General features: G+C 39.1%; 1 protein-coding gene and 1 pseudogene across 1 annotated transcript; one reads left to right on the forward strand and one right to left on the reverse strand.

The window, feature by feature from the left end:
- Nucleotides 1-27,887: 27,887 nt before the first annotated feature.
- Nucleotides 27,888-28,523, reverse strand: LOC148783221 (secreted RxLR effector protein 161 pseudogene; annotated as a pseudogene).
- Nucleotides 28,524-46,944: 18,421 nt separating this feature from the next.
- On the forward strand, nucleotides 46,945-48,768 carry LOC105421177 (organic cation/carnitine transporter 4-like). Its single transcript, XM_011627583.3, has 2 exons — nucleotides 46,945-47,426; nucleotides 47,547-48,768. The coding sequence occupies exons 1-2, from the start codon at nucleotides 47,078-47,080 to the stop codon at nucleotides 48,695-48,697; spliced, it is 1,500 nt and encodes a 499-aa protein (XP_011625885.1). The 5' UTR covers nucleotides 46,945-47,077; the 3' UTR covers nucleotides 48,698-48,768.
- Nucleotides 48,769-72,089: the final 23,321 nt, after the last annotated feature.

Below are 72,089 nucleotides of genomic sequence, written 5' to 3' on the forward strand. Positions count from 1 at the left end.
AACATTCACGAGTGTGGGGATGATAATCCCCAACTCAGATGAATGAGTTAAACAACCTAGAAGACATGTTTGTGTTAATAAGTAGGAAAATAGAAGGAAAGGAAGGCCAAACGAGAACGATCCAACGATGGGGTAGCGTGTTCCCAGTGGAGTCTCCAAGCTGGTTAGGTGGCTCGATCTAGCCCTCCGGGGTTGGGTTTACCTAACGGCGTGGTTCTAGGTTCGAGATTGACCCGAGACCTGAGATCACTCTCTCGGGAACTGTGTGAAGAAGCACAAGCAGTAATACCAAATGATAAGAGAGGAATTAGGGTCGCAAGGTGGGACTCACCTCATGTGGGTCTGTAAAGCGCTTGGGCTGACTCGCATGGGCGCCTTCTTAGATTATTAAGAATGCCCCCTAGCCTGTTGCCGGTTTGGAATCGCCTCCCTTGACCAGTTTTTCTTCTTACTCGCAACACATACACACATTAGAGTACATACAAGTGGGTCTGAGGACCCCACCTTGTCATAGGGTGAACACAAACGTTATTGTGTTCTCAAGGAGAAATGCAATAAATAACATAAGAGGGCCCGTGTTAATTCGATAACCTTACGACATCTCCTTGATAAAGGACTTTTAGTAAGATCTTATAGCAAGGGAAGAAAAAAGGAGTGAGATAGAGGAAATGATAGAGAGCAGGAGGAAGGGTTTGAAGGCTAGTATGTCTTTCAACTAGTTCTTCAGAGAAAAGTATGACGGAGGATGGTTTGCTTTTCACTCGACTATTCAGAGGCAAAGAACAGAGATTTTTGCGAAGAGAAGGAGAAGAAAATGAATGAAAGAAATAATGAAGGTGATCTTAGCTCTCGCTGAACCTTCGAGGAATGGAGCTGTTTGACCCGATGACTAGACATGCATATTGACAAGACTAGTGTGACGATTGGTCAGGCACGATAGCTGGATGGGCACGGTGACTTGATCGGTACAATGACAAAACTACTTGACGACCAGACGGACGAGGTGACTAATCTAGTTGAGGTGAAGCCTTCTTGGGGTCTGACATAGTGACAGCAACACTGATCACTCCTTTTTGTTGATTGCCCCTGAGTATTGGAATGACTGCTCCCAAAACTTAGGTTGTTTTCCCCATTTATCATTGGGGTTTGAAGCTCTCCATGGTGCTTAAATAGATTCTCTATTCGAATCGCTTTGCAAATCAGATCCGATATAGAGGTTGGATTTGACACCTCAACATGCAGGGAGATTTTTGGCCGCATGTTGTGCACACATGTTTGGACTGCGTCAATTTTCGGCATGGGAGTAGCTTGATGCGCAACTAGATCTCTCCATCTCTTTGATGAACTGATCGACTGGCTCATCTGGATTCTGGGTCATCGTGAGAAGCTCGATGGTTTGTACTTATCTTTTAACCTTGCAGAAGCATTTGTAAAACAACTGCTCCATTTCTTCCTAGGTTTGCACTGAGTTCGGACGAAGTCTTGCATACCACTTGAATGCTGGCCCATCAAGGGTTTCAACAAACTGACAGAGATAAAGCCTCCCATCAGCTGCTGTCTCTTGACATGCCGAATAAAAGTGGGCAATGTACTGATGAGGCGAACTCGTGCCATTGAAGAGCGGAAGTTTTCCTTTCTAGTAATTTGGGGGAAACAGGAGTTGATTGATATAAGTTTGGTCGGGCTTTTGATAAAGAGTTGAAGCTTGGATGCTCGGGATTTGTTTACCTTGCAAGCTACGGGTGACCATGGCATTGATGTCAGTTTGAGCAGCCTGTAGAGAGAAGAATTGGTCATGGGCAAGAGATCACTGCCTCGGGACCGGATTAGACAGATGAGGAGAATTGACTTCCTGGTGTGTTGAGTTCCCAAGAGATCGGGTACTCTCCATCAGGTTTTTCTCCATCATGTTTTGAATCATGTCCTTGAACTGATTCATGAGGTCCTCTTGATCATCCGTGGGCTCATTAACAACCATCACGCTAGCAGTTTCCTCAAGAGGATTGGTCTCTTGTATTGTCAGGGTCTTGCATGCCAGTCGGATCGGGTGTGACAGGTTGATCAGTAAGGGTTCAGCATACCCCGACTGAGCTCGAGCCTTATATGATGATCTAGTCAGGACTTATTCACTGCGGTCTTGGGACCGCAAGGACTGCATGATTTGGTCGTCTCCTACGACATTAACAACCATGCAGGATTCTTCTATCTTAGGCTCCACTGTAGCCCACAGTGGATAAAAGGGATTCTTGGCCAAGGGTCAGCCGGGTTGCTTGCCCCATGTGTCTTGCCTTCTTTTTTTGGGACTATTTGGCCTTGGGCATGTTTTGCTCTCAAGTTCTGGTGTACTTCCCTCCAGGACTAAGTCTGGGACTGTGATTGAGAAAGGTCAGCTTTCTTCAAACACGTGATGCGGCAAGGAATGCGGGCCATGGACGGGAGTCAGCTCGGACTTCGGACTTAGCCTGGGAAGAGACGGGGGATGGAAGAATTCATCCCCCAAAAGAGCCTTGCCCCGAGCTCTTTTGTGGGCACTGAGAATAAGCCCAGTGTGAAGAGGGTTCCTCAAGATGGTACTCTTAAGAAAAGCCTTCGAGTACCAAGTCTTGAGTGGTTCGTCAGGAAGAGAAGGGACGAACAGGTGAGGAGACAACTGTCAGTGACCTTTGGGTCAGAAGCTTGGAGTTGTTCATTGGGGTGGCACGTGTGTGCCACTTGCAGAAGGGTTTTGGTGACCTGAGGGTCAACTCGAGCTCAAGCAATGCGTCGGGCCTTAGGAGGCTGAGGATTGCGAGCATGTGTTTGTTAACGAGTGGCTTTGCGATCACCCTACAAAGAGTGAGCCGGAATGTGCTGAGAGGGACGACGAGTGGGTCGTTTCTCATGTACTCGGCTAAGTGCAATCAGAGGACTACCTTGAGTAGTACGGTATGTATGCATCAAGTACACAGGGTCAGGTCTAAGAGGACTTGAGTCCAGACAGCGGTTTGGGGTAGCTTGAGGGTTGCCCTGAAGTGCAGCTCGAGTGGGTGGACCACGAGCCCTAGTGCATGTGTGGGAGCTGGTGGATTAAGGACCTCCTTCTTAGTGTGTTGAGCCTCTTATTACAAGGGCCCGATGTGGTTGATCATGGGGGGCGGCCTTATAGCGACCCACAGAAGCATTGATAACTGAACTGCGATGTGCAGAAAGTGAAGGGACTGCCTTTCGACTACCTTGTGCAATAGGAACGGTAAGTAACTTGCCGGTAGTTGGGTGCATGTTGTGTGTGGTAGCTAATGCGCCACCCATGCAAGGTGCTTTGGTGGAGGGTCCACCAAGGTTAGGAGATGTGCAGCGAGGGACTTCTAGGTCCCTCGTCGAACTGATCCAGGTCAGGACCAGGGAGCGTAACACAGGGCCAATGCTCAGAAGAAAGGTCGGGAGCGAGGTTCACGGAACCTGTTCTTGAAGTGGACTCACGAGTGTAGGAATCAGAAAGTCCCTGACTCAGACAAAATGGTTACGCAAACCCGAAGACGTGTTTGTAACGTAAACAAGAAACAAAAGAAAGGCTAGCCAAACAAGAAAGATCCGACTATGGGCAGGATTACCAACCGGTGAGAGAGGAATTATGGTGTGTGGTGGGACTTACCTCACTTGGGTATGTGACTCACTCGGGTTAACTCACGTGGGCGCCCTCTTAGATCACATTGGAATGTTCCCCATATTTATGATTGGCTCGAAATCGTCTCTTTTGGCCGATTTCTTGTTTTCCTGTAATCACACACACATTAAAATACAAGTGGGTTTGAAGACCCCACCTTGTCATAAGGTGAGCACACACATGTGTGTGTACTCAAAGGAAACCAAAAGATAACACGATCAAGCCCATATCAATTTGACCACCTTCCGGTGTCTGCTTGACAAAGGACCCTTAATATACATTTTAAAATAATAATAAAAAACGAGAATTGAGTGGGATATGAGAAAGCATATGAGTGAGGGTGAAAAAGAAGGAAGAAGTTCAATCAGGCAGCTAGACAGGCACCATGGCAAGACCGGCACGGATGTTAGTCTGGCACGGTAGATAGATGGGCTCGGTGATCATACCGGCACGGTGGCTCACGGTGGTTGGTCTAACGCAACAACTGATCTAACACAGCAGTTAGATGGGCTAGATAACTAGACCGACACAGCAACTAGGCTGCTCGGTGTCGAGACTAACACGGATGTATAAGGCTCAGCTTACCCTCTGATCAAGAAAAAAGGGGGAAAGAGAAGAAATCATGTTCGGTGACATACACTGCCATACAAAACAAAAAGGAAAGAGAGAAAAAGAAAATGCCCGATAGTGTGCGTTGTAGCACAGGATAGAATGAAGTGAGGAAGAAAGGTCCTGCTCGACAGCTTTCAATGTTGTGCGAGACAGAAGGAAGAAGGAAAGGAGATAGTCACTCTCGGCCGCCTTCACTGCCGTGTGAGACAGAAATGTGAGAAAGAGAGGGTCATGCTCGACAACACTCACTACCGTGTGTGATACAAAGGAGAGAGAAGGAAGAGAGGGTCACGCTCTGCAGCACTCACTGTCGCGCTCGACAGCGTTTCCTACCATGCGATATTAAGAAGACAGAGAGAGGAAGTCATGCTCGGCAGTGTTCATTGCCATGCACGACCGAAAAAAATGGAAAGATATGAGAGAGAAAAGGAAAGGAGAGGAGAACGAAAAGAAAGAGGAAGAGAGAAAGGGAAGAAGAAGAGAGAAAGGGAAGAAGAAGAAAGAGAAAGAGAAGAAGAAGAGAGAGAAAGAAAAGAAGAGAGAGAAAGGAAAGAAGAAGAAAGAGAAAAAGGAAAGCAAGGGAGATAAAGGAAAGAGGAAAAGGAAGAAAGGGAGAGAAAGGAAAGAGGAAGAAAGAGAAGGAAAGAAAGAGAGAGACAGGAAAGAGGAAGAAAGAGGAAAAGGTAAGAAAGAGAGAGAAAGGAAAGAGGAAAAAGAGAAGAAGGAAAGAAAGAGAGAGAAAGGAAAGAAGAAAAAGAAGAGAAAAAATAGTGCTCGTCGTGTACACTGTTGTGTGAAATAGAAAGAAACGAAAAGAGAGAGACTGTCACGCTTGGCATCCAGCAGTGCTCTTTGTCGTGCATGACTGAGAGTAAAGAGAGAAAATCGTACTCGACAGCATTCTTCACTACCATGCACGACAGAAGAAGGAAAGAGAAGAAAGAAAGAAGAGAGAGACAAGAGGTCACACTCGGTAGTGTGCACTGTCGTGTGACACTGATGAGAGAAAGAAGAAAGATAGATAAAGAAGAGAGGAGAGAGAGAAGAGAGAGGAGGAAGAAGAAAGATAAGGAAAAGAGAGAGATGGAGGAGAGAGACATAAGAGAGAGGAGATCGTGCTCAGCAGTGAGCATTGTCGTGCGAGACAAAGGGGAGAGAAAAAAGAGAGAGAAAGAACGAGAGAAAAGCAGATTGCGTTCGACAGTAATCACTGTCGTGTGAGACAGAGGAGAGAAAGAAGAAAGAGAAAGAAGAGAGAAGAAGAGAGGGAAAAGAGATCGCACTCAACAGTATGCACTGTCGTGCAAGATAGAGGAGAAAAAGAAGAAAGAGAGAGAAAGAAGAGAGGAGAGAGAGAAGAGAGAGAAGGAAGAAGAAAGATAAGGAAAAGAGAGAGAAAAAGGAGAGAGACAGAAGAGATTGAGAGGACATTACCCTTGGTAATGAGCATTGTCGTGCGAAACATAGGAGAGAAAGAAGAAAGAGAGAGAAAGAAAAGAGAAAAATGGAGATCACGCTCGACAGTGATCATCGCCGTGCGAGATAGATGAGAGAAAGAAGAGAGAGAAAGAATAGAGAGAGATGAGAGAAAAGAAAAAGGAGAGAGAAAGAGAGAGAAGAGCAAAAAAAGAGAAAAAGAGAGAGGAGAGAGAAAGAAGAGAGAAAGAGAGGAGAGAAAGAAGAGAGAAATAAAAGAGGAGAGAGAAAGAAGAGAGAAATAAAAGAGGAGAGAGAAAGAAGAGAGAAATAAAAGAGGAGAGAGAAAGAAGAGAGAGAAAGAGTGGGGAGAGAGAAAGAGAGAGGAGATAGATATAAGAGAGAGAAAGGGAGAGATAGGAGAGAGAAAGTTACCTAAGGGTACCCGTCCAAGTTTTCTCTCTCCTCTCTCTCCAAGTCAAAGAGAGAGAAAGAGTGGGGAGAGAGAAAGAGAGAGGAGATAGATATAAGAGAGAGAAAGGGAGAGATAGGAGAGAGAAAGTTACCTAAGGGTACCCGTCCAAGTTTTCTCTCTCCTCTCTCTCCAAGTCATGACCCAACGCTCAAGCAAAAAGGAATTTTTTATTCATCCAAAAGGGCCTTTTACAATGAGATGGTACATTCTTCATATAAAAGTGGGGCCCAAACATGGGTGGATGACTAAAAATTAACCTAATTGATGGAAATTAGGCATTAAAAGAATTAAAGAAAATTGAAGAAAATGGGATAAATTGATGATTTTGCCCCTGCACCAACAATCTAAGTAAATCCAAATTGATCCCTACAATGGTCGTTCAATCGTACGAACTTTCTCTAGTTGATTCGGGGCTTTTTCGGTTACCATCTGGCTGAAATATTATCGTTTTCTTGATGAGCTGGAAAAGACAATCACTTTGGTACCAATTTCGGGCCATGGATCTGAGTTTTGAACCATGATCATGATGTGGCAAAACATGAAAAAATGTGCAATATTCATTTTAAGATTTAGCCCCTTTCTCAATGTTTTTCACTGATTTCTTGATTGTAGCATAATGAAAAAGTTGCCATGATCATTCTGCAAAAAGAACGGCTCGATTTGATGCCCGAATGACCATTTTCCAAATTGGAAAACTTTGGCTGGAGTTTTGATTCGGATGGCCAGAATTGCAGAAACTTCGGACTAATCATGCATCGAATCCGACCGTCCATCACGCATGAGTTTCAGTTCAAATGAAGCCTCTGACCTTGTGCTCATAATGGGTCTGTTTTGAGGTCAATCCGACGTGCGAGCGCTGTGATATGGGAGTTTGATCAGCATGACGTGCGGATGGAATTTCCCTGCAAGTTTTGGCTTTTTTCGGTGGATTTCTCTCTTCGATTTCTCCTGGCTCGGACCATGTCACAGTGAGTGTCACATATATCGACCGGGTCGACAAGACAAGTATACACCCAAAATTTGGGCTCGATCTGACCCTGGATGAAGACCCTCAAATTGGTGATGCACAATTTCCATTAATGGAAACTGCTTGATCGAGGGCGCACCATAATAGTGTACGGCCTACCCTTATGTAATTTGATCGTAACTTGCTCTAGAAGTGTTTAAACCCGTCAAAAACTGGTACCTAAGGGTTTTCGACCATTTTGAATCCAATGGCTATGGTATGAAGACCATTTGATGCTCCGATAATGGTGCTGTAGTTCAAAGACCACTTTCAGGACGATAAAGGCAAGATTTCCCGAAATTGTTTTGACGTCTACACTACCTAAAGCTCGTCGAATTGAGACGAAACTTGGCAGGTGTTCTTTGGAGAACCCTAGCCACATTCTTGCATGTTCTTGGCCCGTTCTAAGACTGTTAGAATTTTCACTTTAGTTCAGTGCTTATTGTCCTTCGGATTCCGTAGTCTGCAAGCATTTTAATACCTACAGATCTAGGTCACAAACTACTCTCTCCTTATTCACATCAGGGATACAAGTGATGGAAAATGACCGTAAACAGGCACCATGACCATGAGGAGGTGTTTTTAAGGTCATGCATTCGAGACTGTAAAAGTTGGTGTATATTAAGGTCTTCCACCAAGACCGAGTGAAGGAATTTTTAGGGTCATACCTTCGAGACCATGTACACGCGTTGACAGTTTAATAATAATTTTTTAGGTATCTCAGCATAGCTTCTTCTCCTTCCACGTTGATTAGCACATAGGCTCCGTTAGGAAAAGCCTTTCTCACAACAAATGGGCCTTCCCATTTTGGTTTGAACTTCCCCTTAGTTTGACCATGAGTGACAATAGTTCTCCTTACTGCTAAAAACCAGTTCCCCTTTTACAAAAGATCATATTTTCAAAGGCCAGCCACATACGGTTCTTGTGAATCCCAAGGTTGTTGTGCTTGTAACCTCTTTTCATCAAGTGTATCCAGTTCCTGATAGTGAAGGGTAGCGCATACTTCATCGGTCATCCCAGAGTGAAGGGAAATTTTGAGAGAAGGCCATTGGATTTCTAAAGGCAACACAACTTCACCCCCACATACTAGAGATTAGGGAATTGATTGAGTTGGGCCTCGGGCTGTGATACGATAAGCCCAAGGAATTGCAGAGATTCTTTCACGCTAATCTCTCTTAGTGTCAGAAACTGATTTCCTTAGAGCATCGCAAAGGGTTTTGTTAAAAGCTTCCACTAGACCATTAGCTCTTGGGTGGTACATGGTCGAGTATTTCCACTTAAACCGAATAGGTTGACCAATCAATCAATTTGATTACTTTGAAATTGGGGGTCATTATCAAAAGTGATTTGGTCAGGCACACCGAATCTGTATATGATATGGTGACACACGATATTGGCCACTGCAAGTCTGGGAACTTTCTTAAGAGGGACAGCCTCGGCCCATTTAGAGAAGTAATATGTGGCAGTAGGTATAAATATATGCCCCAAAGAAGAAGGTGGGTCAATGGGACCTATGATGTTCGTGCCGCACTGAACGAAAGTCCAAGATGACACTGTTGGGCGGAGAGGTTCCGGAGCTTGATGAATGAAGCCTGAATGGATTTGACATAGCAGGCAACGTTTTGCAAACATAAGAGAGTCAACATTCATAGTAGGCCAATAATAGCCTATCCTGATGATCCTGTTCTATAACTTATGACAGTTTGATGCATCCCACGGACTCCAACATGAACTTCTTAGAGCACGTGGTTTACGTCCTTTTGATCTATGCATCTGAGCAACATATCATTATAGGAGATTCAAAACAAGATATCGTCACGATACATGAATCGTGTAGCTGACCTTCAGAATTTATTGCGCTCAACAGGAAGCCAACTGTGTTGGAGATATTCTTTGATGGTAACATGCCAGTCTGCTATTAGCTTTACTTCTACACACACATGCTCTAGCAACTCTGACTCTTTTTCATTTTCTTCATCAACCATGGGAGATCTTGGTGACTTGCATGAGGTTTGTGCATCCATCTCGTCTGTAATGTTTGCTCTGAATGGGTAAGGGGGGCATTTTTTCACCAATTGCTCTTTGCCGTCGTCGAGTTTCTTAATGGACCCAACACATCTCCACTCTACCACCCACATTGATGTGAACCCTTTTAGTGACATTTGAATCGTCGCCTCTAGCTTGGTGAGCTCGTCAGCTTGTGCATTAAGCCTTTGAGGCATATGTTCAAGAGTAACCTCTTCAAATCTGGCTATCAATGACTTGATGGTATTGAAGTAAGGCTTGAGGTTTTCCTTCTTGTCTGATGACCAACTTTGAATCTCCATAGATAGTTAAATATTTCAGGTTCATATGGGAAGTAATCTCCAAGCCTATGATGAGTGCTTGATATTTCGCTTCATTATGCGACTCTATCTCTAAGAGAGAGAAAGACAGGGGGATAAGGTCATCATGAGAGGTGGAGAATACCATCTCGGCACCACCTTTCTCAAATTGGAATGCCCTGTCAAAATGTATCTTCCAGTCGCATCAACATGAAATACTTCTTCATCTAACAAATCTTCAATTAAGGGAGCATCGGGTGCTAGAGGGTGTATAACTAAGAAGTCTACGAGGGCTTGACCCTTGACAGCTTTTTGCAGCACATATTGGATGTCAAACTCCATGAGGAATAATGACCATTTCGCAAGTCAGCTTGACAAGCAGGGGTGCGACAAGAGAAATTTAATAGGATTGGGTGCGTAAGAAGATAGTGTCGGAGCTTTTATACCGCGAAGATAAGGGATATACACATCTTCTCTATTGGGGGGTAGTTTTCTTCAGCTTCCTGCATCCTTCGACTCAAGTAATAAAAAGTTGTTTCTTTCCCTTCATCGTTGTTTTGAGCAAGCAGAGCTCCTAGAGATTCATCTAATGAAGTCACATATAGAATAAGGGGCTCTCCTGGAATCAGTGTAGAAAGAACTGGGGGTTTCAGGAAATAGCTTTTGATGTCTTCAAAAGCCATTTAGCATGCTCCATCCCATTCGAAAGGCACATCCTTCTTCAAGAGACGGGAGAAGAGTTGACATCACCCCAAGAGGTTAGAGATGAACCTCCTTATATAAGCCAGCTGGCCTTGAAGAGATCTGAGCTCTCGCAAATTTCTCGGCAGTGGCATCTCTTGGATGGCTTTAATCTTGATAGGTTCAATCTCTTGGCCTCGATACCTAATAATAAATCCCAAGAAATTTCTTCATCGTACACCGAAGGCACATTTCAAGGGATTCATTTTGAGCTGATGGAGGCGAAGTCTCTCAATGCCTTTTTCCAGGTTTTCATGTGATTACTTCTTTGGTCGGACTTTACTACGAGGTCATCTACATAGCATTCCACCTCTTTGTGGAGCATGTCTTTGAAGACGGTGGTCATAACCCTTTGATAGGTGGTTCTGGCATTTTTGAGACCGAAAGACATCATCGTGTAACAAAAGATGCCCTTAGGAGATAGGAAAGCAGTGGAATCTTCTAAAGCCATCCTTATTTGATTATATCCTGAATAACCATCCATGAAAGAGCATGTGTGGCAATTGGTAGTAGTGTCTATCAACCACTTTATGAAGGGGAGTGGGAAATCATCTTTGGGACAAGCTATATTTTAAGTCACGGAAGTCAATACAGATCCTGATCTGTCCATTCTTCTCCTTGACTGACACAACATTAACCAGCCATTTTAGGTATTTGACTAATCAAATAAAATGTTCTGTTTTAAGCTTGTTTACTTCTGTTTCGATCAGAATTTCCAAATCAACTCTGAACCTTCTTGATTTCTGCTTAACAGACTTGGAAGATGGGTCAATATCCAATCTGTGAACTGCTACTCGAGGATCAAGGCTAGGCATTTCTTCATAATGTTAATCAAATACATCTCGATTGGCTCCAAAAATTCAGTATACGACATATTTTCTTCAAGGGGCATAGTGGTAGAGATAAAAGTGGGCCTTGGGTCAGTTTCATCATCCAATTTCACTTCTTCTAAGTCATCGGTTGTGGATTGACCACCATCTTCCAAGACTTCTGGAGCCTCTTTGATCTCTTCCTCACCGAGTGGTATATAGTCAACCGTCTGCTCATGCATTTCAAGGACCTCAAGTATTTGCTTCACAGAGGATGGCTCTTTTTCTGTCCGGGTGTCTTCTATTATTTCTTGAGGTTCATGAGAAGTGACCTCTTCAGAAATAAGTTTCAAAGGAGATGGTGACAGTTCTTGCGATACTGTCACATGAGAGCTTTGATCGACGAAGAACGACCATGGGGGTAGGCTAGGGTGCCCCGAGTAACCAATGCCTTCTTATTGAACATACTGAGACTGTAGTATTGATGGTGGCAAAGGGTGCCAACAACCCGTTACCATCATTCAACCCCTGGTTGTTGGACGGCTTGTAATCCATTTTCCTCATAATTTGATGTGCCATGGGACTATAAATATCCTATTTGGGAATGGATGCGGCATCTAAAAAGGGTTATTCCGAGGACTTGCTTGAACAACTGTCTCCTGAGTTTCTGAGGTGAAACCAGGTAAAGGAGCGGGAGCAGGTCTTAGGGGAACAACCTCTTCCATCTTGGCCTTTCCTTTTTTTCATAACCTCCACTTAGTTGAGAAAGTCTTGTACTTGTTCCTTCAGCTATGCAATATAGGCTCGCCTTTGAGCTTCATACTGCTGTTCAGGAGTGCCCATGTAGTTAGGGGTCGAGGACGAAGGACCACTCATATCTTTGTGGTAGGTAATTCGAGTTTCCATTGCTGGGGTTGGGAATTGCAAGATTTCAGGGATTTGCAAGACCTTGGGCGTATCAATCTGGTAAAGAGAAGCCTGTGAGAGGTAAGCAATATCTTCCTCCTTTCAGGGACTAGGATATGCAAAACCTCAGGGATTTGTAAGACCTTAGGGGTATCGTGTTGATAAAGAGAAGCCGGTGTAAGGTAAGCTATATCTTCCTCCCTTTCAGGGACTGGGATATGAAAAACCTCAGGGATTTGGAAGACTTTGGGGGCGTCTTGCTGATAGAGAAGGTGGGAGTGAGGTAAACGAACATTGACCTCTTCAATTCATAGGACCTTGGGTATTTACATCACCTTGAGCTGGTTTGTGGGATAGTTGACTTGTGCAGCAAAGGAAACATCATTCTCCTCTCTTATAGAGACTGGAATGTGCAAAAAGCTTTATCTCAAATTTTTTTTCTTTTTCAGCGAGGTGTGCCATCTCAGTCTCGAGGAAAGAAATGAGGATGTGTAACACATTCATGCCATTATGAGCATATGTGACCATAGGTGTTAACTGGCTCAAGTTCTGGACCACCTTTTAACATGCTCGTTCTGAGCCTCCACCAGAAGAGATTCTTGCAAGGAGGGAATAGATGGTGAAGCTCCTTCTTTGTGTTCTTAACACAATAATCTTTTCGGGATGTGGAAATATTTCCATCTACAGGTGTCAAAGGAATCACTTTTCCATAACTCTTTTCTTCCTCGAAGATGTGATTAAGTGACCATTTCTTATCCTCCACATCTTTATGGGAATTCGGAGCGGTCTCTATTAATTTTGGGTCACTAGATTTCACAAGCAACGTCGGCTCTTGAGAACATATTGAGTTCGCAAAATAGAATTTTGCATCAACATAATGCGACTCAGTAATGGGAAACGGTCTCTTGTCAGTATAGACTGTGTATTGCCTTCTGTCTTGACTATAGTTGAAGCATTGATGGAGCGTGGATGGAACCACTCCATGGTCATGTAGACAAGGGCGACCCAGTAGGATAATGTAAGAGAGGTTTATATGAATGACATGAAACAATGTGGAAGTGTTCAAATCCCCTATTTTGAGCTTAAGACAGATGCTACAAACTAGTTTTTCTCCTGATTAGTTAAATACCTGAATTGTCAAACTTGTGGGCTCAAGCTACTCAACGCTTAACCCAATTTGGGTAAGGGTTCTTCAAGGCATAAGGTTCACTACTGATCTATAGCAACCCAAGACTTTTTAGAGAGAAAGAGGTCAACGCCAGCTGTGTAGAAGGGAGAGAGAGGTCAGTGCCGACTATATAGAGAGAGAGGTCAGCACCAGCTGAGAGGCCAACGCTGGCTGTGTAGTAGAGAGAGAGAGACCAGCATCGGTTGTATAGAAGAGAGAGAGACTAGTGCCGGTTGTGTAGAGAGAGAGATCAGCACTGACTGTGTAGAGAGAGAGGCCAGCACCGACTGTGTAGAATAGAGAGACTAGCGTTGGCTGTGTAGAGAGAGAGGCTAGTGCCAGTTGTGTAGAAGAGAGAGAGAAGCTAGAGGCTAGCGCCAGCTGTGTAGAAGGGAGAGAGAGGCTAGTGTCGGTTGTGTAGAAGAGAGAGAGACCAGCGTCGGTTGTGTAGAAGAGAGATAGGCCAGCACCAGCTGTGTAGAAGAGAGAGAGAGGCCAGTGCCAGCTGTGTAAAAGAGAGAGAGACCAACATTGGCTGTACAAAAGAGAGAGATGTCAGCGTCGACTATGAAGATAGAGTGATGAGTAGCACCGCGTGTGCCAATGTTGCGTATGTTGTCATGCGTGCCACTTGTCATGTTTCACGCCACTTGGACTACCACCCAGCCACAGGGTACTTAAGCCCTCTTTTCTCACTCTCACGCCACTTTACTTCTTCCTCATCTTTCTTTAAGGCTTAGCCAAGAGCTAAGAAGGAGCTTCCCTTTAGCTCACGGTTCAAACATCCCCTTTAGGGGTTGAAGAAGACAATGGGAGAAGGTTTTTGGAGGCAAGATACATCCAAGGTAAGTGGATCCATCACCATTGCATTGTAGTCATAAGGATGCATGAGAATTTATGCATGTTAAATGAGAAATGAAAGTGTATATGATGTCAAAATTCCTTATATCTTGTTCACTGAAAATTGGGGCTTTTATTTTATGAAAATGGTGGATGTTGAGAATAAATGCATGATTCTTAGATCATGTAAGAAATGCATGTAATGTGTGTACATTGTGAGAGAACAACTGTTATCATGTTCTTCAGCATGGAATGAAGGTCATGGAATGTGTTCTTGAAGGTCATGGAATGTGTTCTTGAGATATGTTATATATTGGTTAGGTTCCTCGATATCGCCCTTTGGATCTAGATGATCTGGCGGCATGTATCTCGGGTTTCTGAGGAACCCGAGATTTGAAATCGCTCTCTCAGAACCTTGCTCAAGAGCAAAGGCAAGTATACCACCCAATGACAGAGGAATTGAAGGTGGGTTCGGGACTTACTCATGCTGGCTTGCGTGGGCGCCCTCTTAGATCATGAAGAAAGCCCCCCAACTGCTATAGCTGGTTTGGAATCGCCTTCCTTGACATATAATCCTCTTGCTTTTTGCAAAACACTTCTATGGTTAATATTTAAGACAAGTGGGTCAAAAAGACCCACCCTTGTCGTAGGGCATTGTACGTTCATACGAGAGGGCGATGAAGCGTAAGGTTCAAATAAAGATAAAAAAGGGAAGAAAAACTCGACGAAGGGACCAGACTGGGAAGGCAACCAGGAAGTCATCGACTCGAAGTGGTAGCAATATGGGCATGGTTCTCAAGACCAGCACGACGACAATACTACTCAAAACTACGACTGATATGGCGGTACTAGGCTAAGTCTACCCTCAGTCAAGTGAGAAGAGAAAAGAGAATGAAAATAAACACGACACGACAGAGAGATGGGGTCCCAACGGCACTAGGCGTTGCCACTCACGATCGTGGAATAACAGTGTGGTGGCCTTTGGGGGGCGCTCGATACTACTGCTCATTGCTAGAGAGTGAGAAATGAACTACGGACGGTGCTAGGCATTGTCGTTGGTAACAAAAGGAGACAACACGCTCCCATGCGTAGAGTGATAGTATCTAATGAAGCGTGCGACGATAGTTCTTCGTAAAGCGCATGACGGTAATCCTCACGAGGAGCACGACAATAGGCATGGGATGCCAGAAGGACGACGATAAGCACCGAGTACGCAAACGAAGCTCACTGACGGCGGTAGACATTGTCGAGGTCTCTAACGGGCGGTGAAGGGTATCGCCATCTACTATAGACACGCAACAGGGAAGGACCCCTGCGGGCAGTAGCAAGTTCCATTGTCTGGGTTCTTCATTAAGACGTCGAAGCTATGTCTGAGAACAGTGATAAGCAGTGTCTTCTACAAGCGTCACTGGGAGAAGGAGATAGAAGAACAAAAGCAGAAGGCGACTCACGCATGGCGCTGCCATCGCCATGCACAACCTGTGTGACCTTAAGGGAGGCATGCATGGCACTGCCACTGCCGTGCATGACCTCTACGAGGAACTCAGATGGAGAAGGAGGGGCAAAGAGAGGAAAGAAGAGAGAGAAGAAGAAAGAAGAGAGAGAAGAATAAAAAGAAAAAAAGAGAGAGAAGATTTACCTCGAACCTAGGGGTATCGGTCAAAAGTTTCCCTCACCTCACTCTCTCTCTCAAACGTGACCCAACAATGAGAAGAAAGAGAAACTTGTATTAAGTAAAAACTCTCTTTTGTGAAAGGTTGAGTCCTCTGGTGCATACAATGCTAGTACGTATATATAGAATTTGCCCCAAACATAAGTGGATGATCAAAAGTAACCCTAATTGATGGAAATTAAGATTATATTGAATAAAAAAATTTAGAAAATAGGGTGCAAAATGATAGATTTTTCCCTTCCTAACAATTCATGGAATTCCAGAACAGTCCCTGTGTTGCCCAAGAACTTGTGTGCTCTTGCATGGCTGATCCATGATCGTTTTGATGCCCAGTTGATTGTAAGATGATTATTTTCTTGTAGGGCTCAGCATGGCGGTCGATTTGATACGAACTTCAAGCCATGGATCGTATTTTTTGTGCACGATCATGTGACTTGAAATTTGAATGGATCTTGAAACTTCGAATCGATAGTGTACTCATTCCTTGATGTTTTTCAATGATTTATTTGCTGAATTACATTGAGAATGCCGTTACGATCACAGGGCAACAAATGGAGCTCGATTTCGCTCCCAAACGAAGATTTTGCAACTTTGGAATTTTTGCCGGAATCTGGAATTCCAGCAACGGAATTTACAGTCGCTTGTCGAATTTGTGTGCGAAATTCGACCATTAATCACATACGGGGTTTGGGTCTGTGATAGCCTGAGACCCTACGTACACGATGGAATTGGTCTCACAATGATCGGGCTCATGAGAGACGTGATCTGGCAGCTTGAGTAAGGCACAACGCTGCTGAATTCCCTACACTTTCTTCACATATCAAAAACTTCTCTCTCTCTTTTCTTTGCGCTCGGCTGTCGTCACGGTGAGTGCCACATATCGAGTCAATTGTCTTGTCTAGACAAACATGCTTACCAAATTTGAGTATGATCCGACTTGGAACGGGTGAGATATGAGCATCAAAAGTCACTAGTCATGACTGTCCCTTCCATGGTGTGGAGTTGTGGGGTGGCCTCATGGGAATAGCATGCGGCCCCTCCTGTTTCATTCTTTTGCCTATAATGTCTTCCTGGAGTGTCTGTTAAGGTTGAAATTTGACCTATAGGGGTTTTCGACCGTATCAGATTCAATGGTGGTAATTCCACAATGATTTGAGGCACCAAAAATGTAGCTCTCTAGTTATAGGGGCGGTTTCAGGGTGCTAGAGTTCGATTCTGCTGGAATTGTTTCTCATTCTGTATTGTCTTGGACAAGTTAGACTACGAGGAAAATTGGCAGGAGACTTTTGAGAGACCTTATGAAGATCTTGGCTGATTTTAGGGCTATTTTGAAACTGCCAGAATTTCCACTGTTTGCTAGGCTTTATTGAGCAAGGGCCCATGTCGATGAAAAATACTTTCCAAAAGCATGCCCCACCGAATTTTGTGCTTTGAGATAATGGAGAAGTGCAATCATTCGGGAAGTTTGAGGGATCTTGTCGAAGTCCTCAAGGGACTATTTGCGATTCTGAATCGTGAGGCTTTTGTAGGGGCCTCTTCGGACAGAATCAAGCCTTTTCTGAAGGCCAAATGCTATGAACCTTAGGTTAGCATGATTCGCTGCTACACCAAGTTTTCTTTTCTTTCTCTAGGTATCTCTATTGATCCCATCTAGAGGGGTCCAGTCGTGGGCTTGTGACCCGTCTTGAAAGTCTGGTCCCATGTAGACTAGGGGATTTTGGCGAGGCATACCCTGAGGCCTGTAGCAGGTTAGACCCTGGCTTCATCAGTTTCTTACCTTTGTGGTGGGTCTTAGCATTTCTGGAGGGATCTTTTGGTCATTAAACTGGGGAGATCTTATGCTGCTCTCACTCCCTGATGAGACAGGTTGAAACGTGGGGCATCTTATGCAGCTCTCACCCTCATATGAGCCATGATTGTTGGGAGATCTCATGCGGCTCTCACTCCATAATGAGCCATGTTGAAACGTGAGGGATCTTATGCGGCTCTCAACCCCTGATGGGCCATGATGGTTGGGAGATCTTATGCGACTCTCACTCCTTGATGAGCTATGTTGAACATGGGGGACCTTATGCGACTCTCACCTCCTAATGAGCTATGATTTTGGGATATCTTATGCTGCTCTCACTCCCTGATGAGCCATGTTGAAATGTGGGGGATCTTATGCGGCTCTCACCCCCTGATGGCCCATGATGGTTGGGAGATCTTATGCTGCTCTCAATCCCTAATGAGTCATGTTGAAATGTCGGGTTTCTTATGCGACTCTCACCCCCTGATGAGCCATGATTGTTGGGAGATCTTATGTGGCTCTCTCTCGCTGATGAGCCATGTTGAAACATGGGGGATCTTATGCGGCTCTCACCTCCTGATGAGCTATGATTGTTGGGAGATCTTCTGTGACTCTCACTCCCTAATGAGCCATGTAGTGTTGCGATTGGATGCTGGCTTTTGAGGATTTTAGATACACCTCATTGGCCAGAATTGTGACTATTTGAAGATTGAATGTCGGCTGAGGCGATGGTCGTGCGTCAGCCTGTCTTGTTGGTCCAAGTGCTCTTTTGTGGGTTTTCACTTGAACCGAGGAAGGGGCACCGTGAATATGGTTTTCACCAACTTCTGGTATTTCTGGGCTCTTTTACCCATGATCTGCTGTCATGTCCACCCTTTTCACCCATTTTTACTCACAATGCCCTTATGGGGTTTTCATCGTGCCTGGATTTTGTTTTCCACGGAACTCTCTTACTCATGGTTTTATGACCATGACCGTCCGTCATTTTTACTCATGACGTTCCCTTATCAGGTTTACACCATGCCCATTTTTTTTCATGTGAAGGTGTATTTAGAGTCGTGCCTTCGAGACCTGTGCGAAGCCTTTTAACATCATGCGACCAGGACATGCATTATAGTTTAGGGTTATATAGTTGGACCGTAGTAGTGATGAATGCCATTTTGTGGAGGCCATAGAGTGAGCTTAGTGATGACTTTAACTCACTTGGGAAGATGGCAGGAAGTTGCCTTGTGAAGAGTTGATGATGGATGGATGGTGGGTGAACAATGCTGACCCACTAGCTGACGGCGAGTATGGCTCGCGGAAGGGTTCACCATTTGGTGAGCATGGGTAAGAATCATTAGAGGGAAAGATGGTAATTATGGTGAAGGTGGTGTGCACACGAATGGACCAACTAAGGAATGCATGCATGAAGATGTACGCAGAGGGCATGTGCACGTATGTAGAATCATCAGGGAGGAAGTGGAGGTGGTATGCGCATAGGAACGGGTCAGTAAGGGAAGAAGTGCATGAAGATGTATGTAAAAGATGTGTGCACATATGTGGGGGCGTCTTTAAGATCATGCCTCCTGGACTTGGGCAAAGCAGTTTAACGTCATGCGTTTAAGATGTGCACTACAGTTCAGGGTCATACAGCTGGAACATGGTTATGCAGTTTAAAGTTATGTAACTAGGACCATGCAGTTTAAGGTCGTGCAACAAGATCTCCGCTATAGTTTAAGGTCATATAATTTGGACCATGGCTATGCAGTTTAAGGTTATGCAGCATGGACCAGGGCTGTGCAGTTTAAGGTTATGCTGTACAGACCAGTGTGTGGGCCGTCATGTAGGTGATTCTACGTGGGGGATGGCTTATGGATAGCAATCTGACTCCCTGGGGATAGAGATAGTTAAGGCTATACACAAGTGAGAGGTTTAGACAAAGATGGCGGCACTCGAGGAGTGGCAGACGGACGTGACTTCACTAGGGATTAGGAGGTCCACTGGACATCTTGGGGATAATGAGTAATGGCATGCATGTGAGTCTATTGAGGATGATAGGCCAGAGCATAGATGAACCTCATGAGGGTCGAGAGGATAAGAAGGGCCCTAAACTCCCTAGGGATAGTGGGTCGTAGTAAGACATGACTCTTACTGGGATGTTGCTGTGAAACAAACCCATTAAGGGTTAAAGGGGTAGGTATGACTCTTTCACACATCTAACTCCACTGGGGATGTTGATGAAATACCCTTTCAATGAGGTGGTGTTTTATCTCTCGATTGGAGTTATGCATATGGACCCTTTGTCATGTCGTGCGTTATAGTTTTAGGGTCTTGTATCTTAGACCATGGTTATGCAGTTTAAAGTCATGAGGCTAGGACTATGTAGTTTAAGGTCGTGCAACTAGACCTTCGCTACAGTTTAAGGCCATATAATTTGGACCATGGCTGTGCAGTTTAATGTCATGCAGCATAGACTGTGGTCGTACAGTTTTGAGTCGTGAGACACGGACTATGCAGATTATGGTCGTGCAAATAGACCTTTGCTAAAGTTTAAGGTCATATAGTTCGGACCGTGGTTGTTCAGTTTTGAGTCGTGCGACAAGGACTATGCAGTTTAAGGTCGTACAACTATATCACCGACCTTTGCTACAGTTTATGGTCATATAGTTTGGACCGTGCAGTTTAGGGTCGTGTATCTAGACTGTGGTGTGGTGAGGGAATTTGACTCCACGGGGAACAAAGTCGTCACCGGAGGCTGGACTCCTCGAGGAGTGAGGTTGTGGTGCAGGGGATGAACTTCTTGAGAGTATAGGGTGATGGTCCAGCTGAGAGTGCCATGGCGTGCGCGTGGCACTAAGTGTCCTCCTTCATTGTGTAACTTTTCAGTACTTGGTTAATTCCTGGTTGATCAAGACACCGTAGAATGATGTTATCGAAGGACGTTTTGAACAGGAGATCACCTCTTACTAAAAATCCCACAGAAAACATTCAAAGGACTTCTTTATCCTTTTTGGTGGCTCATTCAGAGTATGATCCATATTTCAGCAAGGACAGAACATCGTGGAGCCATGGTTTTGCCTTATCTAGCACATCTGAAGCCACGAGAGACATTTTCCCATCGTTCTCATTTTCTTGCTCTATTCTTCTTCGATCATTGGTGGGAAAGGATCATGTTTGTTCTTGATATAGAATGACATCATGGTGATTTCTGGAGGAATATCTACTATTGAAGCAAGGGTCGCAAGGGCGTCGACAAACCGATTATTTTCCCTAGTTATATGTTGAAAGGTGATTTTCTTGAAATATGGGATCATCTTTTCAACCTTTTCTTGATAGGGTTTGAACTTTTCTTCTTTCTCCTTCCAAATCGCTTTAACTTGTTTATGATGAGTAAGAAGACACCAATCACTCGTATTTGTTGGATTTTCATTCCCATGAACTTCTCGAGCCCGGCTATCAAGGCTTCATATTCAGCAACATTATTAGTACATGGGAAATTCAATCTGATGGTTGTTGGCATTAAAATCTTCTTGGGTGAGCATCGTATGACTCCTATACTTGACCCGTATTCATTCCTTGCACCATCGAAGTATAGCTCTTAAATTAATTCCTCAATTGTGAAGAGGTTCTCATCAAGGAGATCCATGTTGACAGAAGTGTTATCTGGCAGTGCTTGTTCAGCCAAGTGGTCAGTAATGGCTTATCCTTTGACTGAATTTTTAGTAACATATTCGATCTTGAACTCGCTCAATAGCATTCTCCACTTTGCCAAACGTCCGTTCAGGACTGATCTCTCCAATAGGTACTTGAGTGGGTCTATTTTTTAGATGAGCTTAACTGAATGAGATAAGATATAGTGTCTTAACTTCTGCATGACCCACACAAGCATTGCCTATATGGTCTCATAGTCCACCATAGTCTTGCTAATGTAGTATATCGTTTGTTCTTTTCCATAGTCACTGTATTGTCCTAACATTGTCCCTATGGTCAAGGACTAAGGGTGGGAGGCTTGGTGAGGTACTCCTTGATTTGATCAAACACTTCTTAGCACTCATTATCCCATATGAATGGGGTATCTTTCTTGAGTAGTCTATTAAACGGCGTGCACTTGTCTGCTAGTTGTGAGATGAAACACCTTATGGCTTGTATGCGATCTTGCAGCCCACGAATTTCTCTGATGTTTCGAGGAGAGGGCATTTCAGTGATGGCTCGTATTTTGGACGGGTCCACCTCAATACGTCTTTAGCTTACTATAAAGCTTAGTAATTTGCCGGATTCAACTCGAAAGGCACATTTTTTGCAGATTGAGTTTGAGTTGATGTTTTTGGAGCCTTTCGAAAATGGTTCTTAGGTGGCTGAGATGATCAGGTCGAGTCTTCGACTTGACCAGAATGTCGTCGACATAATCTTCCATGATGGTGTACATCAAGTCATGGAAGATGCTAGTCGCCCCTGCATTTTTTAGGCCGAAGGGCATGACTTTGTAGCAGTAAGTTCCCCATTGCGTTATGAGCAAAGTCCTGGTCTGGTCTTCTTCTATCATGAAGATCTGGTTGTATCCTAAGAAGCCGTCCATGAATGAAAACATCTAGTGCCCCGCAGTGTTGTCGACCAAGGCATCTATGTTTGGTAATGGAAAATTGTCCTTTGGGCATGCCTTGTTGAGGTCTCTATAGTCAACACATACTCGGATCCTCCCGTCTTTCTTGGGTACGACCACTATGTTGGCCAACCATTCTGAGTAATCGACAGGGGTAATTAACTTCGCTTTGAGCAGCTTGTCGATTTCTTCTTTAATTTTGAGCTCAAGTGAGTCTTTTGACGTCGGAGTTTCTGCCTAACAAGCTTGGCCCCTTCATTGAATATTAGGTGATATTGCATTAATGTGGGATCTAGCCTTGACATATCATCGTATGACCAGGCGAAGACATTGCGATATTCCTTGAGAAAGAAAATCATATTTTCTCGCTCCTCAAGAGATAGGGAGGTTCCAATCATGGTTAACCTTGGGTCCATCTCAGTTCATAGGTTTGTGTTGATCGTCTCTTCGATGATAGACATTGGGTCACCATTAAACCTCTTATTGAGTTGCTCAATATGGGAGGTGAGTTCCTCAGGTTGAGGGATTTCTTCAAAGTCTTGGCTCTCTTGATCTTCGTCTTAGTCATCCAATTCATCATCTTGGGTATTATGCATCGTTATCGGGCTATCTTGAGTGTTCGCCATTTTTTAAAATTCTTTTTCATTATTATTAGTTTTATCATGGTTTGACTTTTCAACGGTTTTCGAAATAACAGAAGAGGTGTCCCTTATGGGGCTCACGAGAGAAATGTTAGGGACTGGACGTGCAGGGTGGTTAGATGGCCACCCTGCGCCGATTCGTTTTTTGGCATCGGGAATTGAAGGTGCCGCTAGTATGCTTCCAGCAATTCTCGGGATAGGGGAGTGATCGACCAATTCCGTTCCTAGGTTTGAATCGGTCGATGAGCTCTCTTTGCTGTGTTAGAGCCGATTGTGCATACCTTCAAATCCAAGTCAGCAAAAAGGTCTTCAATTCCCAGTTCTTGTGTGTCCTGAGATGTGGAAGAATAGTTATTCCCGATTGGGGATTCAAGGATCACTTTAGGTTGTTTTGAAGGATGGGCATCGAGAGAATCGAGGCTTTGAATGCCTCTAGATACAAAGCTCGGATAGCTTGAAGGCTTCATCCGGCTTTGCAATAAGGTGAGAGAACACTCGAAACCTCTTCGATCTCCATTTTCAGTTATAGCTTCGAATGATTCAGAAATTGCCTCCGTTACACTTTGTCCTAGACTGCCAAAGCCTTGGCCTGGTTGGAAGCCTTGGGAGAAGAGTATGTGCCATGCTTTGAGGGACACAAAATCGTATTGATGTTAACATTGGATAATGTCATCCATCGATGCAAAAGTTTGCAAAATTTGAAGAACAGGGTTGCTGGCCTCTAGGCGTAAGGTGGCACAATCGGCTCGAAGGAAGCGAGCGAGATTTCTCTGAGCTCGACTCCTACATTTAGCTTCCCATTATGTATACTAGGATTAAGAAAGGAGGGGGGTTTAACACATGCCTTTGCGGTGCCATTTTTAGTTGGAAATTTGGGGCATTGATGGAGTGTAGAGGCGACCACGAGGTTTTCATGCAGCCACGGTCTTCCTAACAGCATGTTGAAAGAAGGTTTTATGTCCAAGACATAAAACTTATCACTTGGATGGTAAGGTCGATCTTGAGTATTAGAGGCAGTATACCTTCAGCTTGTCTTTTGGTTCCGTTGTATACAACGATAGTTAGTTGGCATGGCTCGAAGTCATCCGGGCTTACGCCTATCTGCTTCACTATTTTCATAGGGCACATGTTTAAGGATGCCCCATTATCTACAAGCACTCTTTGTATCATATCGTTGCATGATGACGGTGATGTGAAGAGGTTAAACATGAAATCGGTTGAAGCTGGCTGGGATGTCATCGTCTGTGAACATGATTGGTATTGGTGCCATCAGCTGGTTGATCATTCCGCACAACTCATCCGGGTGTGTGTTGCTCGGGATGTGTGTCTTGGCAAGGACCTTCTTGATATGGGCTCTATGTGTTGGTGAATTGGCGAGCAGTTCCAAGATGGGGATTTGAGCCTGGATCTTCCTGAGATGAGCTGGTAAATCGTAGGTGGCTACAAATTCTTGAATTTCTTGTTTGGCTCGTGATCTATAACCCCCGCTAATTGTTTTGTTTTTGAAGTATTTCTCATTCTTACATCAAGAGTATCGGCTATCAATTGAATGTGTTTGAACACTCAGCCTCTTCGAGTTAAGGAGTCGACCTCGCCAACTAGAAGCTCGATAGGCCTAGCAAGAGTAATGGGAGACTTTGGGGTGTTCGCCCCTTGTTTGGGAGATGACGTCTTTTCATTGGTCCTGGCCATATCAAGCTTTAGTATGTCATCTTCGTCATATCGGTCCCATTTGGGAAGGTTATCAAGGTTTGGAGGGGCTCAAAAGATTTTCTTCGAGTTCTTGAAAGTAATGATCACAAGCCAATATGAACTGACTGGGATCCTTTTCTTCGTCTCTACACTCAATCATGTGAATGACAACATTCTCTTTCGAGTTGTCTTGAGCTCTCGACTTTTTAGTCATTGTGATCATATTTTTATGGAGAGAATTTGTGAAGATACCCATCTTTTGATTAGGCTCTTCGACATGTTGATTTCTATGTGCGACAGTGATGTCCCCCCTATTGATTAACCCTTGAATTACCTGTTTTAAATATATGCAGTTTTGAGTATTATGAGCATGGTTTTGATGCCATTTGCACCACCTGCTCTTATACATGACTTGAAATAGTGACTCAAATGGTGGCGGGAGATAAACCATATTCTTAGCCAAGAGTCATTCAAACATTTTTTCTAATGGGTCTTTGAGAGGGGTGAAATTATCCCCTTGCCTTTGGTTATTATTTTGAGCGTTGGCTTTAGGCTGACCCCTTCATTTTTTATTCTGATTATTGCATTGAGCAGTTGAACCTTAGGCCGATCCGTTAATGATGATCTCATTAACCTAACCGAAAGCATTCCCCTTGTTATTGTTCTTATTTTGGAGAGCTGCTATCGGCTTGTTGTCAGGCTTGGTGCTGAGGGGTGTCCCTCTGGCCCTTTCATGTCGTGCCACTGAAAGTGAATACAAAGACTAGAGCAAATTTCCAAGCCAAAAAACAAGGCAAAATGGACACCTTCAACAAGCCACTTGCTAAAAACCAAGCTAAGTGAATAAGTTACAATCCTTTTATATAACAATTACAACCATTTCTAGCCTTGTATAACCACTGTAACTAAACTCAAATACCAACCCCTTATGGGGCAATTACATATAAAGCAAAACTAGCTTATGAATTACACTTTCATAGCATAAATTACATAAACTATGTTCCAAAGCTTCAATACATAATGCAACTAATCTAAAAAAATTCTAAAGAATAAAATCAACTAAACAAGGAATTAGAATGCCAAATTAAAATAGGGAAGCCATGTTTCGAACCCCTTGTACCGGGGCCATGTAAACGGGCCCTATAAGGACTTAATTTTGTCCCTTTGGATGTACACAAGTGGTTCATTCTCACAAGAGTGTCTAATCCAAATGGGAAAAATTTACACACCTTAAAATCACTTCTTAATATCTCAACATATTGGAATTATCATTGAAAACAGAATGAAAAAGGTTTGAATCGAATCGGATAAAGAATAAGAGAGTTATGGTCAAACTACACACAGTGGTCCCTCGGACCTCCAAAACGGTCTTGTATAGAAAGATTAGGAACCCCCATAGGTAAAACCATGATGAAAAAGTTTTGAAAATAGAGTGACACTTTGATACTAAATTATTTGATGGGTTTGAAGCAAAGTATTTAATGAATACTATGCATGATCATGGATTCTCATACATATAGGCTATAACTCTTGAAGGACCACACTATGAATGAGCATGATGAAAAAGATGATCAAATGGGGATTCTAAGATCAATGAAAATTTTCTAAATTCCAAACTCCGACAACTATAGATGCCAAAGATATGATCTTATGAGAAAAGAAAATTCAATGGAGTTTACCTTGATAAATGCACACTATGGACTTAAACATAAGAAAGGAGGACAACCATCAAGATCACCATTAATGGAACGCTAAAAGCTCTCACTCTTCAATTTTCTATCACAAAACCTTAAAAGAAGGAGGGTAGCAACAATTTTCCAAAATAGTTCAAGAGTTGAGATAGTTATGTTTTGAGTACTCATGATGTGCTTTTATAACATGGGTGTAACTTTTGATTCAATCAACACCCTTGATGCACTAATCCAAAAGCACATGAGAGGCTAATGTACCTAGCCACCCATTCCTAACTAACCACTAGGATGAAGGAATGAGATTTCACACCATTATCACTCACCCTAATGCTAAGTTATACCAATTTACCATTTATAATTGGCCCATGTTTTTGTTCCAATTGTATCCAATATGTCCTTATGAAAATACCTTTAGTTTTTTTTAATAATGTATTAGAGCAGATAACCACAAAGGCTAAAGAGCAAAGAAGTAATTGGCAAATCTCACACATGTGTAGATATTCTACTTTATCAAAGCTAATCACTTTGTAAATCTAAAAATACAAACCAATCAATTTAAAGAGAATGTCCCCTTCACACATGTATGTGAAAATATTTTTCAACTGAAATTTGAAAATGCATTTTCTCTTTAATATCAAATAAATTAATTAATTAAACTTCACACATGCCATGCATGACCCATATGTGAGTTAATTAAAATATATGATAAAAAGGAGGCCTTAATTTAGAACATTATATAATAAAATATAATAATATATAGCATGACACCAAAACACAATCCCTTATAAAAACAAGCAACCAAATGCCAATCAAGTCCCCCACCTAGGGATCAGTGCCTAGCTGAGCGGTGATCCTAGAGTGAGGTGTGAGATGTCATGTGGCAGCCCTATGGCCACTCGGATGTCACATGGCACTACCAGGTCAGGACTAAAATGGAATTTGATCCAAACAATATGAAAACCCTCATTTTTTTTAAATTCCAAAAACTTCTCTAAAATTCACAATAAATATTTAAAGTATTTTTGAGCAATTATTAGGTTTTTCTCATCATTATAAAATCGGACAAAAGGTATAGTGAGATCTTAGGCTAATAGCTGTAGGTATCGGAGTACTCCATTGGGCTAGTCCCAAATGATGTTTCGTCGAGTCTCAGATCGACCCAATAGACCTATGTTCCATATTCTAAAGTAGGGACACCGAATGGTCATATCAAAGCCGCTGAGCCAGAACTTCTGATCATTCGGCTCTTAATAGATTACAGGTGTACCCCTTTGGAACATGATCCAACTCAATTACAGGGATCCTCTCAAAGCACATGTGCACTGCCTCTTCTAAACTCAGATAATGCATTCGGAAGAGTGGCTTCCCATATGAAAGGAAAATGTAGATGCCATGCAATGGTCTTGTGTCAGGATACAGACTTGTATCTCATAAGTCTTGACCATTCCATACAGAGCGAATACTCAATAAGTCCTCGGATTATATTTTTCTCATTTGGATTCTCCAAGCCCTTGCCGATTGCAGCTAAACATGAGGCTAACCTATAAAATCCTGACTAGGAGGTGACCCTGACACCTCTGTGAGAAATTGTTTTCTCAACACGTGAACTCTCGATGTCTCATGTGTACTCGGGATAAAAGAATCTGGGCGCCATTTTGCAGGATGCCAAGATTTCAATCTCTCAATCGCTCCCACTGAATGAGAGACTATTGGAATTTAGGCCTTGATAGACCATATTTCCAACATTCTCTCACTTGACCTTTTGAGGCCTCAATTTGTATATCTCTTCCTCTCTCTCTCATTATCGTTCACAATAAATCAAATCATGCAAGCTTATTTATGGATTTATCATTCTTAAGCAATAAACAAAGTAATAACAACTATGTTAACCTCCTTAAACCCATCCCATGCACATGCCTCTTAAAATCATTTGCCCCCAAGCCTTTGGTTAATGGATCTGCATGCATAGCCTCAGATGGAATGTAACCAACTTCTACTTCACCAGCTGCTATCTCTTCTCTTACTCTATGATATTGAGCTTTAATGTACCTTGACTTGCTGTGGAATTTTGGTTCAACTGCCACTGCTATTGCAGCTTGATTATCACACATGATTCTAATAGTTTCATGTTTTAGAGGGTTGAAGTTAAGATGATTCAAGAACTTTTTAATCCAAATGGCTTCTAAAGTTGCGGAACTTAAAGCCATATACTCGGCTTCCATGGTAGATAGGGCTACAGTGTCTTGCTTCTTGGTGCGCCAAGAAATGACACTACCCCCATAAAGAAATAGATAACTCGAAGTGGATCTCGAGTAATCTGGGTCTCCTTGATAGTCGGAGTCTGTGTATCTCAAAACTTTAAGCTCACTCACATTGCCATAGGTTAATCCATCATCAAATGTTCCTTTCAAATACCTCATGATTCTTTTCACGGCTTTCCAACGTTTTAATCCAGGATCACTTTGGAATCTACCAATCAAGCTTTGAGCAAAAGCTATATTGGGTTTAGTTCCCATGGTTAAATACGTTAGTGATCCTATGGTACTTCGATATGGGATCCTTTCCATCTCATTTCTCTCAAGATTATTGTTTGGTTTCATATTGACATTTAATTTTCCTCTGCTTTCTCTATAGGCTTGGATTCACTCATACCAAATCTCTCAAGAACTTTCTTACAATATGTAGATTGAGATAATTGAATAGTGCAGGCAGCTTTATCTCTTATAATATGAATGCATAACACATATGAAGCCTGTCCCATATCTTTCATATCAAAATTACTAGATAGCATTGCCTTTGTGTCCCTTATATGGTCTAGGGTTCTACTAACTATTAGAACGTCATCCACATATAAAGTCATGAAAGTAATGTCAGTCCCATTGGTCTTATGGTATACACAATGGTCATCCTCATTTGGTTTGAATCCATATCTAATCAGGGTTTGGTGGAACTTGAGGAACCATCTTCTTGAAGCCTGTTTGAGACCATAAAGTGATTTGTTAAGTTTGTACACGAACGTTTCCTTTCCTTTCACAACAAAAGCCTCAGGTTGGTTCATGTATAAATCCTCTTCTAGGTCATCATTTAAGAAGGCGGATTTCACATCCATTTGATGCAATTCTAGGTCAAGGTAGACTGCTATGGATATGGTCATCCTAATGGAAGGCATTTTAGCAACATGTGAGTAGGTGTCAAAAGAATCTACCCCTTCCTTTTGAGTAAAACCTTTTACTACAAGTCTTGCCTTGTATTTTTCAATACGCCCTTTGGAGTGAAGTTTCTTTTTGAATATCCACTTACATCCAATGGATCTAAGGTTAGGTGATAATAAGACTAAATCCCATACATGGTTCTTTATGATTGAATTTATCTCATCTTACAAGGCGTCCTTCCATAACTTATTATCTGGACAAGACATAGCATGTAGGTAAGAATAAGGTTCATCATTGGGTTCTTCACTAATCCTCTCATAATCTTCCCCAAAGTAAGTGAAAAGGGTAGGTGGTCTCTTTATTCTCTCACTTACCTAAGTGGGACGGTTTCAATTTCTTTGTCATGCTGAAGCTCATGGAAGTCTACTCTCTTTTGGGTTGATTCTTTCTCAAGGAATTCATCTTCAAGGAAATGGGCATCAAGGCTTTCAATCACATTACGATTAAAGAGGTTATAAAACCTAAAACCCTTCTCATGACTTGGGTATCCTATGTAAACACATTTTATGATTTGAGGATCAAGTTTAGATCTATTTTGGGATGGTGTGAGAACATGGGCTGAACATCCCCAAACCTTGAGGTGCTTTATTAAGGGAGGTCGACTCATGAAGAGTTGGTAAGGAGTTGATTGAATTGCTTTGGTGAGAGTCTGATTAAGGACATATGTGGCGGTTAGAATAGCCTCCCTTCAAAACTCTAATTCAATATTAGCAGTACTCCTCATACTTTGCATCATCTCAACTAGGGTCCTATTCCTTCTCTCGGCAACCCCATTTTGTTCGGGTGAGTAAGATATGGTGGTTTGGTGGACAATCCCATATTGGACACAAAGATCTTCGAAAGCTTGGGAGGTGTATTCCCCACCTCTATCTGATCTAAGGTTTTCGATGGTTCAACCTAGTTAATTTTCAACTTTCATTTTATATTGTTGAAATTTGGTTATGGCCTCACTTTTGTTTCTCATGAGATAGGTGTGACCAAAATGGGAATGGTCATCAATGAATGTTATGAAGTACCTCATGTGCCCCATGGTAGGTACACTCATAGGTCCACACACATTGGAGTGTATTAGTTCTAAAAGACTAAAGACCCTTTCGACCTTCTGGTGGGACTCCTGTACCATCTTTCCTTTAAAGCAAGCCTCGCAACTATTATGAGAATCGATATTCATTTTATCAAGCAATCCTTCTTTCATCATAATATGCATTCTCAATAGATTAATGTGACCTAACCTTAAATGCCATAAAGTAAAATTTTGAAAATCATCACCCATGTAAACAAACTCCTTTTTCATTTTGATTTCATAAAGCCCTTGAACCAGGTGGGCTACAAAAACAAGGTCTCCATTAATAGATCCATCATATAAATATTTTCCTCCTTGAACAAGAGCACAAATTTGGCTTTACTCATCTTGGAAACCGAGATGAGATTCTTCCTTATCCCGGGTGCATAGAGGGTGTTCTTAAGCATGAAAGTCTCACCATTAGTGAGCTCTAACACATAGTCCCCTTTTCCTAAGACTATTTCCATTTGATTTCCACCCATATAAAGATTATGGGTATCGAGTTTAACATCATAAAACCTTATAAAGCCCTTCATAGAATTTGTCCCATGGATAGTAGCCCCAGAGTCAAGAACCCACACATCCGCCTCCTCATTGGTAATCAAAGTCTCATGGACCACGCAAAATCTCTCTTTCCTTGGTCCTCCACTGGTATTAGTTTGAAGCTTACCGGTATTGGGCTTAGGAGCAAAATGAGGGTTTGTGGAGGAGGGGGATACCTACAAAACCTTTTGGTATACCCATATTTCTTGCAATTAAAGCATTGCACCTTCGAATAATCTTGGCTTGAAGGCCAAACCGACCTCCCACCTACCATCATGAGTGTGGGTGGTGGTTTAGGCCTAAAAGGCATGGGGCTAGCATGATTTGGTGGGTAGGCATGGGTTTTACGAGGGTAAGAGCTAAATGGATAAAGGGAGTAGGCTTTTCCCTTTTGCTTCCCCTTCCCTTTCCGTTGGCCTTTTTCTTTTCTTTTCTTATTCTTAGCATTATTACTCCCACTCGCTCCCAAATTACATGTACTCACCATAGAAGAGTTAGGAAGAGAAGAAGAGATAGGAGAATGAGTAAGGGAGTAGAAGAAGATGAGATTTGGTGAGATTTTACCATATAGACCATGGAAGATGGTCCATCCATTGCCATCTTTCTTTGCTCTTCCATTTTCATGAAAAATACAATCTCCTTCACTATTGTAGGCGCATATTTGACCATCAAATTGGCCACAAAGGTCTCTCATGAGGGATAGATTGAAAGCACAAACATCGTCTTTTGTGTCACCTCATCATATGAGTGACCGACTCTCCCACTCTCTCTTATACAACACTTGAACTCTCTTAGATGTTCACCCACTTTGGTGTGATCATCTATTTTGCAACACATGAGATTCCTCATTCTAATGATCCTTTGAGCTTCATTCGGTGTGTCGTATTTCTTTTTCATGCTCTCCATAATATCTTTAACACATATAGAATTCTCATACTCCTTAACAAATGATTAACTCATGGTTGCAAAAATAATATTCATGGCCCTTTGGTTTTTGTTATGTCATATCTCATATGCATCCTTAACAACTTGAGGAGCATTGATTGCTGGTGAATTAGGTGGTCGAGAAGTCAATGATGGTAATAGACCATCTTCATGAAACACATAATCAATTTTCCTTCTCCATTCGCAGAAGTTGGTTCCATTGAACCTCTCCTCCTAAAGTTACACACCTTAAAATAACTTATTAATATCTCAACATACTGGCATTATCATCTAAAACAGGATGAAAAAGGTTTGAATCGAATCAGATAAAGAACAAGAGAGTTATGGTCAAACTACACACAGTGGTCCCTTGGACCTCCAAAACAGTCTTGTATAAAAAGATTAGGAACCCCCATAGGTAAAATCATGATGAAAAAGTTCTGAAAATGAAGTGACACTCTGAGAGTAAATGCACACTATGGACTTAAGCGTAAGATAGGAGGACCACCATCAAGATTACCATTAATGGAACTCTAAAAGCTCCCTCTCTTCAATTTTCTCTCAAAAAACCTTAAAAGAAGGAGGGTAGCAACAATTTTCCAAAAAGGTTCAAGAGTTAAGATAGTTAGGGTTTGAGATCTCTTGATGTGCTTTCATAACATGGGTGTAACTTTAAATTCAATCAACACCCTTGATGCACTAATCCAAAGGAACATGAGAGGCTAATGTACCTAGCCACCCATCCCCATCCAACCCCTAGGATGAAGAGATAGGATTTCACACTATTATCACCCACCCTAACCCTAAGTTATGCCACTATACCATTTTGTCCTTGGCCATGTTTTTGTTCCAATTATATCCAATATGGCCTTACGAAAATACCCTTTGTTTTTTTTAATATTGTATTAGAGTCGATAACCACAAAGGCTAAAGGGCAAAGAAGTAATTGGTAAATCTCACGCATGTGTAAATATTCTACTTTATCAAAGCCAATCACTTTGTTGATTTAAAATTTAAAACCAATCAATTTAAAGATAATATCCCCTTCACACATGTGTGTGAAGATATTTTTCAACTCAAATTTGAAAATGCATTCTCTCTTTACTATCAAATAAATAAATTAATTAAACTTCACACATACCATGCATGACCCATGTGTGAGTTAATTAAGACATGTGATAAAAAGGGGGCCTTAATTTATAATATTATATAACAAAATATAACAATATATAACAAGACACCATAACACAACCCCTTATAAAACAAGCAACCAAATGCCAATCTAGTCCCTCCTAGGGATCAGTGCCTAGCTGGGCGGTGATCTTAGCGTGAGGTGTGGGGTACCATGTGGCAGCCCTATGGCCACTCGGATGCCACATGGCACTACCAGGTTAGGACTAAAGTGGAATTTGAGTCAAACAATATGACAACCCTCTTTTATTTTTTCAAATAAAATTTTGAAAAATTCTCTAAAAATCACAATAAAATATTTAAAGTGCTTTGAGCAATTATTAGGTTTTTCTCATCATTATAAAATCGGACAAACGGTATAGTGAGATCTCAGGCTAATAACTATAGGTATCGGAGTACTCCATTGAGCTAATCCTGAATGATGTTCCGTCGAGTCTCAGATCAACTCAATAGAACTATGTTTTATAGTCTAAAGCAGAGATACATAATTGGACATATCAAAGCTGTTGAGCCAGAACTTATGATCATTCGGCTCTCAATGGATTACAGGTGTACCCCTATAGGACATGATCCAACTGAATTACAGGGGCCCTCTCAAAGCACATGTGCACTACCTCTTCCAAACTCGAATAATGCATTTGGAAGAGTGGCTTCCTATACGAAATGAAAATGCACATGCCATGTAATGGTCTCGTGTCAAGATACGGACTTATGTCCTTTAAGTCTTGATCATTCCATACAGGGCGAATACTCAATAAGTACACGGGTTCTATTTGTCTCATTTGGATTCTCCAAGCCCTGACTGATTGCAGCTAAATATGAGGCTAACCTATAAAATCCTGACCAGGAGGTGACCCTCACACCTCCTTGAGAAATTGCTTTATTAACACGTGAACTCTCGATGCCTCATACGTACACGGGGTTAAAGAATCTGGGCTCCATTTCGTATGATGCCAAGATTCCAATCTCTCAATCGCTCCCACTGAATGAGAGACTACTGGAATTTAGGCCTGATAGGGCATATTTCCAACAGCCACCCTCTCGATCATGGAGTCAAAAAAGTGAGGGATAAGACCTTGGCTGAAGAATGTCCTGTACTCGAGAGAAACATTCTTTAAGACTATGAAGATCCTTGCTGGGTCTGCAAGTGGACATTCTATGACCCGCATTGCCACCTCTCGAAATCGACCGATGAAATCCTTGAAGGATTCTCTTAGTTTTTGTTTTGTTGCACTGAGTTCGCCCATGGAAAGACGTCTTGGTGTTGACCCGCGGTAGTGAGAAACTAACAGGTTGAACATTTCGTCTGGAGCGATGTGTGGTCGAGCTGACATTATTCTCCGATGCCAGTTCAAGGCCTCACCGATCATGTTTGTGAAAAGACGGCCTTCAGTTGGTTAAGCCTGTCTCGCAAATTTCAAACGAAGAAGAGGTACGCATTGACGTGAGTATCTCGATCGCTCTTCCCATTGAACTTGTTTCTAAATTCTGGGATGACAAATCCCAGGGGAAGGTCTTCCATGCCTCCAAGGGTGTCATGAACATAGGCCTTTGGGGGTAGAATATCATGCATACCCATTCTTACAAGCATATCTTGCATTGCTTTTAAGGTGTCTTCTTGTTGAGTATTTGACATGGCAGTAGGCCCACTGGTTGGTGGGTTCCCAAGCATAGACTGATAAGTTGAAACTTGGGGTATATGTTGGCCTGCATGGGCTTGAGATTGATGAGCCGCAGTCATCGAGGCGATTTGATACATTGGTGTCTGAGGGGCGTACTGACCCATAGGTGTCGCCACCGGTAGTGGAAATTGCACGGTTTGTTAGACCGGATGAACTAGAGGGACCGAATGAAGAAACGACTGACTCGACTGTGCTAAGGGTTGACCTATACCATTAACTTGGTTTGGGATTGGCCCATAAGCTGGAGCATGAACAGTGTAACCTAGGTAAACTAGACTTTTGAGGGTAGCTTGGATGCCTATCTTGCCTAAGGGTCGGTTTGAGTCGACACCTCTGCTTCGTACAGTATTCAGGATATCATGAGCTATACTATGGGGGCTCTAGGTTAGGTTAGATCCCCTAGACCTATGTGGGTCTTGGTTTTGAGATCGCTACACCTCAGAGTTATCTTGGTTCTAGTTACGGGAATTGGCTTTAGATGTTGCATGAATTTCTTCCCTCACTCAACTTCTACTTTGGTTGCCTAAAATCCCCTGTAGGGGGATGCCTGGTCAGACTCCCTGACTATTCAAGGTTTTTTGGGAGGAGCCGGCTTTTCGGGCCACACAGATCTCAGAATTAAGAGTGTATGCTTGAGACTTTGCCTTTAATTGAAGACTTGGGCATTGGATAATGAATTGTCCTGAGGTCTGTCGATAACTGCAAGGGATTGCAACATACTGGTCCTTAGGTTTGGGCAGGTTAGGCATAGATTCGGTCGTGGAGCAGTAATGATGGTCCCCTTGAGTTACTGACATGGTGATTGCTTTTGGCTGGGTTTTAAAATCTAGATTTAGGTAAGATCTAAACTCGACGACTTAGGGCAAACCTAGCTTGACACTAGAGGCAAAAACCTTAGCTAAGACCTAGGCTAAGACTAGACTAGAACCTAGACTTACTAAACTCAATGGATTTTGGTTAAGACCCTAAATTAGGGTAAGCCTAGTCTAGCTCTAGAGGTAACTCTTAAGCTTAGACTTATGCTAGAACCTAAACTAAGATCTAGACTAGATGGTGCACGATTCTCGGCTCGGACCTAGGTCTAGGGGTAAGCAACCCTAATGTATTTTTTTTTAAAAAAAATTCATCTTTTTAATTTTGATGAAACACAGTTAAACTAAACATGGTGAAAGCAGGGAAAATATGATTTCAGTCAAAATTAACGAACAAAAATAAAATCAAAAGGGAAAAAACAAAACAGATCTATCTGAAGTAAAATATTTTTTTATATATTTTTTAAAATTTTATTTTAAGTAAAAAAATTAGTCAACAAAGAGCCAAAGTCCTTGGAGTGGTCCTGTGGGGTCCCAAAACTTTTCTGCGACACTTGCAACCTGTGTCGCCCATGCGGCACTAGTGGTGTCGACCTTGCAGGGTGCGCGACATGGCTAGTGTCATCCAAAAAAATATTTTTTTTATATTTTTATCTTGTTAATATTTATGAAATAAGACTATTTTAAACTTGGAAGAATAAGGAAATAAAAATATTTATGAGGAAATAAATAAAAATTAAGTAAAATAGAAAAGCTTAGATTGAACATAAAAATATTTTTTTTGTAGTTTTACAAATTTTATTTTGACCTGAATGTTTTTTGTATAGTCACAAAAGAGTCCCTAGAAAAGATTCATAATGTTCCAGAGGTTTCTGAGACCTTTGAATTTGGGTGACACTGGGAGTGTCACCCAGAAAACGTAGGGTTTCAAAGCACCGAAACCTTGGATTCTGGTCACAGACGACTTTTGAAACCTTTTGTGACAGGAAATAGTGAAAAATAGTGAATAAAAATCGTATTTTGAAGCTTGGATCAAGCTTGAAATGGCCCCTCGATGGGTGCCAAACTGTTTACGATGAAAATCTGACAGATCTTCCGATGAAGATCTCATGAATTTTAACACCTTAAACTAATTAAAAAGATGTAAATAAAATGGTAGAGAAAGTGGGACAGATCAAATTCAGAACTGAGGCCAGATTTGGCCGGAAAGGAGCAGATCTACTCTCATATCTGTGGCAAAGCCAGCATGATTCAGAGCATTAAAATACGATTTTTATGACATGTTAAAAAATAAAAAATAAATAAACAAAGCAAAACAATAAAAGAAGAAGAAAGAGAGAGGAAGAAATAATACCAAACCGGGTCAGATGGCCCGGGATTCCCGAGCCTTCAAGGGCTCGCCCGTATTAGAATCGGTCATCTTTGCCTCTCTGATTCGGATGTTGACCAACAAATCTCTGGTGTAAAGGGCTAAATCTAAGGTTGTTGTGCCCTAATTCTAGTTTTGATCTAGGGTTTTTGTGCCCTAGGTCTAGGTTTTCTCAGTCTTGGGGGTTAAGACTTCAAGAGGCTAGGGTTTCTATCTTCTCTAGAGTTTTCAATTTATATATTTTTTGAAGCTGTCGGACTTTCTTAGGTTTGGAGGAAACTTTTCTTAGTTTTCTAAGAGTTTTGTGATCTCTAGAGGTTGAATATAAATTCTGAGATTTTCTCTAATTTTTTGAGATTTTTAGGGATTTTTTTCTAAATTTTTAGGAATTATCTAAGGTTTTCCTATTTTTGGTATTTTTGATAATTTTCTTAATTTCAAAAAATTCTAAGGTTTTTTTTGATCTCTTTTTATCTTTATTTTTGGGTTAGGGAGATGGGGTATTTATATAATTTAATTGATGACTTTTTCTAAATGTTTTGGAGCTTTTTTGGAATTTTTTTGGAATTATCTTGAAGTTTTAACATTATCTAATTAAAGAAAACACATTTACTACATCATCAGATGCATTGACTGTGTCATCAGCCCGCGTTTGGGCCTGTCGGGCCTGTTACAGCTTGGCCCGTGGCTCGACAATTGGGTCTCACAAGGACTAAATTGTCATTTATTACATCTTTTTATCCGTAAGTTTGATTCAGGCAATTATTAGACCGTTGGAAAGCTATTGGGCTCTACTTCAAATTGGGATAGGATTTGGGTAGTTTTGGGGTAATTAAATTGGATCTACTAGGATACTATAGTCCTAAGGGTTTAAAAAATCATAGAATTTGTCAGATTTAAAATGAGGTGTCTACAACTGCATCATCAGGCCACATTTGGGCTCGCCCTGCTCCAAGGCTCGACACTCGTAGCGCCTATTTGATAACTAGAAGCAAGTTTATGAATTGTAAATTGGAAGTTCCTGAAGAACTGTAAATTATAAGTTACTTAAGAAGTTCCTGGTTTCTGTGTTTGATAACCTCCTTAGGAAGTTAAGAAGTTCCTGGTTTGGTTTCTGTGTTTGATAACCTTCCGAGAAGTTAAGAAGTTTCTGGTTTCTATGTTTGATAACCTCTTGGGAAGTTAAAGAAGTTATAGGTATCTGTATTGGATTAGTTTAAATAGACAAGATGACAATGTTAAAATTGAGAACTAGATATTATTTATTTTTTATTTCTTGGGATACAATATCAATTGAAAGTAAAAGACGTTGGATTGAGAGAGAGTGTGTGTTATGAAAGAGAGTTTTATTGATGAGAGAGAGAAGCATACTAGAGAGAGATATATTTGTACATCCATAACTGGTAAGGATCATAACTGACAATAACATTTTTATCATCGTCACTGATATTAAGCACAAATGCATTTTTCAATAGCATAGTCTGGAATCTTACCAATCCGAAGGTCAATTTCCTATCACAAATCACCGCCATCAGGAATCCAGTGCCCCATATAACCAAATATAGGTGACACAACAGAAAAAATAGTAAGAGCCCAAATAACTAAGTGAGCATCTATCCTTGAAAGAGGACAATAAGTTCCTTGTAGGGCATGCAGCATCAGTTGAAGGCATGATTCCATTGACTGATGGTTTGTTAAAATATGGGAATACGCAATGTAAAATGATTTTATAGACAAACCATCATTTTTCAACATAGACAATAGTTAACTATATCAGATACAAAACAGAATAAGAAGAACTTAAAGAATATTGGAATAAAAAGGATGGTTCGTAAAGAACTAAGGTTTATGTGAACCCAAACCTGCCTAGCATCCAGAGCATCAGAAAATAGCTGGTTGGGCTGACCCAGAATTATTTCCTTGATGGAAGAGAGAGCGAGAAATCACAACTTAAGGACAAATAATATTGTAGTAGAGATGGATAGAAAATTTTCCTTTCTCCCATAAAATGCGTAAATAAGAAGGCAAAGGAAAATGCATCAAGGAACGTGTCAATTAGTGGTGAAAAATGAGCCTTACAGTTTGCTGTTGGGCAAACTTCGACCACTTCAAATGCGATGTTTTCCCCTTCTCAATCGCAGTCTAGCCATAGTACAAGCCACTGGCACGTCCTTGTCTCTTCTTCCAAAGTTCGCCATTGAAAAAAAAAACTTCACAAACCATTCCATTTCTCAATGTAGAGAGAGAGAGTGAGGAAGATTGTTGTCTGTATTTTATCTGATAATAGAGATCGATGGGTTTTCTCAGAGAGAGAGAGAGAGAGAGAGAGAGAGATTATTTACATGTTTCTTGTGTGGAGGGGGTTCGAATGTATAACTTGTATTTTTTGTGGACAGATAGATTGAGAAGAAAAAGGGTGAAACACGGGGGTTTCTTCATCTGAGAATTGGAAAATTGATGGATTTTCTTCCTTAGAGAACAGTGAATTTATAGTCTGTCACTCTTTTGTAGAGAGATAGAGCACAGAGAGAGAGAGAGAGAAAAATAGAAAGAGGGAGAGTGTGTATATTTTCTTTTGAAATAAAGAGAAACCAGAGAAATTTGTGGGTTCTAAGAGGTTTTAGAGAGAGAAAGAGGAGAGAGAAAATGTCTGCAACCACCTGTACCACAATGGCTTCTCTGCAACATTCAAAACCCTAATCCCTTCCCTCATAGGCATTGCAGAAACTTCAAGCAAAGAGAACAATCTGCACAGATGAGAGAGAGAGAGTAGGGCTGAGTGCAAAGAGAGGGCTCTGGCTGATAGCGGCATGGTACGAAGAGAGGGGTGGCTCAACGGTTGATAGCGAACCACCGAAGAAGGGCACAACTTATCGGGGGTGAAGATTTATAAAAACTTCCAATTTCAAGTTCCGACCTTTTGGTCGGAACTTTTTTAACACACAAAGAGGGGAAGATGAACAGTACAGTGAAGTTCCCTATTTAACTTCTATTTTTTATCAAACACGGAACATGAACAATGTTAGGTAAGTTCCAAGTTCCAAGAAGACACTTCCTGTTATCAAACATGCCCGTAGGGTCATGCAGAGACTAAATTATTATTTTTTATCTTTTTAGCCGTAGGTTTGATTTGGATGATTATTAGACCATTAGAAAGCTTTTGGGGTGTACTACAACTTAGAATAAGTTGGGTAATTTTGATACTATTATATTGGGTGTAGTTTGCCTATGGTCTACTACGATCTGTGTGGTCCTTTAAACTCAGAATCGAGGTTTTTAGGGTTTTCTCAGCCATAATTTCAAGGGGTGTCTATAGTTGCCCCTCTTTGGCATTCACTTGAGGCACCAAGTGAATGACAAAGAAGAAGACACCTGAGACACAGAGGGAAAGAAAACGTTTTTGAAGGGATCATTCTTTTGTATGACTAGTACCCTTTGCATAGGCGGTACGCCAATAAATGCTTTTAGTAAGTAAGATATCAAACTAAAACTGTTATCTTTAAGTTAGTGTGGTTGAGAGGTCTCCAACAATCGGGATCTGAAGTGACAGTCAACAGGAACTGTGTTATCTTTGAGTCGGTGACACTCCTTGTTGTAGTCACTCCAATGCTACCTGAGAAATTGCCAGTATAGTCATCTTCGATTTTAGACCTTTTTAATGAGGTCTGGTTTTCCAATCGAATGGGAGTTTGATGTAGAAGAAATGATGGGATGATGAATTCCTGGCTAAATGAACTTCTTGCTCGCATTTGATTCTGATTCTTGGGGTTCATAGGTTCAGGCCTTTTGGTTTCTATTTTCCTAAGGATTTCCAAGCATGGCAATCCATGATTTGGTGGCAGTGAAAAAATCATATCCAGGCATCCATGAAACTCCTACATTTTTAAGAATATTTTAGAAGGTTTTGAAGATAGATTGAATTTTGAAATAAAAACAAAGTTTCTGACCACTTTTTAACCAAAGAAATTAATTTTTTTGAAAACTTCATAAAATATATTGGGAAAATTTTGCAGATAGATGAGAAAGTTTGAAAAAAACAAATTTGGTGAGAAGTTTAGGCTCGTGCTACTATGGAGTTCTCTCTTTCTTCCTTTTAATGTATTTCTTCTTTTTTTCAGCATGAGCTTGTCGAGCCTTTGCTTGGGACTTTCAGGACACGGAATCACCAAGTATTTCCCCATCTTCCAATCTTTGCTCTTGTGTTATAGCTCAAGGGATAATTTATGAAGTTTTCCAAGCAAACCAGTGTCATGAATGACATGGGATACTGCCCCTAAGTGCTCATAATCTCCTTGGACTTCCATTTTCATTCATCCACTACCAACCTTTCTGAAATTTAAATAGCCGAGGCTCTTCAGGTTTACTTGGATTGATGTATCAATTTACTTTGCTTGTTGATACCATTTTGACTTAAGAAGAGAAGAATTTCTAGAGATCTTGGAAAAGAGATGAAAAGATAAAGAAGTTCTATTTTTTTATCGCCCCGGGGTCCCTTTCGAGTGTTCAACCCAGTGGCCTTTTTCTTCAACGCTCAGGATTCTTTCGGATCGGATTTTCAACCCGGCTGAGTTTCTTTTGCCTATTTTTTCCTTTCTTTCACCCCAAGGTCCCTTTCAAGTGTTCCGCCTAGTGGTACTTTTTCCAATGCTAGGGATTCTTTTCGATTTTTCATCCAAGTGGAATTTCTTTTATTTCTTCGTCGATTTTCCATCCAAGTGGAATAAGATGAAGAAAGAGAAGGAGAAGAAGAGTCAGTAATGTTTTTCCTTTCTATGGCAATTCATCTTGGAAATAGATGAGAACTCAATCATCATTCCTTATTCCAAGTGTCAGGGAGATTCTAGTATTGGTTTTCTTTGAATTTTCCTTGCCCCTGGTTCGTATCCAATGGTTCTTTGACAAAGGTTGTTGAATTTTTATTGCATACTTCCTCCTTGAATCACTTCACTTGAACCTTGATCTTCAAATTCAGAGTCACTCTCAGCTTCCTAGTCCTTCGATCTCTTACTTGTTTGACTAAGATCTTTTCTTATTATTTTTTATTTTTTTTGACTTTTAAGTTGTCAATGCCATGGAGTAGAATGCCTAAGCAGAGCATGGATGCCCCACTTGGCTTATTCGAGAGGGACGAGTGTGTGATCTTCCCATACCTTTTCAGTAGTCTTTCAATCGCCACTTCATTTTGCTCTTGGGGAATATATCGCCTCGAGGCATGTTGGGAGTTGTCAAATAAGGCATGGGCCTCACCGGTTTCCCCTGCCCTATTCTCATCATCAAGTTAGGATACCCTTATAAAGTAGTTTGGTGGAGCTGCCCCTGTAGGGTCTTCTTCATTAGATGAGATTGTCCCTCTTAGCATTTGGATGAGACAATCTCTACATAATTTTCTGCAGATGAGGGGATCCCTATCAAGCTAGTGGATGTTACTGCCCCTCATAGATCTTCTTTTTCCTCTTAAATATGGGCTGTCCCAAATAGTGGAGTCATGCCTCTACCCCTATCTTCTTCTAGGGGTTCTTCATCCCAGATAGGCGGGTTATTTTCAGCTATAGCTCTTATTGATTCAGGTGTTGATCTTAATTGTAGTAATGAAGGGCTTGTTCCGTCACGATTCTTCGATAAGACCACCCAAGTCTTAAATACTGCTAATGATAAAAGACTTTTAATCAATTATATGCTTTCTGAAGCGGCAGATTACAACAACAGAGCTTGTTTCTTGATGTCATTCATTATGGTAAAAGGTCTAGCTCAAGAAATAATTTTAGGAACTCCTTTCCTAAGTCTTCTTTATCCCATAAAATCTTTAGACTCCTCAGGAATTGAATTTGAGATCCATGGTCATAAAATAAAGTTTGAATTTATTGACAAACCAAAATTAAAAGAAATCAATAAAGAAACTTTACTCAATATACTCAAACAAGAAATTTTAACCAAACAAGCACAAGAAAAAGTTAACAAACCCCCGATCCAAGAGAAATGCAATTTAAGAGTCAACGTGAAAAGGAAGCTTGTGCTGAAATTCCAAATGCTTTTTGGGAAAGAAAGAAACATATTGATGAATTACCCTATGAACCTAATTTCAATGAAAAATTCATACCTACCAAATCTAAGCCTATTCAAATGAATAGCCACCTCTTAGAAATTTGTAAAAAAGAAATCCAAGATCTTCCTAATAAAAAATTAATTAGAAGTTCTTAGTCACCCTGAAATTGTCCAGCCTTTTATGTTGAAAAAGCCTCTGACAATGAGAGAGGAGTTCCAAGAATTGTTGTTAATTATAAGCCTTTAAATAAAGCCTTGAGACGGATTAGATATCTAATCCCTAATAAGAGGGATTTACTTAATCGACTTTATGAAGCACAAATATTTTAAAAATTTGATATGAAATCTGAATTCTGGCAAATTCAAATTGCGGAAAAAGATAAATATAGAATTGCATTTACTGTACCATTTGGATACTACGAATGGAATGCAATGCCATTTTGATTAAAGAATGCTCCCGCTGAATTCCAACACATTATGAACGATATTTTTACACCATTCACTTAATTTATGATTGTCTTTATTGATGATGTATTAGTTTATTTTGATTCAAATAGAACAATATTGGAAACATCTCACAATCTTTTTGCATGCAATTAAAAGTGCAGGACTAGTCTTGTCTGGAAAGAAAATCCAATTATTCCAAACAAAAATTCGATTTTTAGGACACAATATCCATAACCATTCTATCATTCCCATAGATAGTTCTGACGAGTCCAAAGCAAGTGTGATAGTTGGAAACCGTGTTATAGGCCCATTATTCCCCATGTGATAAGCATGAAACAAAATTTTCTCTTTTTTTTTTTTTTTGGATTATTATGAATCAAATAAATTTATAAATATTTGAAAATATTGAAAATGAGCAGTTAAAAAAGGTGATACAAAATATATTATTTTTAATACTTCCATTTTTTTTTTTCATATTCATATATTTGGAAGTCGAGATGATTAATTTGGATAGTTTTCAAATATGACCTTTTTTATTAGTGGATTTTTGAAGTAGACTTACTTCCCCTAAAGAATATGGTTTGCCCCTCCCCCACATGGGAGAAACAATGAGTGAATGGGCAATGTCCACCAGCGCCGGATTGGTTGAAAAAGTTTGCCGACATATTTAATGGTTTGCGTAAATACGTAAACACAAGCATAGGACCGACCTCTTAGATCATCAAATTAATGGTGCACCGAAGCATCTATGTAAATCGTGACAGCAAAAGCAGTAGCATGATAATAAATTAAGGGAAAGCGACCACTGGCCGGTAGATTGATTAGGAGGCTTGAGTCAGGCTTGAGTCACACTATAATAATAAGTTTGACACTTTTGGTTATCTTTTTAAGAAAAAAGTTTATATAAGGATGTAACTACGGATGCACCTCAAAAATTCATAAAAAAAAGTTGTTTTAATGTTGAAAAAACCTTTGATTGATCATCTCATACATGTGTGATCATGAAAAATAAAAAGATTAAAAATAATACATTTTACAACATATTATCTTTACTGTTCATTTTCAAGATTTTCATATTGATCTACTTGATTTTAACCAGTTTTGAAATTTAAAAGTCTATAATCAGATATAAAAATAGATTTTGAGATAATCTTAAGAACATTTTTACATCAAAATTATATACCATGAAAAAATTTGAAGGTGCACCTTACCTACACCTACGGATGCATTTGTATGCCAACTGTACCCTCTTTTTAATTGTTCTATAAAGGACCCGGTTTCTATGCGGCTTAGCCCTCACATAAAGAAATGCAAGCCTCTTAATAAAGCTATTTTTGAGATGAATTTTAAGACTTAATTTTCAAGGACACATAATCTCTAAATGGAGATCATGAATATGAATAAATAAATAAATTTTAAAAACTCAAAATAATAATTATAATAAGAAAAAATTTGGACCATTAGTTTTCATTGTTTTTAGATAAAACACCTGGTTGCATCCATCTTTAAGATGGATGCTCTACACTTTTTGAACTGCACATGTAGAAATGAGGTCCATCCCACATGAAGCAATTTTCCTTCTATAAATCATTTTACAGTGGAATATGGGCCATGTCTACTAAAATAAGTAAAATATTATCAGAATATCCCTAATATATATATATATATATATATATATATATATATATATATATATATATATATATATATATATATATATATGAGACAATGATTTCATACAACCGTTGTATAGTAATATGATGCAATAACTTTTAAAAAACCATCTTATGACCATTTGTTTGATCCAAATTTTGAAATATACACTCTTTTCATTCTAATAAACAATCACAAAAAATGAAAAAATTGAAAACACAAACTAGAAAGTATTTTTTTAGCCCAATTAACATGGTTCGTTCATTTTGGTGAGATGCTTAGATCTAGGCCTTAGAAGGATTTCTTCATTCCCAAGTTTTTTTGTGTGGCTTTATTATCATTAGATGAACAATGTTATAAAAAGAAAAAATGATTTTGATTTTATAAAGGCTAAGATCACAAAATGAATGGTTTAGATTCGTTTTTGGAGAGGACTCATTTTGACCATATCTAGGGTTCAAATTGAAATTTTTTTTTTTTTTGGATTGATTATTAAGATGAAGAGAGTGCGTGTGCAAAATTTGAGGTCATACCCATACCACAAACATGGTTTTCTAGAAGTGTCGATGCATTATACTATAATACAACCGTTGTATTGGATCATTGCTTTTATATATATATATATATATATATATATATATATATATATATATATATATATATATATATATATTTTTTTTTTTTTTTTTTTTTTTTTTTTTCTTCTAGGTACGTGTAAAACACCCAAAATTTAAGTAGAAAATGTTTTGTAAGACTAAATAAAAATCAAAGAGTATTTAGTATCATTGTGATAAGCAAACATAGTTATTACAAAAATACCTAATACTTTATGTTATTATACATATCTCTATTTTTCTAAGTTCATAACAACTTTTTTAGAAAAAGCCAAAATTATAAATTTTCAGTTTTTCAAAAATCGGAATTTTAAACTTTTTTGTTTTGAAAAAACCTAAATTTTAATAATTTCAGTTTTTCAAAAATCCAATTTATTTTTTTTAACTTTATAACCGAATTTCCTTGAAGTTTTTATGTTTTAGAGAGAGAGGGCGATCTGCTGCAGATAGAGAAAACGACTTGTTTGACCTTAAGAGAGGGGGCAATTTGATTGAGAGCGAGAGACTGAGTGTGGATTTAAATGGAGAGAGTGCAATCTATATTAGTGTGAATGGAACAGGTTACCAAGTAAGCTTCAGCTGCTTCTTGCAAGGCCAACACAACATGGCCCTACAAACGTGGATCAGTCCCGAAATCCGAGCAATTTCACGAACGAGCCTTTGGAAGGGCAGCTTCTTAATCAGCAACTCTGTGCTTTTGTGATACTTGCAAATCTCTCGGGAGAGCCACAGTTCCAGGGTGATATCTGTGAGGCTTCTTCACTCCTCTAGTTGTTGGAGCAGATTTACGAGCAGCCTTGGTGGCAAGCTGCTTACTGGATTGTAGAATACGAGTTTACGCCTTCATAAAACATATGATACTTTTAAAAATAAATTGTTATGAGGAAGGAAGAACATAGGGCTTTTTATGAGAGAGAGAGATTTTCAGAGATGGCGTTTAGAGAGAGAGGGGGAGAGAGATAGGGCGAGGATACCCAGACAACGGAAAGAAAAATTTTGGTTTTTTAAAAATTGAAATTGATTAAATTTTAATTTTTAAAAAACTAAAAATAGGTAATGTTGTGTTTTTTTTTATAAAATTATAATAAAATCTAAAAAACAAATAGATAGTAATAAGATAAAGTATTTGATATTTTAATAATAACGTAAACTAAAATAAATATTCACGTAATTGTCCCAAAAAATTATATATTAGAGCAGCATTCTCATTAATTAATAATGACAACGGACAAAGATCGATCATGGATGGATCCCACAAGTCATTATTTTTTTTGCTGGCGACTTCTCTTTTCGGAACTATAATTAATAGTGATATATATCCTATCCTTGTTATATATATAGAATTCTATTTACCCGCGGGAGCATTCCACACCAACTGTTCCAAATCCAGTGCCAGTGCTAGCCATGTCCTGAAAGACAAATGGCGCACGTGCCACTCCCCCTTCAACCCTTAATTCTCCCACATTATATATGTGACAACCCTCTGTAACTGCCTCACTCCTTCCTTCCCCTACAACCATGGCATTGCCAGCCGGAGATTTTGAAAAGATGGGTGTCGATGTGATGCTGCAGAGATTTTCCGGCGAGTTTGGGCTTTGGCACTTGCGGCACCTAGTGCTAGTCAGCTTGGCATGGCTTCCCAATGCCTTCCACACCATGGTCATGATTTTTGCCGATCACGAGCCGGCCTGGAGGTGTACCGCATCTTGCTCTGGTTCATTGATGTCTGTCTGCAACTTGGAGCCCGGCTCATGGGAGTGGGTGGGAGGCAATGGCGCTTCCATAGTTTCAAGTTTTGGGTTGGTTTGCGGTGACAAATACAAAATCGGCTTGGTTCAATCTGCTTTCTTTGCCGGAAGCCTCATAGGTAAAGAAATTCTAGTCGTTATGCTATTCTAATTAGAATTATCTTGCTGAATTATGTGGTTTCTCTGAAATCTCCTCGTTCAGGGCCCGAGTAGTTTCGCTTGAACTTCTGTGCATTCAGGTGCAGGGATATTTGGGCATCTCTCTGATTCTTTATTGGGTCGAAAAGGGGCGCTAACGGTCGTATGTGTAATGAATGCTCTCTTCGGCTTTTGCACAGCAGTTGCACCAAGTTATTGGGTCTACTTCCTCCTCCGCTTCCTCACTGGTATTAGTGCTGGTGGTGTCGGCCTCGCCGCCTTTGTCTTGGCTACTGAACCCGCAGGCCCGACCAAGCGGGGAGCCGTTGGAATGTCAACATTCTATTTCTACTCTGTTGGACTTGCCTTGCTTTCTTGCACTGCCTACTTTTTCCGGCAATGGCGCTCCCTCTATGTAGTTACTTCCTTGCCCTCGCTACTCTACATTGTGGCTGCCCTCCCCTTCATCTCTGAGTCCCCTCGGTGGCTCCTGGTGCGTGGTCGCATCTCGGAAGCCCTGACTGTCATGGGAGATATGGCAAAAACCAATGGCAACCACCTCCCTAACGGAGTCTCTCTTGCCCTTGATAATCAATTACTGGATTACGATAATGTGTCGGAAAATCGAGTGATCTCTGGCTCCCTCTTTGATGTAATCAAATCTCCATTAACCCGCATTCGCCTGATCTTATTGTTGCTGATAAACCTAGCATGCTCCATTGGGTACTACGGCCTTACTCTAAATGCCGTAAACATCGGGACGGACGCCTATTTGAATGTCTTTTTGAACGGAGTCTTTGAGATTCCGGCATATATCTTTACTACATTGATCTTGGGGAGGTGTGGGAGGAGGACACTGGTTATGGGGACCATGGGAATAAGTGGGACTTTCTGTTTACTAGGAAGTACAATGAAGGGGGATGGATTATTTGAAGGGATTAGGATGTTTTGTGGGTTTATGGGGATATTCGGGGTGGCCGGAACATTCAATCTGTTGTTTATTTATGCATCGGAATTGTTTCCGACGGTGGTGCGGAATGCAGCATTAGGGTGCGTGACACAGGGGGGCCAGTTGGGGGCGATTTTGGCACCAATGGTGGTTGTGATGGGTGCGGAGTTGGCCTTTGCAGTGATCGGTTTGTGTGGGGTTCTAGGGGCAATACTCTCATTTTACCTGCCAGAGACCTTGAACAAGCCTCTGTATGATACAATGTCTGGTTTAGAAAGTGCAGAAAGTGATGGGGTTCCTTAAGGATTAAAGAACCATTTGAAGTGATACTTTTACCGGATTCAAATAAAATATGAAAGAATGCTTGTGTAAAAGGGCACGTTATTAGAGGTACAAAATGAAGGATGCTCGAGAAAGGGACTGGGTCGTGGTGGTAGGACACGTGCTCTTTCATCTCGCTCTTCAATGTCGAATAGCTTTCGAAAATCTAACCATTTAAAAAGGGGTGCGGTTTGTATAGAGAGATCTAACCAATCAAATCCTACCTTCAAATAGTGTCCGGTTTAAATATTAAAAATCTTTGTGATAGTTTTAAAAGGAATTTACAAAGTTTAACTCTTCATAAATAATGTAAATCGACATATCTATGAAAATTTGATAATCTTGAAAATTGATGGTAAAAAATGTGTTATAAAATACGCTCTTTCCAAAACTTGCAATCTATTTTTTTCTTATGTCATGCATCTTGATGTCGAGATGATCAATTTGAAGATATTTGAGCATCAAAACAACCTCTTCTAGTAAAATTGTGGAGGTAGATTCAGATTTGATTGTTTAGAGCCCCCCACTATATAAACTTTTCCCCTTAAAAAGTGCCCACTAAACTACCAAAAAAATAAAATAAATTAAGATGCTTACACGAACCATCCATAGAAACGAGGACGCCTTTTGTTATTATTATCATTAAATTTGCACCCATCGGGGTGTCCGAATAAAGTAATTACAGTTCCTGAAAAAGGAGCTTAAGAAATCAGAGTTAATGAATCCATGTAGAATCTATGTTACGTCTTGATATCCTTTTATTGTAGCCCAATACGGTTCCATCTTTGATGTGGCCGGTGAGTTTCACTAATATGCTTCTAGTATTTGATCTGCCATTTCTTCAATGTTTCCCCACATGGTATAGGATAGGAGAGGTGAGTTTTAATCCGGGAATGCCTCGCTTGTAGAATTAGAAAGCTCAAATACCAAAATCTCAATCAAAATTATGCACATAATTGGCTAGATACAATGAAAAAACGAGCAATATGAGAAAATAAAGCAAGCACAAAATGCATACCATAATAATATAGAAAAAATTACGTCTATACTATATAAAAATATGGTAATTACATATTGGTCCAAAAGTATGGGGTATTTGCAAAGAGGTCCGGCCCCCAATTTAATTATTTTTTCACCTTTGCCCATCTTTTAATTTCAATATTTTACCTTTTGATATTTATAGTACTGTCAAACGTCACAAAAATCAAACTGCTCCATTTGTAGGGTGGCCGGACCACTTTACATTTAACTATGATGCGGTCCGATCTAACCTAACATAATAAAATTTAGTTTTTTTAAGTGGTCTAATGTTTGAAACAATGAACGATTTATAGATATTATATTTTTCATAGATGGATACATTTTAGAATCCACGAGCCAAGTGCACCAATTTGATTGCAAATTCAAAAGAGTGCTTGTCATTTTTTATGTGACGGGGACACCAATTTGATTGGAAATCCTGAATAGTGCGTTGTCATTTTTTACGTGATGGGGAACTCTTAGGACACGTTTGTTTGCATGATCGTTTGGCTCCATAAAGATAATATTAGTGAAGACTAGCATTTCTGTGCTTGATTGCGAAGGAACTGCTGCTGTATTGGGAACTTAAACTTTACCGCAAATTCCCTCTCTTTTAAAATGGAAAAGTTGAAGTTCTATAGGGGGCCCTAAAAACCTAAACTCTCTTAATTGTTTTTTTGTCAATGACTGATCCTGGTGTTCAATATTCACTATTTACAACATAATATATTATAAAATATTTTATTTATATATTGAATAATATATTAAAACATATAAATTATCTTTTTATAATATTTAATATAATATAAAATAACATTTTATACAAATTATACACTATTTTATATTGTACTATATTATATAACAATTGATAATATGTATTAGCATCTACAAAATGCCTATAAGTGAAGTTCTATAGTACTTCACCTACACCTTATCACTGTCCAAAGTCCATCACACGGTCACAATTTTTTGTAGTATTTGAATTTTTATAATTTTTGTACTAATCAGATTTATCTAAAATTTGGGACATATGTACAAATGACAAATTCGCATCGAAATAAAACATTATAAAAATAATAGTCGTAAAGTAAAATGATAAAATTACCCCTAAAATTTTATAGGGGTATTTTAGATAATTTTTATTATTCATTTTTTTATTTATATTTTATTTATGTGCATCTCATTAAGACGCACACATCTACAAAATTTTTGATCATTATGATTTGTAAAAAACTCTATTAAAATTTAAATACGATCAGACATCTATGACCGTGTGAGATAAACTTTGAATGGCGATAAAACCGTAAGTGAAGTATTGTAGAACTTCACCTATAGGCGTTTCGTAGTGTTTTCCAATACATTATATTAGTACTATTAATATAATATAATATATAATAATATTTTAATATAATATTATGTAATATTACATTATATAATATTAAACTATATATTAGTTTATATATTACAATATAATATTGTATAATATAGTATATTATATTATATATAATATACTTAATATAATATACTCAACTCAATCTGGAAAGGGAATAGACTATATAGACTACTGTGAATTCAGGCAAAACATGTCGAACGACCTGCGGGAGTAATATATAATATATTACTATAATATAATATTATGTAATATTACATTATCTTATATCATATCATATTATAAAGGAAATATCATCGTACCCTCTGTTTTTGGTTTTCATATTTCAATAGACTCGAAGATTCAAAATATATATCCTAACTCCCTGACTAACTTTACCCATTTTTAACTATTTTTTTAGCCTTAACAAATATAAAAAAGACATGCTCATTCTAAACCCTTCATCCCTTTACGTGATATATTCCCCCCAAATTTCTCTTTGTCTTTCTAACAGGGGAGAGAGAAAATGAGAGACATAGGGGAGAAAGAGTGGGAAATAGGTAGAAAGATTTAGGGAAAAATCACGTGAAGAAAGAGAAAGGATGATGTTTAGAAAGGATGTCTTTCTTATATTTGTTTGGAGCCAAAAAATATGTTTAAAAGGAATAAAGTTAGCATTGGAGGTTAAAAGATATAAAACTTAGAATTTTAAATCCAAGATATGTTTTAAAACTTTAAGTCAGTTGAGATATAAAACTAAATGGGGGCTATGAAGATATTTTTCCTATATTATATTATATTATATTAGATATTATGTTAATACTATATAATGTATATATATACTTAATATAATATATGATGTATAAATATCATAAATTATATTATATATTAGGAAAAGATCGAGGTTATAATAAAATAGTATACTATATACTAAATTATGTTATATATTATATATACAATATAATATATATATATATATATATCGAGGAAAAGTCTTTCCAACGCCTATAGACGAAAATGAACAGTGATTTCGTCTATGCTCATCACCACCCAAAGTTCATAACACGGTCAAATTACAAAAGGTTAAATATTGAGAGAGTTGTGAAGGGTGGACTTACTAATTTTGTAGTCTATTTTTTTAAAAAAGTTATTTTTTGTGATATCATCATCATTAAGTAAGGGCAATTTTACAAATATCACTACAAGACCTTGTATTTGTTTCATCTCCATAAAAGGTAAAGTTGAAATTTTTACTAAAGGATAAGGGCATTGTACAAATAAAATTTAAGGGCACCAACTTCCAAAATGTCATTGTACTTTTGTAAAAATTTCAAATCTGCGATTGCTTAATACTTAAGTTATCTATTAAAATATTTTTTTTAAAAAAAAAATAATGATTTTTTTTTATATATACACCTATCACAACCCTTTCTAACTTTAACCTTTGTATTATGAGGGGTTGTTCACTCTAGAAAACCTATAGTGTTTGAATTTTATTTGTTTTTCTACAAGTCCAAATCACTTGAAATTTGGAGCATATGTATATAAAAAATAGGTAATTTTTGAAAATATCAAAAAATTATTTTAAATGAAATAAATTGATCAAAATACCCCCAAAAATTTTTAAGGGGTATTTTGGTTATTTTATTTTTTATAGATAATTTTTTAAATATTTTTATTAGGTGAGCCTTGATGAGAAGAACACACACCTAAAATTTCAAGTGATTTAGATTTATAAAACAATAAATAAAATTCAAATAGTACCAGACCTCCGTGATTGTTTGATCGGCTCAGATTCAATATGCGTCGTTGGGCTCATATGTTCATATGAGTTAGTTGGCTAACCCCAGCTTTTTCTATATATATATATATATATATATAGAGAAAGAGAGAGAGAGAGAGAGAGAGAGAGAGAGAGGAAAACTCTTCCCAACGTCTATAGGCGAAAATGAACAGTGATTTCGCCTACCCTCATCACCATTCAAACTTCATAGTACGGTCACAATTGTTCGGTAGTAATTTAATTTTCATTTTTTTGTACAACTATAAATTACTTTAAATTTGGAATATGTGTATATCTTAGTGAGGCGCACCTAATAAAAATATGAAAATAATATTTCGTAAAATATAAATTGACCAAAATACCCCTAAAAATTTACGGGGTTATTTTGATCCATTTATATTTTTCGAATTATTTTTTCATATTTTTATTAGGTGCGCCTCATTAATTTGTACTCACGCTTCAAATTTCAGATCATTTCGATTAGTAAAAAAATAAAAATTGAAACACTACAGGACAATTGTGACCGTGCGATGAAGTTTGGATGGTGATGAGGGTAGGCAAAATCACTGTTCATTTTCGCCTATAGGCGTTTTGTAGTATCTTCCATATATATATATATATATATATATATATATATATATATATATATATATCATATTATATATTATAATAAAATAATAAATATTATATTATATATTATACATATAATACAAATATACATTAATAAAAAATTCCAGCAGGTTATCGAAGTATGGTACCCTGAACTTCCTTAACATTCTAGTATATCATCAAACACATGTACTCAGAACTTCTTTAACATGCCAAAAAGATAACATTCCACTTCCCAAGAAAGAGGAACTTCTTGTTTCCAGGAATCGTTTATCTTCTTGAAAACAAATACGGCCTTAGTGAGAGACTAAATAATTGATAGAGAGAGGGAGTCTAAACATTTGATTCTTGTTGGGCTTAAAGTGATGAGGATTCCACATGTTTCAATTGCATAGCTAAAAAATGCACGATCATGGAAATATAACATCTATGGATGGTCCAATGTTGAAACATCAGAAGGGTAAGTATGATGTTTTAAACATCGGATCACCCTACAAATGAGTTGGTTCTATTTTTTTAATATTGGACTGCCTTATGAATATCAAAAAATAAACAAATTAAATTAAAAGGCAGTCCTATGTTTGAAACATCAGACTACGGGCAAAGTTGAAAAAATATAAGGATGCAGTTTCTACGAGGCCTAGGCTTTATGAAAAGAAAGTAAAGCCTTACGTTGAATCTTAGTCCGGAAAGCACTTTGGGCATCGAAATATCAATGATAGCTCTAAAAATCAATTTCTAACAATGACTATGAAATTCGAAGCAAAAAAAATGGTATGGATCTTACAGATTCATGAACACTTGTTTTTAAGGTGAAATGGATGGTCTAGATGATGTGTTACAATGTATAATATTTTTTAGGCTTGAAAACCTTGTTTTTTTCACAACCATAATGGTCAAGATCAAGGTAATCGGTTTGAAGGTTTTCTGATGCCAAAACTACAATTTTCGAATAGTTTTGACATGAAGCTTTACTTATTTTGATAAGGCTGCAGCCCTATCAAAATATTTGCCAAAATACATAAATAAATTGTGGGCTGGACCTCTATGTAAGTATCCCATATTATTGGACCAATCCATAATTACCAAATTTTTATATGGTATGGAAATAATTTTGACTCACACGAATTTATGTGGTTCATTCTTAAGGGCTACATCATCGGACTTGGCAAGTAGTCACTACCTCAATAAAGATTACAATTTTTAGGCTATGAAAGATATACCGATATCTAAAAATTGGCAAAACCTTCATTGATATTCCCTTTTCCCACTCTTTGATAGAACAACATCATGGATCAACCTCTTCCATCCAACACTTACACTAGTACTGGAAAGAGAACCATGATAGCAACTGAGAGACTCTCTCTCTCTCTGAAAGCAGAAAATAAAATAATCCAAAACTCATGCAAATACTACCTTTCTTCTCTGAAGGCCATGCTTATCTTTACAAGAGTTACTTCCTCTCTCTTTTAGAAGCAGGGCTAGTCAAATTACAGATCTAAAGTAGGTACAGATTTAAGTAATTCTGACATTTTTTAGATCGGTCGGCAATACTAGCTGAAGTTTTACACCAGATTTAGTGTATAAAAGTTATATTTAAAGCTAAACCTAAGAAAATATTAAATGAAATTGGATGTAAATAATTAAATAAAGGAAAGTGGAGATCTCTACTTGGGTACCAGAAACCTGGAGTTACAAGCTTGGATTAGATCGTCCTTTCCTTATGCACCTTCTTTTTTTTGGGTATTTTTGCTGAAAATTCGAACTGGGAGCCTAAAGGTCGTGGAAAGTTCATAGTAATTAAGCTGCATATTACTAGATCTAGTTTTTTTTAATTCCTATAGGTTTAGGGTTTTTACTAGTAAAGGAAAAGTAAGACTTTCTAAACCTAAATTCTTCTTAATATTCTTAAGGTATTTTTCCTAATTTCGTAGGTATTCTGCAGGGGTTAGCAAATATTTAGAATTTTTGAAAATTTGGGTTTTTTTTTTGGGAATTTGTAGGGATTTTCCTCTAATTTTCTAAGATTTTTTTGGATATTCTAGGAAATTTTCAGGATTTTCCATTTTATTCAAGACAATATTTTATAAGGGTTAGCGGGGTTTATATAGACTAGGTTCAGAGACCCTTTTGGAATTATTAATTTTAATTTTAATTTTAATTTTACTAATATTTTTTGGAGTAAATCTAGTCAATATTACCTAGTCAAAGCTTTGGTTCATTAGGGCTATTATGCTCCTTAGGGCTCAGAATCAAGGTTTTTAAGAATTCCCGTAGCCATATTTTCGAAGGGGGTGTCTACAATACTATTCTAACAAACATGACTCACAAAACCAAGGGGTTCAGGGTCAAGCCAACGAGACCACAAGTCTAGTTCTAGAGTCTCAAGTCATCATAGCACAAATGAAGGCAACCTCCAAGTTAGACCAGTCGTAGGAAGAACCAACCAGGGTGGTTGGGCCTAGATTCTCATTGGTCGGGGACCCAACTTGACAACCCTCGCTCAAACAACTGCTGGCGCCCGCACAAGTGTGCACATGAGGACGCGAGGTGCGGATAAGAACCAACAATGAGAGAATTTTATGACGGTGAGAAATGGGCTTGAGTACCTACCTCATATGTTGGGTTTGGGGGGTGTGTCCGGGCGTTAAGCCCTCGTAGATCATTTTGAAAGCCCTCTGTGGCTCGGTTTGAATTTGGCTCCCTCACGTCCTTGCACTGCCTCAGATCCACACGTCAAATGGCTTTGGGGTTTACCTCTTGGAATTTCCTCGTATTGGTAGTCTATGGTAGGTTGGGGGTCTAGTCTAGGGGTTGGAGGGATTGAAAGAAGAGAGAAGAGGGAAGAGAAAGAAGAAGGCCGACTTGAAAATTAGGAAGCCTTCCGGCATAACCTCTCCTAAGGAGTATTATCAGAGACAAGAAGATACTAGGCTTAAAGCCAAAGTACCCCGGGAGATTTAAAGTAGTGGAGTCTGCGGGTCTAGCTTGACGAGAAATCGCTACCCAAAGAACATCCCAAAAGGTAACCAGAAACGAGGTAGAGGAAGAAGGTGAGATAATGTGAGAGGAGAAGAAAAGAGGGAGAAGAGAGAAGAAAAAGAGGAGAGAGAGCAGGAGAGGTCCTCTCAAACCTCAGATGACCTGAAGGTGGTGAGAAAGCTCTCTAAAGGCCAAGCCCTCTAAGAATCACTGCTCGAGACCCTAGCAAAGGTGTCTAAATCAGAGTAGCAAATAAGAGTAGAGATGAGGATGAAAGGAAGAGGTAGCAAAGAGAGAGAAAAGGGGACAAGAGAGAAGAAGAGGACTTCTTAACACCCGAAGGACCTAAAGTGGGTTGAGAAAGAGCTCTGAAGGCTAAGCTCTCTAAGAGTCGCCACTGGAGACCCTAACGAAGGTGTCCGAACTTGAGAGAGAGGAGGAAGAGAATGATAAAGAGCGAAGAGGGAAATGACAGAGAGAGACAGAGAGAAAACAAGAAGAAGATAAGACAAATAGTGCGAAACAAGAGAGAAGAGGGAGCAAGGGCCTACTCTAGGCCCATAAGAGGGGGTGAGGGAAGAGGGTGAGAGAGGGATAAGAAAGAGAGGATGGAGGAGAAAGACTGGGGAGAAAGAGAATGAGGGATAGAGAGAAGTGCGAGAGAGTGAGAGTGAGAGTGAGAGAGAGAGCACAGACCTGCCGTGGGCGTGTGAGAGAGAGTGAGGAAGAGAGGGAGGGAGAAGGAGAGAGAGAGAGAAAAAGAGAGAATAGGCCCACCACAGGTCGGTGAGTGAGAGTGAGAGAGGAGAGATAGGGAGGAGAGAGGGAAGAGAGAGGATAAGCATGGCTCGTCGCGTCCGTGGAGAGGGTGAGAGGGGGAGAGTGAGGAGTGAAGAAGAGAGAGGGAGCACTCATGAAGAGAAAGAAAGAGGGAAAGAGAGGAAGTAAGAGGAAAGAAGGAGAGAGGGGGAGGCACGAGCCCGCAGAGGAAAACGAGAGGGTAGAGAGAGAAGGGAAGAATAAGGAGAAGAGAGAAAGGATAAAAAGAGAGAGAAGAGAGAGAAAGGAGACAAATAATGAGAGAGAGAAAGGGAGAGAAAGGGAGAGAGAAGAGAGAGAAGAGGGAGAAGAGAGAAAGAGAGAGAAGAGTGAAAGAAGAGAGACAAAAGAGAGAAAGAGAGACAAAAAAAAGAAAGAGAGGGGGAGAGAGAGAAAAAAGAGAGGAGAGAGAAGAGAGAGGTATAAGAGAGAAAGAGAGAGAAAGAGAAAGAATAGAGAGAAAGAAGAGAGGATAGAGAAGAAAAAGTGAAAGTAGAAAGGAGAGAGAAGAGAGAGGGGAGAGAGAAGAGAGAGAGGAGAGAGAAAGAATGGGCTGGATACTTAGGGACGAGCAGAGGGCTTAAGTCCGGGTGCTCAAGTCAATCCAATACTCCTTGGTAGTCCTTGAGAGAGATGAGGGGTAAGTCTTGGTGAGCTAGGTTGGGTGCAGTAGTTTAAAAATCGTGTCTAGGTCGGTCAAATGCTCCTTAGTAGTCCTTGAGAGAGATGAGGGGTAAGTCTTGGTGAGCTAAGTTGGGTGCAGTAGTTTAAAAATTGTGTTTAGGTCGGTCCAATGCTCCTTGATAGTCCTTGAGAGAGATGAGGGGTAGGTCTTGGTGAGCTAGGTTGGGTGCAATAGTTTAAAAATCGTCAGTCCTTGAGAGAGATGAGGGGTAGGTCTTGGGGAGCTAGGTTAGGTGCAGTAGTTTAAAAATCGTCGAGTCAGCACGAATCGACCGGATTCGACCCGAGAATCGGTCATCATGTGCCAATTCTCGTTTATAGTAAGAAATCATACATGTCTAGAGGCGAACCGACAATTTTTTCATGTCTAGAGGCAAACAGTAGAGGTTGTTCATGTCTAGAGGCAAACAGTAGATTTGTTCTCGTTTATAATCGAAAATCAGGCGTGTCTTTGTAATGATAAACTCAGGCGTGTCTAAAGGCGAACCGGCACGATTTGCAAGATTAGCAATTTGTAATGATAAATCTGATAAACACGATTTGCAAGATTAGCAATTTGTAATGATAAATCTAATAAACTCAATGTGTCTAGAGGCAAACCGACACGATTTGCAAGATTAGCAATTTGTAATGATAATGTAATGATAAATCTAATAAACTCAATGTGTCTAGAGGCAAACCGACACGATTTGCAAAATTAGCAATTTGTAATGATAAATCAACATGTCTAAAGGCAAACCGGCGCGATTTGCAAGATTTGCAATTTGTAATGATAACTCAACGTGTCCAGAGGTGAACCGTCACGATTTGCAAGATTTACAATTTGTAATGATAACTCAACGTGTCTAGAGGTGAACCGTCACGATTAGCAAGATTTGCAATTTGTAATGATAACTCACATTAGAAAGTATTGGTAACATTCCATACCTCTCACGAGTGGAATATTCTCGCTGTTGTATTGGGTTCTCAGCCTTTTATAGCTAAATTAACTTCTCAAAGACAACGATGTGGGACTAATTTCATTTCCCCTCTTGAACTCTTATTGACGTGAAACTGTAGCCACTGTATAAACACTAGGGTGAAATTAACATGGAAGTATCTTATAGTGTGCAAAATACTATGATATATGATATGTAATTTAAATTTTTTTTTTTAATTTTGTTTTTCTGAATTTTGACATTGTTAGTTTCTATTTTTAGGTGAAAAATCTTTTCTTGAATATTTTTGTGATGCCATATTTAAATATATAGGGGAATTTATTTTTATTTTTATCATATGTTATGGAGGTATGTTTTAATATTTTTTGAATCATAGTTGTTATAATATTATAAATAATAATTATACATTGATAATCAAATATTGTATTTTATTTATTAATTTATTTATATTATAAAGTCTGTAATGTATTATTTTTAAATAATAATTATACATTGATAATCAAATATTGTATTTTTATTTATTAATTTATTTGTATTATATAAATATATAATGTATTATTTTTGTTTTGCAGTAAATTAATTTATTTGTATTATTAATGTCTTATAGTCCATGTATGATTATATACTTCATCCATGATAATTATATATGTCTTCTTTTGTGTGATGTAAAGTTAATGGTTAACAATAGTTCATACAAGGGATGAACATCTCAATATTTGCATATTAATGCAAAAAGTGAAAATTATTAATGTAATACTCTCATTTCTTATTGGATTCCTAAAAAGCAACATTTATAATGATTTTTTTAAAAACAATGAGAATTTTTTAAGGCCGAATCCGACCTATTCAGCCCATTCCTGATTTGAAATGCCGATTCACCCATCTAGATGAGTTTTTGGGGTGCCCGATCCCGAGCACTAATCCGTGTTTTAAACCACTGGTTGGGTGTATGGTTTAAGGTAGTGTAGAGAGTAGGGAAGGGTTTGGTTTATGGTGGTCTAAGGAGTAGGGAAGGGTTTAATGTAAAGTGGAGTAGGGAAGGGTTTGGTTTAGGGTGGTCTAGGGAGTAGGGAAGGGTTTAATGTAAGGTGGTCTAGGGAGTAGGGAAGGGTTTGGTGTTAGGGTGGTGGTTTAGGGAGTAGGGAAAGGTTTGGTGTAAGGTGGTCTAAGGAGTAAGGATGGGTTTAGTGTAAGGTAGTCTAGGGAGTAAGGAAGGGTTTGGTGTAGGATGGTATAGGGAGTAACGAAGGGTTTGGTGTAGGGTGGTCTAGGGAGTAGGGAAGGGTTTGGTGTAGGGTGATATAGGGAGTAAGGAAGTTGGTAGTTTGGGAGTGTGAGGCTTGGGAGTTGCAAGTGCCAAGGTATTCTCTCTCTTGCAAAATATTTCTCTCTCCTCTCTCTTGAGTTTGGAAGTAAGACACAAGTATGGGCAGTAGCTCAAATTTTTAATTACACTTTTAAAACTAAGTTACAAAATGTGTAGCGAACTTATATAGGGCACCCTTGAAATATGGGTGGATGCCTAGAGCAAGACCAACTGCTTAAAATTACACATTCAAAGAATAAAAAAGGAAATCCCGTATTTGGTTAAAAAGACCATTTTACCCCTAAATACATTTTGGAAAATGACACAACCATCCCACTTGAAGGGACCTCATGCGATTACCATGCCTTGGGGCATAGCCTTTGATACGCATTATTGAACTTGAATTGGAGTTTCGAGGTTGATCCCAAAATCAAGTCAAACTCATGAACTTTTGAACTTTGAGCATTAGTGTAGGATGATCCGCTATGCTTTCGGTCTTCTTTATTTATCACAAATCGAAGGGAAATCTGTTGTGATGGTTTTGCAATGAAAATCCCCTGATTTGGTCACCGTGTGAGCACTTTCCAAATTGGGGAGGTCGTCGGAAAATGGGATTCCGACGACGGGAAAACTTGTTTTCTTTGAACTCGAAATTAGGTATCTTTCAGTCTCTGATCATGCACAAATTTTACCTCAAAACGAAACCCTCTGGAATGAGGTCCCAATAGACACACATTTGAGGCTATCCGATGTCAAAGCTTCAAGATATGACCCTTTGAATGAAGGGATGCCCCTCTTTAAAAATACGTAATACATGAGTTTCAAAATCTAATTTCTCTCTAGAAATTCTCCCGCCTCAGTTATCGTCACGAGGCGTGCCATATACCAAAACGAGCAGCTTGATATGCTCTACAACATACCAAAATTTCAACTCAACTGACCTTAATATGAGAAAGTTTTGATCCTTACAAGGCAATCCCCAAATTGAATGACACACTTTCTATAAATGAAAACTGGTTCATCGAGGCTGCACCTGAATAGTGTAAAACCAACCCAATTATGGTAAGTTAGACCCAAATTGGTCTAAAAAGGTACAAATGAGTCAAAAATTAGTATATGGGGGGTTTTTGAACATTTCGCATCCAATGGTGGTGGTTTGACGCTCGTCATCGGCCTTTGTAATAGGGCTCTAGTTATGAGGTGCACTTTCAGCATGATAGGAATTGACTTTGCGAAGTAAATTTCGTATTGATCTGCCTTAGCTTTATTTGATTGAGAAGAAACTTTGTGTGTGTCCTTAGGGGGTTAAATTACACCATCACATGTGTTTTGGGCCAATCTAATACCTTCTCAAATTCACCCAAAAATAGATTGATTTATACAATGCTTCTGTAATTCCCAAGCGTTTTTTGTACCAACAGGACAATGTTGCAATTGGCTCATTCCTTATTCATACCAAGGATGCAAGTACATCAAAAATAGCCTATAACACAAGGCTCTAGTGAACATTAAGAAAACCTTGTAGTGTAAGCTCTAGTCCAAGTCATGGACGACGAAGGATATGTTGTTCAACTTACTGTGCCCAGTTCGGCCTAGATCCCACTTAGGAACCCGAGTCAACCCTTTCATAGGTAAGACCGTGTGGCTAGACCACTGGTTCTAGTTTTCCAACCCACTTAGTCAGCGTAGTATGTCTACCAACTTGTAGAGGTTCCACCAGTCCACCCTGTATCATGAGTCAACTAATCCGTTAAGTCATTTACCATACACCTCAACCAAAGGGCAATGACACACAAGGCTTAACCTTAGTCCCAACAGCCCAGTTAGCTAGTATGGAAGGGAAAATGAACACCCTCACTGGAACCCAGGCTAGACTAAGCATACATGATGTGCTACCTCAAAGAGCATATATCGAGGAAACTTTAGGAGACATGGAAGATCTTCTACTCGGCTTCGCTATCCTGAACTTTCGTGACACTTTCACCAGGAGAGGAGACTCTGAGACCCATACAAAGGCTTAACTCTTATTTGTTTGCATGCTGAAAGATGAGCCAAACCAACTTGCTCTCTCAAGAGACCCTCTTGACTTGCATCGAGATCTAATGCAAAAATCCCCATCCTTGATGCCCAATGAAATGTTTCGACAATATATCTCATGGTTTTGAGGGTCAAAACCAAGGTCTGTCACTCTAGGGGAGTTATCAACTTGAGGCAAAATCCAAGTGAATCCTACCTATACTATGTCGTTAGATTTCAGACGGCAGCCTCAAAAATTGTAGAGGTTACTCGGTCAAAATTATTGAAGGTCTGCATGGCTATGGATTTACCAGAACATATGTGCTTCTTTAGTCAGGGCATCCCTTCTGTATCTTTCGATGCAATGCTCGAAAGGGTTGCCCTGCACGAGAGATATCAAAAGGTTACGGGCACTGCAACTCCAACTCAAAATAAAACCGTTGTCACTCCTATTAATAATAGAAATACAATCTCAATTATTTATAATATTTTATACTACATAATTAGTATTAAATAATATTAATTTTTACTAACATATTTGGGTCGGGTTGGCCACAACCCACAATTGAGTCGACCCTGATAGGATCCAAGCTAGACTTTGATCGTACCTAGTTGAGTCAAGGTCAAGTGGACCTAAACCCAATAAGGACCTGGTTGAGTCAAGCACCAGTTATTTTTCACAACATACAATCTATCTCTCTCTCTCTCTCTCTCTCTCTTACTCTCAACAATGAAAAATAGTCAAAGGGAAAAGAGAGAAACCTTCTCTTAAAAAATCCCTCTAGGATTTTTGTTATGAGGTATTATATAATTAGTAATGATACTATGAGACCCTTCCACACCTAATTAAATTTTGACATAGATCTGTAGAAAAGTTATCAATAAACCCATTCACTCAAGTCTCACACCCATGTTATAACTTTTCTAGATGTCTGTATCAAAATTTAATGGTGATCCTTTGGGGTCCTACTCACATGGGTGTGAGAGGGTCTCATAGTGTCATTACTCTTATATAATATATAAAAGATATGATGAGTTCTATGGGTAACTCGGGGCCTGCAGGGATTGGGTGTGTTATTAATGATTGTTTAGGGAACACAATATTACCCTATGCAGGCCCGATGGGTTTGATAACAGTGAACTTTACAGAAATGACAACCTTACTTAGAGGGTTACAGATTTTTTCAAAACACAAACTGGGCACCATATGCGTGATTGAGAGAGACTCTTTGAATGTCATCAGGTGGTGTAGGAAAGAGCAATCTGTTCCTTGGGAACTATGTCCCTTGTGGTTGCAAAACTTGGATGTCTCTATCAAATTAACGGTCTCCTTCTCCCATGTTTACCGTGAAGCAAATTGTGTTGCAGATGCTCTAGCTAAAGGGGGCGTTTCTTTTGGTTGTCTTTCTATTTCTGATTCTATAATTTTGTTTTAACCATTTAATAAAGTTCTGAATTTTGATAAAAAAAATAAAGATATAATAGTATACTATTATAATAAAATAAATAATATATTTAATGTTTGGGTTGGGTGGGTTGGGTCAAGTTAGAGTTAGATCTAATCCTTAGGATCCAACAATAGGACTTAGACTCAGACCCAAGTTGGGTAGACTTGTTGGTCTACCAGGTCAACCCTGACCCGTTATCCACCCCTAGGTATGGATGGGGTAGATTTCTAGAAAAAAATTTATCGCCTTGTATACATCTATACATATATCACAAAAGGAGGCATTGAAATTGATATCAACTATAAGTTACCAGCATAAAAAACTATTAGGTTGTCAATTCCGCCATTGAAGTATGGAGTGATTGGTTGACCCAAATCGTGGGCATCAGCTGTTGAAATTGGACGACTGATAGTTACATGTAGTATATGTGTTTCACTATTTTGTAAAATGATATTCTTTCTTGCCAACTAACAAGAGAGAAGAGAAAAAAGTAAAAAAAAAAAAAAAAAAATCAATGAGAAGGATTAACATTATCATAAATAAACAAGGTTTGAAAATTCGACAATTTGGATTGGAACCGCCTGATTCGGATAGGGAATCACCGACATCATTCTGGATCTCTCAATATATCAGGATTCGGTCGGGTCACCCCCTAAACTAGTTAGATATCTAACAGAAACCGACCCGTTCTGTTAGACCAGAACTAACCGAACTGGTTTGAATGAAGAAAAGTGCATTTTTGAAATTTTTTTTTTTTGAAGAGCACTTTTGAAAAAAAAAAAAATTAAAACAAAGGCAGCCCGCACAGTAATTTGAAAAAGCTGTCGTGTGGGCCATACCCAGGGCCCCACCATCATATATCATATGCCTTACCCACACCACGTTTTTGGAAGAGCACGTTAGCCTTCATGTGATAACTTCTGTTGTGAGTCTAATGTTTTTGTACCAATTTTTCCTTGGTAAAATCTTCGATGCAGAATTGGTGGCAATAGCTTGGCACTCTCTCATTCTCTCTATTTCTCTTTCAAATCTTGTAAAAAATTAAGGGCCAGTTTGGATGTACCCAAAATTGAAATATTTTTGGATTGCAATCCAAAAATCTTGTGAAAGTGACTTTGACGTTTGGACAACTGCATGGCTTTGTAAGAATTGCAAGAAAAAAAAAATTCTCAAGGTAAAAATTGCCATCCAAAAATGTAACAATCCTAAAATTTCAAAAAAAAAAAAAAAAAAAAAGGAGAAAATATGCTTTTAAATAGGTGATGTTCTGTTTGAATATGATGGTCCTTGAGGACCATCACTATTTTCAAAAGATTTGCCTTTGCCTTTACTTTTTTTCTTTTGCCTGCTTTTGCCTCCTGCTGCTTGCAGCTGGCAACGTCCTTTAGCGGACGTGGTTTTCGTACGATAAAAGTCTGCTTTTAACGCGACACCTCAGGTATGAGGTAGAGCGTAATAAAACAATATAATAATACGTTATAAGAATTTAAATAGGGGATGTGAGCACTCCCACCCTAAAACAAAACTTTGAGATCTCTCTCTGGTCGAAATACAGTGAACTTCTCTCTCGAACCGAATTCTTTTATCGGAAGCTCCCTCTCAAATAATTGTGGGTAAGTGACATCGTCTTCCTGAAAAATAGTCTGGTTTTAATAAATAGTGATATTTCCGTCTAGGATCTTTATTTTATCAGTTTTGTGTGTAAGTGACATCGTCTTTCTGAAAAATAGTCTATTTTTAATAAATAGTGATATTTCCGTCTAGGATCTTTATTTTATCAGTTTTGTGTGTAAGTGACCTCATTGTCTCGAAAAATAATCCATTCTTTTTAAAAATAAAATGAAATAATTATTTATGCTTATTATCATGGATTTTAGGCGCGATAAATTTTATGCGCACGTGACCTCATTATCTTGAAAAATAATCTTTTTAATAAAAATTGTGATATTTTATCTATGTTAGAAATTTTGAATGCTGTAAATTAGAAAAATAAATTTATTTATTTTTCTTGTCTATTGTTAGAAATAAATGTGATATTTCTGCTTTTAGTAAAATTGTAATATTTCTTTCTACTGTTTTGAATATTTAGACATTGTAAAATTCATGTGCAAATGACTGCCTTATTATTTAAAAATTGACATTTTTGCAATTGATTATAGTATTGTTGTGAAATGTTTATTTGTGAATTGATATTCCATAAATTATGATAATTCCGTATTCTTGAATTTTTATAAGAGTTTTTTTTTTCTATACATATTAAATTGGCAATTATGCTAGAATGCCTTTACAAACTGCTACCTTTCTAAATTTGAGCCCAAAATATTTGATGGTTATTTTTGAAATATTATAGAGAGTGACTGTTATTAATGGTTTAAGTGAAATTCATATTAATGGTTTCAGTGATATGTTGAGTACATGATATTGCTGCTTTCAAATGTTTAAAGAGATTTAGAAATAATTTAAGTATGCAAGTGGACTCATCCGGTTCGCCGTTGAGGTATAAGTGGACCTTTCTAGGACGCCGGTAGGGATTAAGTGGACTCATCCGGTATGCCGGTGAGGTATAAGTGGACCTATCTGGGACGCCGATAGGAATTAAGTGGACCCATCAGGACACTGATGGGGTATATAGGTGACCCACTTGGGACGCCAGTAGGGTATTTTGTGAAATCCTTTGAATTATGTACTGCCGTTAAAAGTGTTATAAGCATTTCAATTACTCGGATTATACTTAATTATGCATTTATTGAAAGTGAAACTGTTGATGCATTTTTGTTAATAGATCTCATTTTGGAAAATATTGATATCTTTCAATCATGATTATTTTTACGATAATGATGATCACTTACTGAGTAGCCAAACTCATCAAACTATGGTAAACATTTTTTCAGGATAACTACGGATTCATTTTGAGTGCTAGTCAAGATCAACCTTGGAAGATACTGTTGTTGTGCTAGCTTTCTTTATTTACTATGTAAGACATCGCCACAGTAAATTTGTCCTATCAATAGATGTATATATGTTTTGTCCGTCACATCTCAGGAATAATAGTATTCTAAATTCTTGGGGTGTGACAATTATGGTATCAAAGCAATAGGTTTAAGATCCTTAGGAAATTTAAAAAGAATGTACTTAAAATCGCATTTATTGTGTGTACAGACCGGGATTATGTCAGGATCCAGAATAGCTGAAGCCAATAAGGAAGGAATTCACAAAGCTTTGGAAAATATGGTTGCTCTAATGCAACATCAGATGGAAAACAACAATCGACCCAGGCAGTCGGTTACAGGAAATGGTGGGAGCAATATCGAACAATTTAAGAAATTAAACCCACCTTCTTTTAAGGGTGCTGTAAACCCACTGGAAGCCGAGGGATGGATTATGCAACTGGAAAAAATATTCGAAGTTATGGAATGTTCTGATGATAGGAAGGTGGCCTTGGCAGTTTTTATGTTAGAAGGTGAGGCACAACACTGGTGGCGAATGGCAAAAGGAGTATTGGTCAAAGAAAATAAACCTTTGACTTGTGAAGTATTTCTAGAGGCATTTAATGAAAAGTATTTCCCAGATTTTATTCGAGACCAAAAAGAAATGGAATTTCTAGAATTAATCTAAGGAAATATGACAGTAGCACAGTACGAGGCCAAGTTTACTGAATTGGCCAGGTTTGCACCACATATGATTAATAATGAGGCAAGAAAGGTGAAGAAATTTGAAAGGGGTCTCAGGCCTGCTATTAGAAGCAGAATATCAGTCTTGAAATTAAGAACTTATGCTGAAATAGTGGATCGTGCCCAAATTGTCGAAAAAGATTTTGAAGATTACCAAAAAACGAAAAATCAGAACAGTCATGTTAGACCTACATCATCTAATCGACAACAGTTTGAAAGGCCAAACAAGAAGCCAATGCCCTTGCCATTTCAAAACCCAATAGAACCATGTAGAAAATGTGGGAAAAATCATGGATCAAGCCCTTGTTATTAGAATACCGGAGCCTGTTTTAAAAGTGGAAAATTGGGGCACCAGATTAAACAATGTCCTAGCTTACAGACACAACAGCTTCCAAAGCAGGGAGAGATAGCTCCGACGCCTCAGATGAAGGGAAGAGTATTTGCGATTACCAAGCAAGACGCTGAGGCCTCAAAATCAGTGATCCAAGGTACTCTTACTATCTTCCAAAAAGTAGCTCATGTTTTGATTGATCCTGGATCTACTCATTCATTTGTGTCACAACACTTCGCATGCCACTTAAAGGTAGAACCAGAACAATTAGAATACATTCTAGAGGTAGCCACACCGATGGGAGATTCAATTAACACCAATATAATGTACAAATCATGTGTAATCAAGATAGAAGAAAAGGAACTGTTGGTTGATTTAATACTCCTGGAAATTCAAGATTTTGATGTAATCTTAGGCATGGATTGGCTCTCTGCATACCATGCAAGTATTGATTGTTATAAGAAAATTGTTACCTTTAGTATTCCGAATCAACCAGTATTTTACTTCAATGGTGTCAAAGAAGACTCCCCATCATATTTAATCTCTTGTATTCGAGCTAATCGCCTCCTTCGAAAAGGGTGTCAAGGCTTTCTTGCCTATATCAAAGAAGATAGGAAGGAAGAAATAAATTTGGATACCACTCTGGTTATCCAAGAATTTCCTGACGTTTTTCCTGAAGAATTGCCAAGATTACCGCCTGACAAGGAAATTGAATTCTCCATTGAATTATTGCCAGGGGTAGCACCAATTTCTAAGGCACCTTACAGAATGGCTCCTGCAGAACTTAAAGAACTGAAACAACAATTAGAAGAATTATTAGATAAAGGTTTTATCAGGCCCAGTGTGTCACCTTGGGGTGCTCCAGTACTGTTTGTCAAAAAGAGAGATGGGACTATGAGATTGTGTATTGATTATAGACAGTTGAACCAAGTGACAGTGAAAAATAAGTATCCATTACCTAGAATTGATGATTTATTTGATCAATTACAAGGATCACAAGTGTTTTCAAAAATTGATCTTAGATCTGGATACCATCAGTTTAAGATTAAAGGTGAAGATATACTCAAGACAGCTTTCAGAACAAGTTATGGCGAATATGAATTTTTAAGTTATGCCTTTTGGATTAACTAATGCACCGGCTGCATTTATGGATTTGATGAATCGAATCTTTAGGCCCTTTTTGGATAAATTTATTGTGGTATTCATCGATGATATTTTAATTTATTCTAAGAATCAGAAGGAACATGAGCAGCATGTAAGAATAGTATTGCAAATATTAAGAGAAAATAAATTGTATGCCAAACTTAGTAAATGTAAATTTTGGCTTGAACAAGTGACATTTTTAGGACATGTCATATCAAAAGAAGGTTTATCAGTTGATTCTTCAAAGGTTGAAGCCGTTGTTAATTGGAAACAACCAAGTAATGTGACTGAAGTTCGAAGCTTTTTGGGATTGGCAGGATATTACAGAAAATTTGTAGAAGGATTTTCTCGAATCGCAATCCCATTGACTCGATTGACACAGAAAAATGTCAAATTTGAGTGGACAAGTGAATATGAGGAGAGTTTTCAAGAACTAAAAGTTCGATTAACTTCAGCACCTATTTTAACTATTCCTGAGGGGAGTGGGGGATTTGTGATTTATAGTGATGCTTCACATAAAGGTTTGGGCTGTGTATTAATGCAATATGGGAAAGTAGTGGCATATGCATCCAGACAGTTGAAAGAATATGAGAAAAAATATCCAATTCATGATTTGGAGCTAGCTGCAATAGTATTCGCTTTGAAAATATGGAGGCATTATCTATATGGTGAGCAATTCATAATATACACGGATCATAATAGTTTGAAATACCTTTTCTCTCAGAAGGATTTAAATATGCGGCAGATAAGATGGATGGATTTCTTAAAAGATTATGATTGTACAATCCATTATCATTCAGGAAAAGCTAACGTTGTGGCCGATGCTCTAAGTAGAAAATCTACGGGAGTCTTAGCTCATCTAATGATCCAAGAAATGCGATTGTTAGAGGAAATAGTGGATTGGCATCCAACTCCGTCCATTAATGGTGTGGTAAGTATGATTGCCAACATTAAGGCGGAACCCCAATTAATCCAACAGATTCGATTGACACAAAAGAAAGACCCTCAGCTTATAACAATTATAGAAGAGGTGAAGCAAGGAAAGAGAGATGAATTCTCTATATGTAGTGAGGATTTGCTAAGATTCAAAGGTCGGGTTTGTGTCCCGAATGATGAGAGTGTAAAGAAAGCTATCTTAGAAGAAGCACATCATTCTCGTTATACGATACATCCCGGAAGTAATAAAATGTATCAGGACCTGAAGAAAACCTTTTGGTGGAATAATATGAAAAAAGAGGTAGCACTATTTGTGTTTACATGCCTAACATGCCAGCAAGTAAAAGCTGAACATCAAAAGCCCGCTGGGTTGTTGCAGCCTTTACCAGTGCCAGAATGGAAATGGGAGCACATCTCTATGGATTTTGTCTCTAGCTTGCCTAGAACAAATTCAGGACATGATAGCATTTGGGTCATTGTGGACCGGTTAACCAAAGCAGCCCACTTTCTACCGATTCGCACGACGTACACTTTGGATCGACTGGCTCAGCTGTACATTAAGGAAATAGTGCGGTTGCATGGAGTTCCTGTCAGTATTGTATCGGACAGGGATACTCGGTTTACTTCTAAATTTTGGGCTAGACTACAGTCAGCCATGGGGACGAGACTCGCCTTTAGTACTGCCTTTCACCCCCAAACTGATGGACAATCGGAGAGGACCATCCAAACCTTGGAAGATATGCTGAGGGCCTGTGTTATTGACCTTACAGGAAGTTGGGATGACCATTTACCCCTGATTGAGTTTGCTTATAATAATAGCTTCCAAGCCAGTATTCAAATGGCACCATATGAAGCCCTGTATAGAAGAAAATGCAGGTCACCCATATGTTGGGACGAGGTTGGTGAAAGAAAGCTTTTGGGGCCAGAAATTGTCCAGATAACCACAGATAAAATAGCATTAATTCGTGAAAGGCTCAGGACAGCTCAGTGTCGGCAAAAGAGTTATGCCGATAACCGAAGGAGAGATCTTGAATTTGAGGAAGGTGATCGAGTTTTCCTAAAAATCTCACCAATAAAGGGCATTATGAGATTCGGCAAGAAAGGAAAGTTGAGCCCACGTTACATCGGACCATTTGAAATCCTGGAAAGAATCGGAGGTGTCGCTTATAGACTTGCCTTACCACCCGAATTAGCAAATGTCCATAATGTCTTTCATGTATCTTCACTACGAAAATATCAGCCCGACCCGTCCCATATCTTAAAATATGAACCTTTACCGATCAGGAAGGACCTATCCTTCATTGAGCAGCCAATTTTGATACTGGATAGAAGGGTGCAAGTGTTGCGTAACAAGGAGATTCCTTTAGTCCGTGTATTATGGCAGTACCATTCAAGAAAAGAGTCGACTTGGGAACGAGAAGACGAAATCAGAGAAAAATACCCCTATCTTTTTCAGTAATCAGGTACACAAATTTAGGGGACTAAATTTCTTTAAGGAGGGAAGAATGTAACAATCCTAAAATTTCAAAAAAAAAAAAAAAAAAAAAAAAAAGGAGAAAATATGCTTTTAAATAGGTGATGTTCTGTTTGAATATGATGGTCCATGAGGACCATTATCACTATTTTAAAAAGATTTGCCTTTGCCTTTACTTTTTTTCTTTTGCCTACTTTTGCCACATGCTGCTTGCAGCTGGCAACGTCCTTTAGCGGACGTGGTTTTCGTACGACAAAAGTCTGCTTTTAACGCGACACCTCAGGTATGAGGTAGAGCGTAATAAAACAATATAATAATACGTTATAAGAATTTAAATAGGGGATGTGAGCACTCCCACCCTAAAACAAAACTTTGAGATCTCTCTCTGGTCGAAACACAGTGAACTTCTCTCTCGAACTGAATTCTTTTATCGGAAGCTCCCTCTCAAATAATTGTGGGTAAGTGACATCGTCTTCCTGAAAAATAGTCTGGTTTTAATAAATAGTGATATTTCCGTCTAGGATCTTTATTTTATCAGTTTTGTGTGTAAGTGACATCGTCTTTCTGAAAAATAGTCTATTTTTAATAAATAGTGATATTTCCGTCTAGGATCTTTATTTTATCAGTTTTGTGTGTAAGTGACCTCATTGTCTCGAAAAATAATCCATTCTTTTTAAAAATAAAATGAAATAATTATTTCTGCTTATTATCATGAATTTTAGGCGCTATAAATTTTATGCGCACGTGACCTCATTATCTTGAAAAATAATCTTTTTAATAAAAATTGTGATATTTTATCTATGTTAGAAATTTTGAATGCTGTAAATTAGAAAAATAAATTTATT

Source organism: Amborella trichopoda, chromosome 2, assembly GCF_054954075.1.
Source record: "Amborella trichopoda isolate Santa Cruz 75 chromosome 2, AtrichopodaSantaCruz75HAP2 v2.0, whole genome shotgun sequence".
In the NCBI taxonomy this organism is placed as follows: domain Eukaryota; kingdom Viridiplantae; phylum Streptophyta; class Magnoliopsida; order Amborellales; family Amborellaceae; genus Amborella; species Amborella trichopoda.

Excerpts from the sequence above, each read along its gene's own strand:
- LOC105421177 (XM_011627583.3), top strand. The coding sequence starts at position 47,078 with ATGGCATTGCCAGCCGGAGATTTTGAAAAGATGGGTGTCGATGTGATG. Across the intron at positions 47,427-47,546 it reads CTTTGCCGGAAGCCTCATAG|GTGCAGGGATATTTGGGCAT; the intron begins GTAAAGAAATTC and ends CTGTGCATTCAG.